General features: G+C 34.9%; 1 protein-coding gene across 1 annotated transcript; it reads right to left on the bottom strand.

Annotated features, from left to right (window-relative positions):
- Positions 1-5,126: 5,126 nt before the first annotated feature.
- LOC149553067 (BTB/POZ and MATH domain-containing protein 2-like) lies at positions 5,127-43,451 on the bottom strand. Its single transcript, XM_089788575.1, has 4 exons — positions 42,833-43,451; positions 6,131-6,479; positions 5,754-6,024; positions 5,127-5,635 (listed from the first exon to the last, which is right to left on the bottom strand). Exons 1-4 carry the CDS (start codon positions 43,279-43,281, stop codon positions 5,460-5,462), a joined length of 1,245 nt encoding a protein of 414 aa, XP_089644701.1. The 5' UTR covers positions 43,282-43,451; the 3' UTR covers positions 5,127-5,459.
- Between the last annotated feature and the right edge of the window lie 22,211 nt (positions 43,452-65,662).

Raw genomic sequence — 65,662 nt, 5'->3', positions numbered from 1 at the left:
TCTTTTTTAGCCATGGGGTTTTAGGTGCCTAGTCAAAACCTATTTTTGTGGCAGAGGAATACTATGTTATTTGTGTTGCCACCATGGTCACCTGGTTCTTTGGGGACCTGTTCCACCTATGGGCTATAGCATTGTTTAGGTCGGGCTACAGTGAAATATTTTTCGTTTTGTAAAAGGGTTTCAGGCTTCCTTCAAAACCTGTTTTCCTTAATCAAAACATGGTATTAACACATGGATGACGTAAGTCCAACTCGACTGGGAAATACACATCAAAATTAAAGGAATTATAACTCTACATTTAGTGACTAAGGGATATCTAAGATAGGTGAAGAGATAATTGTTATTGCAAATTATAGACCTTTTTTATGTTTTTTCTACATTTTATTGCACTCATAATTCTCTTGGAATGGACCACATTTTTTTATTAGAGAAAAAGTGGATTTAAAAGGTACCTAAAACCCTTTACGAAGTGTTTGCAAAAGGTATTCCATTAAGGCCCACTAGTCAAAATAAAGTAATGACCATGGCAAGGGCTTTTCCAACAGGCTCCCTCGACCTAAAGCCAACACTTAAACTAAACCAACATGCAACCAAAATGAAAAGAAATGGATCTCCTCCCAAACCACACACGACCAAAAGACAATCAAGATTTCCCTTTACCCCTCTTTAAGCACTAAGGGAGGGTCAAATTATTGAATGAAGATTTATTTATTAGTGCCCATTACTACATATATTATGAAGATATTGTTGACAAAAGTTTGCACCCTTGCCTAAAGTTTTTACCTAAAGGCAACCTTGTGTAACATGGAAACAATCTCAAAAGTGTGGGACTTTACAATTACAGATTGAGTCTCTGGAGAATGTCGACTTCCTTACTATCAAGATGCACCTAACTATTTGTTGAGATGCAAAGGGAGAAGGAATGCATGAAAGAAAACTACTTATTCTAATCTAGAGGGGGTGATGCACCAAATAGTATTGGTTGCAACTCTGTTCAAGGATGCACAACACATCAAAGAAAAGTCCAAATACACTAGTCTTGACTCTATTCTACTTTCCAAGAATTCACATGCGTGTTTAGAACTAATCAGGTGTTGAATGGAAAGACATTTTCACAATACAACAATCATAAACAATTTGGAGGCAACATACAAACTTCAAAAAGCAGAAAGGAACATTCAAAACAATGCAAAATACATGCACGAATGGTGAATGGGAAGAAGAGGTAAGGAAGGGAGCTATTTCGTTAATGGAAAGCAAGGAATACAGTTGCAGAGCCTAAGGCTACTGCAAGTAGACATGAAAGAACAAGAGGAACCTCTAAAACATATTTACAATTGCCTTTTATAGAGTTCAGGCATAACTCTGATATTATATTAAGTTCAAACTCGAACCACGTGGAGTTAGATAGCAAAAGAGCAATAACTACTGATCAAAAAAGATCATGATCAGATGCACCTCCACATACAGGAAATCTAATCTTTTACGTGCAAATTTGGCTTGAACAAACAAAATCAATGGCCATTACTCTGATTGGGTAGATGGATAAGCAAGGCGGTGATGGAGTGTCTTTTGCATTTACCAAGCATGGAGAACATCAATAGGTGGTTGCAACTGATCAAAGGATCTGATTGCCATCACCGTTTCATTGTTTTCGTGTTCACAGCTATGTCAGGTCGGATATGTCATTGAGTCAACTACATTCAACCATCAAAACTCACCATGTGGTCCAATATCCTTGAAGTATCCTACCATCTCATTCAGCCCTCTATCTTCTCGTTGACCTGTGGACTGCTCTATGTTTGTGGCTTCGCAACTGAAAATTCTCATTAACTGCATGGCCCTACAAAATCACGACCACGTCATCTTCTGTCTAATTGTTGCATCGCAACCTTTTACCATTTTATCCCCTTAACCACAGCGACCCTACGATCAACATGAAATAGCCTTCTCACACCATCACCATGGTTTGGGCTTAACTGCCTTCTAAACTTGCAATGGTGGAAATGCTTGTTTTGCCTTTGTAGCACCTTCGCAACTAAAAACTGAGGTTGACATTAAATGTCTACGACCCTATGATCGTTGAGAACTTAACTGCTTGTGTTGCCTTTAGCACGGTCGCGACTTAAAGCCTAACTACATCTTGGATACATGTGACCGTGCAAAGACAAACCTTTAACCATGATCGCCCCTTCACGATTGTATTTTGCTTCTTTAATCTAACCATTGTAATCATGCAAAACCATCAAACTAACCAAAATTGTGTTGTCGCAACTTAACTATTAACTTTGATGTTTAACCCTGCAAGTGAGCGATCAAAGCAATCCTTGCATTGCAATCTAAACTCTAGTAACTCTGATTCTCCTACAGTTGTGTGATCCATAACCCATTCGCAACATCACCACTTGATCTGCTAACCCACCTCTTAACTCTACGAACAAGTGATCAAAGCAATCGCTACATCATCACCCTAACCTCAGGTTAACCTTGATCCTCCGCAACTATCCAATAACAAATGAAACCTAACTGCTAGTGTTAGACTTCACATGGTCTCAACCTATTCCCACCTAAGCTTGAAGTTAACTGCGATGACACAACTGGTTGTGAATTTGACTGCATTGCACCGTCGCGGCTCCCCCAAAGGTTAAACCTTAATTGCCTGCGACCAAGCGAAAAAGGGATTTTTACGTCATCACGACTTAGAAAGCCTCCATCGACATAATTTTATAAGGCTTAGGGACGTATAAAAGAAAAAGATGTTGTTGTATCTCCATTAGCTTGCATGGCAATAAATGATAGTGTAATGGACATGGTTATGACTATGACCCTGAATATTCAAATTTTGTAAAGGGGGCAAAAATGGCTAACAAATATCAACGAGTATGTTCTTGGTTTTGACATCATAGTGATCGTTTTATAAAATGTCCAATTTGAGGAATTCTCACCAATTTGAATAATTTCATTGTTGACTTCTTATGTGGTGGCACCATTAGTTTATGTACTAATAAACATTCTACTCATAACACATGCATTTATCCTCCCCACCCCGCCTAGAATGGGTTAGACAATAGCAATTTATTTAATTCGAGCTACATTCATATAACTCATTCCCATAAGATGTCAACATATTGAGCATATTCATAATATGTCAAATAAATCCTAAATAAAATGAGCAATTCTTACTAGGAATATAAACAAGAACACGTACATAGAATACACAAAAACACTATTTTGTGTCTTACTTCAAGTCTTGTTGAATGAAAGGCTACAAAGCATATGGGGTTCAAGATTCAACCTATAAGCACATACCCCACAATATTAGATGGTTGGAAAAACTTATACATGCAAACTATTCAATCAAACAATATGACAAACAATACTAATTTATTCCTCATATCTACTATTAAAATCAATTTTGTTTTAAACATTAAAAAAAGTTGTAATTTTGATCTTAATACAATTAATTAATTTTCTAATTAAATCCAGATTCTTCAAATTTGTAGCAAGAACTCCACCAATTACATTGAAATAATGCACAATTCACTACACAGATGAGGACAATGAATAGTGTAATAATCAATTATTACAACATAACTCAGTAGGATTCAATACGAAACGTCATTAAAATTGAATTATGATATGCTCATAGTAGCAATAAAATGTAAAGATGTGAAAGGCTGCAAAACAAAGTTATAATTTTGATCATAATACAATTAATTAATTTTCTAATTAAATCCAGATTCTTCAAATTTGTAGCAAGAACTCCACCAATTACATTGAAATAATGCACCATTTACAACACAAATTAGGACATTGAATAGTGTAATAATCAATTATTACAACATAACTCAGTAGGATTCAATACGAAACATCATTAAAATTGAATAATGATATGCTCATAGCAGCAGTAAAATGGAAAGATGTGAAAGGCTGCCAATTTCAGTTTTCTTTCCTATGTTTTATAACGCCCGACAAACAAAGCACGAGATTTCAAAATCTTACAAATACATGTCTTTATCTATTAGTGGAAGATTTAATTAAATTCTCTTAAAAAAACTTTTACAGGAAACATACAACTAACTCTAAATAAATACATAAAAGTACTCGGTAACTAAGATTTGCAATCAAACTTGGCAAGCAAAATTAAATCATAACCATGAAATACACATGCGAGCTCTAAAACATTACTCGATATTAAGTTAAACGGAAATCAAAACGAAGGAATTTACGTACCCAGTTAGTAAGCACTCATGGTATGTATTAGCGATCCATCACATTATATAAACAAATAGATTTTAGGAGTTGCAACGAGATTATGTCCAAACTACGTCTAAAACAGAGAAACTTAAAATGGTGAGGAGCATGTGATTTCTTAACGCAGTTGAACCTTACACTTTTCAGAGCCTCAATCCAACATGAAACGCTCAGCATTAATCGACTAAGAGTGGAACAGAAATAAGACACCATCTATTCAGCTTGTAGATACAAGATATCAATGAGACTTCAAAACCAAGTAGAGCGAGCAAATAATAATAATAACAAATTTACCTTTCTTTCACACTCATGAGCCAAGGATAAACATGGTTTCATAAATTTGAAGATGCACTAAATAATTCCATCGCAAAAACACTGCAACTATTTGGATGGCCATTCTTGAGCAACAAACTTTCATTATGCAAATTAAATTGCTTTATGTAATCCTCAATTGTAAATGATAAATGTAACATACATTGTCTACTACTATGCATTTTTGTTGTAGGTTTGAAAATCAATTGTATTTAGTTGGTAGAGTACAGAACAACGCTCAACCTACAAAAATCATCACCCATGCAACAATCTAAGAAATTCTTTTAGACAAATCATACGAGAATACACTATTTGCAACTGAGTGTGATAAGGAATAGAATGTGACGTATTCAAACACTTCAAGTTTGATGCAAGCTCTAAAACATTCACTTTATAAAACAGAGAGTATGCAACCATGGTCTAGACTCTATACCGATTATAGCAAAGAGGTGCTGCAATAATTAAAGAAACAGAATTGAAAATTGAAACAGGCAAAACATCTTGAGTTTGCATACAAGGGCTGAATAATGCATTCCTACAAATTCATCGCAAGCATACCATACTCAAATCCTTAACTGCCTTAATTTCATATAAGTTACATATGAGAAGACGGTTATTCCACAAGGAAAACACCAAAGACACTAAAAAATTTCAGATATATAGCCACTGCCATCAACTGTAACAAAACCAAATGAATGAATTAAGATTATACAACATAATGAAGCAAGTGCAAATGGCATTTCTGAAACCAGACTTGACAGTATTTTATCAGAACATGAAAGTTGAATGTCAAACTGGTAAATAATGCAGAGTGCCCACGGGATTCTCATACTGTTAGTGTGTGAGAGAAAAATTCTCACTTGCAAGGACAAACTATTCATGAGAGGAAGGATCTATGTTCTCTGCCTCACTCGCCTTCCATTGGCATCACTGCCATCTAATCCTTCATATCGATACCTAGTAACCATGCCAGAATCTTTCTCAATTCTTGCAAGGCTTTCCAAAAGTTCAGATAGGACAGACGGGCAGCTCTCTTTTAAGTAATCAAATCCTTCAGTGTGCATGACAGCTACAACAAAAAGGTGAAAATACAAGAATGATAAAAATTAAAATTTGTCATGATCAAGTTCCAAAAACTCTTAATACAAACACAACAAAACTATAATAGTTTGAATTGATCTCCCCACCTTTTAGATGTGATGCTGCATATTTGAGACAAACTAATTTCAACTGGAAACACTGATGCTGCTCGGCTAGGGCCAAAGTAGTTGCAACAGTATCTATGGTTATGTCAGCACATAATTTTGCTTCCGACAGTAACCTGAGCCTATCCAAGCCATATCGATCTGCTGCAGCAAGTAAGTGCTGAGTCATTGATGTCAAAGCAATAGGGGAGGTTGATCCAATCAGTTCGTGCATGTCAGGCAGAACATCCCGATATATGAAATGGAGTATTGCCTACAGATCAGAATACAACCCAAAACCAAGTTATGAGTTCATAACCAAATAAAGTTCCAGTTGTATAAGGGAAACGCCAGTAAGGAAAAACTGAATTGATAGCTACCTTGAATACAGGAGCTTCCATATCTTCGACCTTTATCTCAGTTGTATTCAGATCCTTCATGGGGCCAAAGAGCTGAGCTTTGAAAACAGGTGAACGAGCAGCAAGCACCAACTTATGAGCCCGAAAATTTTCCCCATCTACTTCAAAAGTTACATCAGCACCCTTACCACTATCAAGAAATTCACCAAAGTCATCACCAAGGTTTGACTCTGTTACAGGGATCATGTAAATCTTTGGTCCCTCGGTGCGTGACCCAACAACCCCTACGGTACAGTTTATGGAAAGACAATCATCTTTAATATAATCTGATGTTTCAAGCACAGCTCTTCTGAAGAAACGTTTGTAGCCCCTGCAGAAACCATCAATAAGACAATTAATACCATATTTGACAATGAAAACAAACACCAAAACCATTAACTATATTTTATTTAACTGATTGGTTCTAATTTATCCTTCAGCTCTCTTTTGTCCTGATGATGGATCACAGAGTGTGATCTGAAACATCGATACAAAAACTCCAACACAATCACTTCCAGAAACTGTTACTACATGATGGATTGTGGAAAATTGATGTCTTTAATAACATATTTCCACAATCCATGATATTATATTCATGCTTCTGGGTATGATTGTGTGAGTTTTTTAGCATCGACATTTTTTAGCTCTCATCCTGATGATGGATCATTGAGTATGGTCCGAAATGTTGATGCTAAATCAACTCACACACAATCGTACCCAGAAGCATGAATATTATATTTTATTTATCTCCTCATCAATTTAAGAAATAAAAGAATACATCCATAACTAATGATACTGAGCAGGGAGGAAAACAATTAGAAAACCACACACAAAACAAACTAAATACTAAATGATAGTTCCGTTACAAGAGGAACCCATACACTTCAATTTTAGAGCTTTGTTCAAAATTATTTCCCATCACCCTCACATCATCTTCTCTTTGCATTTAAGTGACATGCTGAAATACACCAGCTTATGAAACAACAAGTATTTTATGGTATTCTTCACATTGTAGGGGAAATGTATACATGCATACTCAGATTGAAAGACACGGTTCACAATACTTAGAAATAATAATTAGATTTAAACACCATCTTCAAACGAAATCTCATCAATCCCATTCCCGTATACAACATAGCCAACTTCAGCTTAAACTTTAAGACTTACTCACACCAATTCAGACTTCTAAATCTGGTATTCCTACTTGAATGACCTCTGTTCCAGTTGTACCTTCAATAAATCAGGGCAGAGTTGATCAGCCTTACAACTGCCCGAATAGTATCCCAGATGACAATGTTGTCGAATAAGTTAAGGGCTTGTATTTCAAGGCAACACACGACTGATATTGAACAGATTGCCTCCTTTGTAGATCATGGTCCCTTCCTGATCTTTAGGCACCTAAGCTGCTTCATATTTCAGACTATGGCTATTACGAATGTCTGGTCTATATGTAGTGTAACTTCTTCCTTAAGTGCTGAAGCTATGATTTACTCTGTCAGAGAAGAAAGCAAAGAAATTGCTTTCCATTTCAACTACGACCTCTTCCCTGAATATATACCTGATTCCCTCTCCTCCTTTGGACTGCTACAGTAGCAATGTTCAAATATTACAAATGCAAATATTCATTTAGCTAGTTTTAATCTTTTCCAAATTTCCACCTATAATTTCTGTAAGTTTGAGCTTTGGCCTAAATGAGGATTACCATCAGATTAGATATCTTTTCTGACTACTCTATGCATCAATTCAACTATTTAAGAACAAGAATTAAGCGAGAAGTTTCATGTAGTTGACTTAGATTAACACTAAAAGCCTTGACAGGACTAACTTTAGTGGATCTAACTATTTGACTTCAGGTGCTACAATTTTATAATTGCTGGACATTATTCCCTAAAGTGAACTGGAACTTTCCAGTGCAACCTGGCACTAAACTGTACACTACCATTTACATTTTTTATGTTGAAGGAGGTTCACCTTCAACAAAACCCTGCCTATCATTCTAGGCTACTGCATAGTTAAAAGGATCCACTCTTTACAATTATTTTGATCTATCCACCAACAATATAAATACCATACAGAATTTTAATATTGAAACAGAAGAAATTTCACTAAATCTAAGAAACATTAGCATTATTGAGTGACATACAAAAGTTCAAGCTAAAGATCAGTAAAATGTCACACTCTATAATGGAAGGTTCCAATACCAGACCATGTACCAACTAGCAAGTTCCTTATTGCATTGGCATAATGTGTTCATGTGAATCTCTATCAAACAATTGAATATAGCCCCATCTAACTCATTTCTTTTTTAAATCAATCATTTGTTTCTAAATTCATCCTATCAAAGATTATGAACAAGTCCGATATTACCAGTTTCAAATTGAACACTCACTACAACTAATTTCCAACTTATAAATTGTTATCATAAGTACACATTCAAATTACAAATGTCAAAACTAGATAGTTTTACAAAAAGCCAACATGCAATTGCAGTTTTGATTTGAAGTGAAGAAAGCATGCCCTTGAATTGATAGTTCTACAATAACTCCATTATAGATCAATCACGTGTATCATTCTCTTGCTCATCCTTGTCCTTGAGAGCACATAATGATTACCCAATCTCAATAAGAGTTAATAGGAAAGGGATATATCTCATATTTTAAGAGTTAATCTTTTTAATCCATAAAATTTAATGGCACATAATGCATCATTAATCCTGTCAATGGAAACAACTAATTCCATTGTTTTAAGTCAATAACTCATTTCATTGCTTGACAGGAGCAAAGTCACAAAAGATGAAGCAAAACAATATTTTGTAAATAAAAATCTACAAAACAAGGGAAGGTTTAAATATATGAACACTAACACGATTTCAAAGTTTAAAGTTATCTGTGTATATTGACAAGTTGGTTGACTGGGGAGTTTAATAGCTCTAAACTCTAAAGCTAATGTTAATGCTTGCAAGTATGAAGCAAATTACTCCATAGCATAGAAACCATCTGAAAAAAATTAACTTGTCCAATTCTGCAACTGTGCTGAAGATGCAACACTCTTTAAGATCAAGAAATTTGTAAGAGAATGCTTAACCATGTCCTTACTTCATTCCTATCCAATAAGATGTCGGAGTTCCTTGTATTATCTTATACAATAGTTATAAGGTTCAAAAAAATCAATTCATTCGGATACCAAAGGGAATCAGAAATCCAGCTCAAATTGGACAAATCCACTTGGTCTAAATTCCAGACCTGACTGGAATTCAACCAGATCCAGCTGGATCTGATAACAGTGCTTCATGATAAAAGATGATTTGAATTGGTTCTCCCTACATGCCAAGGATAGTTGTTGGTGTGACATCAGTAGAGTCTAGATATTTCAATTTATGCCGGTCAACTGTCCTATGGATACCTCAAGCAATTTCAAACAGTACCCCAAATTCAGAACCTCAACTGATTGTCTTACCTTAGGGTGATCTTCTGAGTTAGAATTTTGTGAGAAGTTATGGGCCCTACCAGAAGGAAAAAACCGAAACCAATAAGGTACCTTATTGAACAAAAATGACACTGAGCAAGAGAGGCAACAGGTATCTACCACACACTAACCAAAAACAGTGACTTGATAAAAAAAATTTAATGAGTCTCCATTAACTACCCCAGGACAGATAGAACATATCAAACCACTATAACAATTATTTAGTATCATTTACAAAAAATAAAAGTTAAACAATGAGATAAAAAGAGTAAAAGATAGGAGGTAACCAATAAAAAGTGTTCAACGAGGGCAACAGGGCTCCAATGATGGTGATAATATATGTAAAAGGTCTGCAAATAATCACAGCATTTTAAAATTTAGAACTGTCTCAAACATACTAAGGCCAAATTTTGTACAGTATAACATACTACAAGTGGCTTAATGCTTATGAGAAACCAAGAAGCATCAATGTATTATCTCACAATGACAAATCCAGCAGATTTAAAATTCAAAAACTCAGAAGCAGTATCAGCACTGATTAAGTTGCCACAAATATGCTGATGGTGAAGCAACACATGAGGCTGTGGTTGAAGTTATGTTGCAAAAAAATGGGTCATGTTACATTATGTTTTATAAGTTAGCATGATGAGAAGTGAAAGCTGTTTACTTTATCTTAGGTGAGCAATGTCGAGCACTAAATTTTTCTGCATAAGAAATGATTGCATCCACAGTTTGCTCAAATTCCCTCAAGTGGTAATCAAAACAGAATGTGAGTGCTACATGGAGTTAATGGTTTCAGTCCGGATATAGCTTCAGTGTTCAGTAATTTTTGCAGCAAGGGGTAGTCAAAACATGGCATTTTATCAAAGAACGTGCAACTTATGAAGATATACAGCCAGTATGACGACTAATGGTCTGATTTGAACTATTTGAATAGGCAAGATTACACAAAACAGGAACTTTCTTAATAAGGATCCACGAAAAAAGGGTCAACTTGGAGAAATTTCAGCAGGCAGATGTCGAGAAGTGTTAAGTTCGCTGATTACTTCTGCTTTCAGTCTTCAATTGGTTTCTCTTTGTTCTTGCTTGGTTGCTCTTCCCCGGCCACCATTTGGTGTTCCCGCTATTGGCTGTCTCTTGGTTGTATGTTTTTAAGTCCCCTAGATCCTCTTCGTGATCTCTTGTTGATCACTAATAAAATTATCTTACTTTATCTTATCTTAGTCCCTGATGTAAAGTTTCTGCAAATTCTGTTATAAAAATCAGACTTTTATAATATCCTTTGACTGCTGTAGATAATCTTCTTTATTTCTGAATGTAGGAGTTTATCAGAATGTTGAATGCTGTTCTGAATTTAATTGTCTCTGCAATAAATTCGTATGAGGCAGTATTGCTTGAAGGAGCAGACTTGTGATTATTGTGTGTCCTCAAACTACAATAATACCTACCATTTATATCTATTACAATAATAGATAAAGTTGTCTATTATTAGTTAATGGTTATCTTGTAAATATCTTAAGCTTTAGTTTGCTTTCGTTTTTTGCTTTCTCTAAAATAGAATGTTTCTATTCTTTATGGTCATTCTTTTGTATAAATTGACCTCTCGGTCTCTGTTAATAACAAGCAAGTATTAACCAATTACTTCCATAATATGGTATTAGAGCAGGGTTGAATTTTTTTTTTGAAAATAATAATTTCTTATTGAAATTATCTTAATCTTATTTTTGAGATTATTCAGGCTAGGGTTTGGAATGCAAGAAAAAACCCTGCAACTCGGGATTTTGGCAAACGAAAAAACGCGACTGAAGTTCGCATCCACAGCTAGCGCGCATCTCAGATCCTCTGCTCACGATTTCTAGTCGTTTTTAGTCACGACTAGATGCTTGTTTATATTGGAGAGTGCTCAGTTTTTGCTGGAGATTTGTCCTCTTTCCCACGCGTGCCTTATTCAGCGTTGTTTTTTCTCAGTTCTTGGACGCTGTTTTTTCAAACTTGCATGCCCTAAATCAATGCAGTTTTCTCCAAAACAGGTGCCATTTCTGCATACTCCAGCCATAGCCGATTCTCTCTATTTCAAAACCGACAGTTTTTGCCTCCAAATCGACCATTTTTTCCAGAAAATCAACATTTTTTTTCAGAAAATTCGACTCACCAATCCGACAACATATTTTGCTCAAAACCCTAATTTTTGGAGTTGAAAAAAAAATTTGATTGTAGATTCTTGGTGGATTTTTCAAGAGCTCAACTAGGTTGTCATCCGTTTTTTCTGAGTGCCTCATTTTCGTGCCTCAATTTTCGAACCAGCGGATCCAAAAAACGACAGCAGATTCCTTTTCGGTTTTTTGAGCTCTCTTCTAGGTCACTCTCTAATTCTTCTAGGTCTTTCGTATTTTTGCCTCAAAGAACGTGCCTTCACAAATGTTTACAATTTTTCATTGAAAAACGTGTCATGGCATCTCTGACAAATATTCTGCTCGAGCATAATTCCAAATTCAATGGTCACAATTATGGAACCTGGAAGCAGCGCATCATCGCAATCTTTGTATATCAAAACACCGATCAACTTGTTTTGGGTGTTACGAAGCGTTCGACTTCTCCAGGTCCTGATCAAGATACATGGGATTCGAATAATTGAGAGGTAGTGATGCTTCTCAAATTATCTGTAGCTGATGATCAGCTTTCTCAAATTCCATCTGGCAAAATAGCTGCCGAAATCTGGACACATCTAAAAGGTCTTCATGAGACTTCCGACAAGAGCAGAGCATTCTTTCTGAAAAACACTCTATTTTCTATTGTCATGGATGAGCGCACCACGCTCCAAGCACACCTGAATTGGATTCAGGAAATCCGTAATCAGCTACTTACCATTGATCGCAAGATGGAGGAAGAGGATATTGTGGTAATCACTCTTCGGAGTTTACCAAAATCCTATGAGCATTTTATCGAGACTCTCAACATCACATCCACTAGTGTTGATCTGAAGTTCACTGATCTCTGCACCCTGCTGCTTCAGCAAGATTGGTGGAAACAACAGTTCGGTAGCAACTCCAATTCCACCTCCACTGAGCAAGCCTTTGCTGCAAAATCCTTTCAGAAGGATAAGGGCAAGTTTCAACGACCATCTCAGCAGAAGTCTTCTGCTCCAGCATCCGATGGTACCAGAAAGAAGAACATTCAATGCAACTACTGCCACAAGTATGGTCACATGAAGGTTGAATGTCAAAAACGCTTAGCTGCCCAGTCTAAGCAACCAGGTTCACAACCCAAAGCGAACAGTGCAGACCACAATGAGGAAGTGGAATCTGCCTTTTACGCCTTCATGGCTAAAAGACCTGCAGATCATGTGAAGTCGTTTTCCTGGTACATTGATTCAAATGCCTATCAACATTTCACTCACCGCAGAGACTGGTTTACTAACTACCAGCCTTATTCAGATTCTATTATTTTTGGTGGCGGAGAAGAGTACACGATTGTCAGTGAAGGCAACATTCAGATTCAATTTGTTGGGAGGAATCTCATATTCCTTGATGTGTACTACGTTCCAAGGATGGAACTCAATCTACTCTCACTTAGTGAGTTGCTGCGACATTCTCCACACTTGGCAGTCACCTTTAGTTCACATCAGTGCACCATTACTGATCGGGCGACTAAGTCTACTGTTGCAGTGGGTCTTGAGGATCATGGTCTTTTTAGACTTACTGATTCTGGCAATTCTCAGGACTTAGCTATGGCTGCTCGCCGATCTTCTATCAGCACACTTTGGCATCAGTGATATGGGCACTTAAATGTGCATTATCTCTCACAGCTTGCTCGGGATGAGCTTGTTCTTGGTTTGGCAGAGATTCAGACTCAACACCTTCGAGTTTGTGACGCATGTCAAGTTGGGAAGCAACATCACACACCTTTCCCCAGTGGCGATCCTTGGCGAGCTTCTCAGGTACTTCAACTTGTTCATGCCAATATCTACGGCCCGATGGCCACTCCTTCTATTCTTGGGTCCAGGTATTTTTTGTTGTTTGTAGATGATTTCAGTAGAAAAATGTCGGTTTATTTCCTTAAAAAGAAATCAGATGCATTTACTGTATTTTAGAAGTTTAAGCCCTTAGTTGAAAATGAGTTTAGGAAATCTATTATTATTCTTAAATCAGAAAATGGGGGGGGGGATTTTGTTCAAATGCTTTTTCCAGCTTCTATGATACACATGGCATCCAACGCCAATTCACCACACCCCACATGCCACAACAGAAAAGTGTACTTGAACGTCGAAACAAGACAATCACAAAGATGGCTCATTCCATGCTCGAACACAGACATGTTTCAAAGCAGTTTTGGGCAGAAGCAGTTAACACTGCAGTTTATCTGTTGAACCGGTCACCCACAGTGGCGGTCAAAGGTAAAACTTCGAAAGAGGCCTAGTTAAGTCGTAAGCCCAGAATCAGTCACCTGAAGGTTTTTGGCTCTCTTGTTTTTGTTTGGATCCCTGATGCTTCACGCACCAAGTTGGATGCCAAGAGTCAGAAACTGATGCTTGTTGGATATAGCAATCTTCACAAAGCCTACCGCCTGATTGATGTTGAGACATCTTGTCTCATATACAGTCGTGATATAATCTTTGATGAGCAGCAAGGACCATTCATGCCTGTTTCTCCTGTTCCTAATCCAGCAAACCAGCCTATGCAAGCTCATGATTTGAGAGTTCGGCTTCCATTGGGTCCACCTGATGGGAGGGCTCCAATAGCTCCTGCAGCTCCAGCTATTCCAGTGATACCTGTACAAACTCCTCCGACTTCTCCTGCAGGATCACCTTGCTTTGTAGATGTTTCACCTGAGTTTGATCCAGCTTCTTCTGATGAGGATCCTGCTGATCAAGCATCTCCTAGTACTGTTGTTGGTCCTTCTTCTGTGCGGCCTAAGTGGTGGGCTAAGACACTTGCTGATCTTCATGATGATGAGCTCATTGATGGGAGAACTACACGAAAAAAGAGCAGAACTACAGATTCTATTAACTTTGCTCTTATGGCCAACATTCACAGTGTGTTTGAACCTCAAACATATTCTGAGGCTAAAGGAATTCCAGAGTAGGAACAGGCCATGACATCTGAACATCAGAGCTTGTTGAAGAACAACACTTGGGTCCTTTCTGATCTTCCACCAAGGAAGAAACCCACTGGTTGAAAATGGGTCTACAAACTCAAATACAAATCAGATGGTACTTTGGATAAGTACAAAGCTCGTTTAGTGGCGAAGGGCTTTTCTCAAAGATAGGGCATTGATTATGACGAGACCTTTGCTCCTACTACAAAGATGAGCACCATCAGATTAGTCCTAGCCATGGCAACACAGTTTGGCTGGAAGGTCCATCAGATGGACGTAAAGAGTGCTTTCCTGAATGGTGATCTCCATGAAGAGGTCTACATGACACAACCTCCTGGTTTCAAGGTTGTTGGTAAAGACCATCAGGTTCTCAAATTGGTAAAAGCTCTTTATGGTTTGAAGCAAGCCCCTCAGGAATGGTACATCAAGATTGATAAGTACCTTCGTGATCAAGGCTTCAAGAGGAGTTTTTCAAACTCAAATCTGTACATCAAAACTACTGACAGTGACATCATCCTTTTGGTTATCTATGTGAATGATTTGATCATCACTAGCAATTCAGCATCTTTGATTCAGGGAATCAAACAGAACTTATGCCAGTCTTTTAATATGACTGACCTTGGACTCATGCATTATTGCTTAGGTGTTGAAGTTTGGCAACAGTCTTCTGGTATATTCCTCTCTCAGTCCAACTATGTCAGGGCCCTGTTAGACAAATTTTGAATGCAGGATTGCAAGCTTGCATCTACATCTATGGAGAAAGGTCTCAAGTTATCAACAAAGTCTGATTCTCCTTCCGTTGATGATACTACATACAAGCAACTAGTAGGCAGCCTCATCTACCTTTCTACTACTAGGCCTGACATCAGCTTCGCCGTCAGCTATATTTCACACTTTATGACAGCTCCTAAGGTTTATCATTGGATGGCAGCAAAGCGTGTGCTTCATTGTGTAAAGGGCACTTCAGATTATGGACTTTTGTACTCTTGAAGTTCTAATCCTAAAATCAGTGGGTTCACAAATTCAGATTGGGCAGGCTCTGTTGATGATAAAAAGTCAACATCTGGATATGTGTTCAGTTTGGGATCTGGTGCAGTCACATGGACCAGCAAGAAGCAACAGGCAGTTTCTCTCTCTTCTACAGAGGCTGAATACAAAGGGACTGTGAAGGTAGGATATGAAGTTGTTTGGCTTCGTCGAATGCTTGGGAATAAGCAGATGCCACCAACAGGACTGACTAATCTATCTATTGATAACGAAGGCGTTATCAAGTTAGCACGAAATCCAATCTTCCATGAACGAACCAAGCATGTGGATGTTCATTGTCATTACATACGACAGCTGGTTGAAGACGGGACTATAGATCTGCAGTATGTTCCTACCTCAAATCAGACTGCAGGCATTCTCACCAAACTTGTTGGTCCTGATAAGTTTGTCAAATTCAGAGGACAACTTGGTGTGTTAGATAGATTAACCATTAAGGGAGGGTATTACAATAATAGATAAAGTCGTCTATTATTAGTTAATGGTTATCTTGTAAATATCTTAAGTTTTAGTTTGCTTTCGTTTTTTGCTTTCTCTAGAATACAATGTTTTTATTCTTTACGGTCATTCTTTTGTATAAATTGACCTCTCGGTCTCTGTTAATAACAAGCAAGTATTTACCAATTACTTCCATAATAATATCAAAACCAAAGGGCATGTCCCTTAAAGGGACATGACCTTCCCTAGGTCGGTCCAAACACCATTTGAAGAAATCAGCGCCTCAAGGAAATAATTAAATGCTTAACTAACATAACAAATTGTTATAGTTACTACAAGATGTAATTTCTTCCAAAGATCACCTCCTATCTCATTGCCAAGTCTAGTGCATATAAAGGCTAACATATGATATAATGGGAGAAGACTAAGGTGCGATCTGCACTTCTCAAACCAGTATGACTATCAGTTTAATATTTAACACTCCCTCTTAACTAAATAATCATATTGAGAGAACATATCTAGCATCATCAATTACAATGAATAAGCATAAATTGATACTCTATATCTATCTGAGTCTTCTGAGAAAAATGGTATCATGTAACATATGATACTAAGTCATATAACCATCTTGTGATATGACTTATCACTTTTTACTAGTGATATCAATATTTCATGTAATGCAAAACACAGAATAAAATCTGAAGAATAATTAACTTCTTCATTTATCCAGGTTGTGATTCATAGGGACTAGCAATCCTATATCACAACTTGATCTTGAGTTAATATCTACCAGAACACAGGTTAAAGTTTGAAGAATAAATTCTTCCTTAATCCAAGTTGTGATTCATAGACATAGAAATGCTTATGTCACAACTGATCTTGAACTCACTTAGATCTAATAGTAGTTTAATATTGTTCAATACAATATCTAAGGGATAGTCATCTCTCATAATGTCTTTAATACAAGTATACATTACCTCAGAGATCGTCACCTCTTAAATAATGAATACAAATGGTGGAGCCCATAAGTCAATAGCCTGACAAATTAAATTATTTTATTAATAATTTAAAGAATAAAAATGAATTACAATTCAACCATACTAAGTCTTTTCCTGAAGTGATCTATCTTCACTCTAGATAGAGGTTTGGTGATAATGTTTGTTGTCTGATTTGCAATGCAAATGTATTCTAATTTTACAGTATTCATGTCTACCATATCTCTTACATAATGGTAAAGAATTTCGATATGCTTGGACCTGTCATGAAAAACTGGATTCACCGAAAGCTTGATGGAACTTTGATTATCACAATGAATAATCGTAGGATTCATGGCTTGCCCAAATAATCCCACAAGTAACTTTCTAAGCCAAACTGCTTCTCGAGAGGCCATCGTTGTTGCAATGTATTCAGCTTCTTTGGAACTTTGTGCTACTGAAGACTACTTTCTACATATCCAAGATATCATTGTTGATCCTAAAATGAAACATCCTGAAATACTTTTTTTGTCTTTAACGCTTCCACCCCAATCTAAGTCAGTGAATCCATGTAAATCTAAATCAACTCTCTCATAGTTGAGCCCAAGATTAAGAGTGCCTTGTATGTCACAATGTGCTCCACTGCAACTAGGTGAATCTCCTTTGGCTAACATATAAACTGACTTAAGGCATTAACAACGTAGCAAATATCAGGTCTCATATTTACCAAATACATAAGGGACCCAATCATCTATCTATAGAGAGTAGAATCTATGGAAGGTGATTATGTTGCTGCTTCTTTAAGTTTATGTAGATTAGTCTCCATTGGAGAAGACATCGACTTGCAATTCCACATTCCAAATCTCTTCAAAATATTGGATGTATATTTCCCTTGATTAAGTATAATGTTGTCAAAATTTTGTCGTACTTCCAGTCCTACAAAGTAATGAAGGAGTCCCAAGTCTTTCATCTCGAATTCTCTAATTAGATCTTTCTTGCATTGTTGTATGAGATGATCATCACCTGTTATTAGTAAATCATCAACTTACAGTAGCAGAATTACCATATCATCTTTATCCCTTTTATAATATAAATTTGGATCGGCTTCATTTTTGGAAAATCCTAAACCAGTGAGATACTTATCAATTCTTTCATACCAAGCCCTTGGAGTCTGCTTAAGCCCATAGAGAGTTTTCTTAAGCCTACAAACAAATACATTAGAATCAAGAGTTTCAAATCCTTTAGGTTGCTCCAAATATACTTCTTTTGTAATCTTTCCATTTAGGAATGTTGTTTTTACATCCATCCGATGTACTTTCCATCACTTTGGTCCTGCAATGGCTAGGACAGCTCTTACAAAGGTATATCTAGCATCGAGAGCAAAAGTTTGTTCATAATCAATCCCTTCTTTTTGAGAAAATCCTCTGGCTACAAATCTAGCGTTGTATTTCTCAATGCTACCGTCAACAGCATGCTTTATTTTAAATATCCACTTGGAAGAAACAACAGATTTTTCTTTAGCTCTTGGAACAATTTCCCAAACATCATTCTTCATAATAGATTGGTATTCTTCTGTCATAGCTTCTTTCCAAGCTATATGTTTAATAGCATCTAAAGGATTGGTTGGTTTTGTTTTGGACAAATCATTCATGTTTGTTGTATAACTAGAAAATCTTTTGGGTCTTTTGCTTTCTCTAGCTGTTCCAAAAGTTGCAGCAAAGTCTTGTGCTTCCTCAATTGTTTTAATGGCCCAAAGAGGTCTTTTCTTAGAATTTTGAGTTTCTCCAAGATTAAGATTTTGAATTTTATTTTCAATTTCTTCCATGTTCTCCCTCTGAGACTCGGACTCAATATTTCTTTTAGAACTAGGTAAAGGAGAGGGTTCTTCAAAACTTAGGGCTCTTTTGAATGCTAGATCTTCTTCAAAAATTACATCCCTACTAAGTTCAATACTTTTCTGTCCAAGTATGAAAATCCTATATGCTTTAGATATTTCACTGTACCCTACAAAAATACCTTTCCTCCCGTAGGATTCTAACTTAGTTCTCTTTTCTTTTGGAACATGGATATATAGAGGGCACCCAAAAATCCTAAAATGACTTATATTTAGTTTAACCTTAGTTAAAACTTTTTCAAGAGTTTTATCTCTAAAGTAGGAGTGAGGTCTTTTGTTTTGAATATAGACAGCAGTACAAGAGGCTTTTGCCCAAAAATAATATTCTAGATTTCGATCAAATATCATAGCTCTAGCAACTTCTATAATTGTTCTATTTTTTCTTTCAGCCACCTTGTTTTGTTCTAGATTATAAGGAACAGTATACTCTCACTTAATTCATATTTCTTTACAAAACTTTTTTAAACAAATCTGAGGTATATTCCCCTCCATTATCAGTTTTAAGAGTTTTAATTTTATGTCCTGATAAGTTTCCAATTAATGTTTTGAATTCTTTAAATCTCTTTAGGATTTCTTTTGATTCTTTGCACTTTAAGAAATAAATCCATGTTTCCCAAGAGAAGTCATGTATGAACAAAATATAGTACCAGAATCTTCCAAGAGAAGGAACAAACATAGGTCCATATAAATCTGAATGAATTAATTCCTAAACATTGTTGGTTTTTCTAGTGCTATCATGAAATGGACTTTTGGCGTTCTTACCCAGCGCACACCCTTTGCATATGCTTGAGCGGTCTTTATTTAGTTTAGGTAAACCAATAACCATCTTCTCCATAGTTGATCAGGTTTTGAAATTTAGATGTCCTAACCTTCTGTGTCATACTTCATTTATGTGTCATATTTCATTTATGTCTGAAATTAAAGCTTGAATAGGTCGACTAGGTTCTGAATTTAATTCATAGAAATACCAATTTCTCTTACCAATCAACTTCAATTTCTTAATTAAGGAGTTCTTAGCCCAGGTTATTACTTTACCATTAATGAATGCAACATTATGTCCATCATCTTCAAGTGTTGTAACCGAGATTAGATTTCTTTTTATTCCTATTACATAGAATACTCCTTTGAGAAGAAGAAAATTTCTTGATTTTAGTTCCAAGGTGCAATTTTCAATTCCTTCGACGGTAAAATATCACCGATGGTGACTTCACCATTAACCTTTTCGCCATTAAATGATCCACTATCAATTACCCATGCTTTACTTGAGACTTCATTTGATAGTAACGAATACAATACATGATTCTTTGGATCATAGTTATCTTTGTATTGTAACGAATACAATACACGATTCTTTGTACAGTTCACTTGTTGTTTAGAGTTCTCAAGGCAATTAGATCTAGTGTCCAAACTTTCATATTTGAAGCACTTTATTTTGGATAGATGTTTCTTATAGATTTGTCATTCTTTTGATTACCCCTTTTTTCTTCTTGAAATGTTTCTTCTTGCCTTTATAGGAGTTTGTATTTAGAAGATGAAGTTTTTCATCTTTCGTTTTCAATTTCCCTCATTTCTTTAGTTTTTTGGATTCTTCTTGAAGACAATCTCCCTCAAGTCTATTGAAGTCAAGAAGTTTATCTCTGGCACTTACTCCTTGAGCAAAAGTTTCCCATGAATTTGGTAATCCGTCTATAGCCATTAGTGTTAGTTCTGTGTCACTAATGATGGTTCCTATAATTGCAAGTTCATCTCTTAGGCTGGCAACTCTTAGGAAGTAAGAATTCATCAATTCTCCCTTCTTTATTTGTATGTGATTTAGTTTTCTTTTTAGTGCTAGAACTCTGGTTGCATTGTTAACCTCATATACATTTAGTAGTGCATTCATCATAGCAAATGTTGTCTGATGCTTTGTTAGCATAGGTGTGATATCATTTTTTAGTCTATCTAATATGATCTGAATGGCTTTCCTATTTCCTTTACTCCAAATAGATTTATGAGGTTCAACTGGAGGTTGTTTGGATGTTGAATCAACAAATTGTTTTACATCATTTTCTTCAAGAATCATCATGATTTTGAATTTTCAGGGATCGAAGTGCTCTTTCCCATCAATCATGTCCTCGAGTTCGATTGTGTATGCCATTGAAGATAAGAGAATGATGCTAGATATATAAAAGCTCTGATTACTTAATTTGCAAAGCCTAGGTTCGACTACTAAAGCTTTGATACCATGTAAAGTTTCTGCAAATTCTGTCATAAAAATCAAACTTTTATAATATCCTTTGATTGACTGCTGTAGAGAATCTTCTTTATTTCTGAATGTAGGCGGAGTTTATCAGAATGTTGAATGTTGTTCTGAATTTAATTGTCTTTGCAATAAATTTGTATGAGGCAGTATTGCTTGAAGGAGCAGACTTGTGATTATTGTGTCCTCAAACTACAATAATATCTACCATTTATATCAAGACCAAAGGGCATGTCCCTTAAAAGGACATGACCTTCCTTAGGTCGGCCCAAACACCATTTGAAGAAATCGGCGCCTCAAGGAAATTATTAAATTCTTAACTAACATAACAAATTGTTATGGTTAGTACAAGATGTAGTTTCTTCCAAGGATCGCCACCTATCTCATTGCCAAGTCTAGTGCATATCAAGGCTAACATATGATATAATGGGAGAAGACCAAGGTGCAGTTTGCACTTCTCAAATCAATATGACTATCATGTTAATATTTAACACCTTAGACCGCTTGCCTTGTGCACATCATTAAAATTCATTCAGTAACTACATTAAGAAATTACAAATGTCTATTACAGTTGTACCATATCAACCGGAACCTGATCTAACCTTGAAGTTAGCCAGTCAACACACATTTTCCTCCCCTTTTTTTGTTTAGAGCATGGTCACTAATTCCATTTTTTCAAGTAAATCAAGTCTGATACCCATGCGGATAGAATTCTACCATACATTAGAATATAGAATGCTGATAGTGCACCTATAACTAATTCAAATATCAATAGGAGATATTTTCCACAGTGAGTAAAATTATGATAATGCTATCAGAACAACTGTGTAATTTTCGAGTCAACTCATTGACCATTGTTTCATGAGTAGTGGCTCACAAGAAATCCATCTCTCATGAGAATGAATGGAACACTCAGCACACATTGCATCTAGGTGATACAGAGGTGAACTACTAGGATAGGTGACCTCTTGGGAATGTCCAGTGCTTCGCCTCTACTTAGATACAATGAATGCTAAGTGTTCCATTCATTCTCATGAGAGATGGGTTCTTGTGAAGTACTACTACTCATGAAACATGGGCCAATGAGTTTGACTCGAAAACTACGCAATTAAAGTGTGATAGCAAAATCAAAGTTCAAATATCTTAAACATGTATTTCTGTTAAACACCAAAAAGTTTCCACCTTTAAGGAGACAGTTTAAGAAGAGGTTTCAAAATTAACTAGTCTACTCATAAAGTAGCAAGCTTTTGGAAAAAATAAAATTCAGAGTTTTCCAGAAGCTTGCCACGCTTTCTCATAAGATTGAAGAAACCTCATACTCATTATATTCATTCTGTTTTTGTTTCGCTGGCCATAATTTACAATATAATTAGCAACTATTCTTACCTTATAAATTTGCATGACATCAGCAAATGCAATTATGTTTTGTTTGATTTTTAGCAAGTAATTTAAAACACTATTTAAAATTAGTTTCTTGTGTTGGGTAGAGCAACAGTTTTGAGGGTTATTATTGGTGTTATTTTTCTTCAATGTACAAATAAAGTAACAATGATTTCTTTCCTACATTATGATTCCAATGAAAACCAAATAAAAAAACATGAGTTCTCAGCACCTCAACTCAAATAAATGCTATCCATCTCACAAAGTGACATGTAAAGACCCTCCTCAAATCTGCTCTCAAAAATGGTGATAAAAGCTCAAGGAATTTCATCAAACAATTCACATGCAAGGGATGTACGACTGATATAGTATTTCAGCTGGCTTTAAATGACTCTTTCTTCAATTTGCATCAATGAGAATCTTGTGCTAGAAGACTCCAAATGGACTACACAATGATCTAACATGAGTGTGCTATTAATTTTGACAATACTCAGTGCATATATATGATCTAAGCATGAGAAATGAACACCTACAGCCAACTGGCATTTTTACAAACAGTTGGTGTGCAAACTAACTAGCTGATAAATAATAATATTAAATTGCGTAAATGACACCAACAACTATTATCTTCTTAATTGCAATGAAAAATACAATGCTCATGAAATATGGCCAAGACTTTTGGCATTTACATGGATTACAAAATGATAATGCTGGTATAATACACACTTACAGCTGAACTTATAACACCTAAAAAAACAATACTAACAAAAGAACCTGGCTGTAGATGGCTGTAATAATTTCTTTCAATGCTGCCCCTTTTGCTTTGCTTTTCTGTTTTGCTTTTTCGAACTATTTTTTCGGATCTACTTTTTGAACTGCTTTTACGGACTGCTTTTTCGATTCCGCTTTTTCGGTCAGCTTTTTCGGACTGCTACCATGTTGAATCTCAAGACCATATCTTTCAATGGCGTCAAGATTTCCAGCTTGAAGGGATTTTGTCCTTCAAACTATTGAGACATAATCTCCAAAAAAATTCCCAATTTTTTGATATTTCCAAGCATGCATAAAAGAAACTCTTCCATTTCTTTTATAGTGTTCTCACAAGAGCTTCATCTTTCGTTTTCTCAATGTGGGATAAAACATAACTCCCTTTATGTAACTTATGTCTCCAATGTGTTATAAAATAAAGGGGACACTTTTAATTAAAATATTTTTCACAAACTATAGTCTATGCATTAATAAAGTTAAATATTTAAATTTAACTTTATAAAATAGCTTTATCAATGCATAACAAATCTTATCAATGATAAACAAGTCTTCTTGTCGATTTTAAACAATTACCATCAACATATTGTTGCCATTGGATGTCCGCCCATGTCTAAGATGACTTACTATAAATAGTAAGTATGCCCAAAGTTGCCTCAAAACCCCTCAGAAAGCCCTGTAACTGAAACTATCTAGGCCAAATGGCCTCCAAGCCCCTTTAATGTCCTAGTTAGCCTACGGGACCGTGGGGAAATAGGCTAACGACAACATCATGCTATGAATGCTAAAAATGGGACATTACAGTACGCCCTTCCCAAAATTGCTTGTCCTCAAGAAATTTCAACTCTGGATGCTATAACATCTGCTCATTTTCCCGAATAGCATCCTCCACTAGTAGATTCCTCCACTTGACCAAGTACTCCTTAATGATCCGCCTGCGAAGCACCCTCAGTCCGCCCTTCCCAAAATTGCTTGTCCTCAAGCAATTTCAACTTTGGATGCTGTAACATCTGCTCATTTTCCCAAGTAGCATCCTCCACTAGTAGATTCCTCCACTTGACCAAGTACTCCTTGATGATCCGCCTGCGAAGCACCCTCTCCCTGGAGTCAAGTATAACCTCAGGAACCAAGATAAGCTTTCCTCATCATCAAGAGGTGGCAATACTACTGAAGGCACCACATTGTGGCTCAATGCCTTCTTAAGGCGTGACACATGGAACACATTATGCACTTTACTGTCTGCAGGCAACTCCAACTCATAAGCTACTTCGCCCACTCTCCTGATTACTTTGAACGGTCCATAGTAGCATGGTTTCAATTTCTCTGCTCCACTCTTCTTGAGAGAGGACTGTCTATATGGCTGTAACATGAGGTACACCATGTCTCCTACCTCGAAAGACCTCTCAACTCTGTGCTGATCAACATATTGCTTCTGCTGATTTTGTGCCTTTTGCAAATTTTCCTTCAAGGATCGCATAATGTCCTGACACTACTAAAAAATATCCTTGGCCTTAGGCACCCTACTGTCCCCAAATAACAAATCCAAAAAATTAGGAGCATCATACCCATACAGTGCCATGAAAGGGGGCATTTGAATAGACATATGGTAAGAGGTATTATAGCAGTACTCCCCTAGATGTAGCCACTTCACCCAAGCCCTCTGCTACCCTGCAATGTAGTTTCGGAGATATCCCTCAACCCACTTGTTCACTATCTCTATTTGCCCATCAGTTTGGGGGTGGTAACTAGTACTCGGAGTGAGCTCTGTTCCACATAACTTGAACAACTCCTGCCAAAAGTGGCCCATAAATCTGCTGTCTCTGTCACTGACTATGCTTCGTGGTATCCCATGTAGTTTGAACACCTCTCGAAAAAATAGTTCTGCTGTTTGTGCTGCTGAATACGTAGACGAAATTGCAAAGAAATGTGCAAATTTCGTCAATCTGTCTACCACAACAAAAATACAATCCCGACCCTGTGCCTTGGGGAGGCCTGTGATGAAATCCATGGAACTGCTATCCCACTTCTTCTCTGGTATGGGTAGGGGTTGTAGTAAACCACCTGGAAAAGAATGTTCCTGTTTGTTCTGCTGACATATTTGGCACTCCCTAACAAATTGAAGCACCTCTGTTTTGAGTCCTTTCCAAGTGAAGCGCTCTCACCTGTCAATGTCTTAAAGAATCCAGGATGTCCTGCCAATGGCGAATCATGAAATGCCCTCAAAATCTTCTACTTCATAGCAGACCCGAGTACTAAATAAATCCTTTCCTTGTAGATGATCGGATCATTTACAACAGTGTATCGACTATCCTGAATAGTTCCTTCAATAACACTAGATGCTCAACTATCCTTGGCATACTCTGCCAAGATCAACCCTCTCCAATCATCCATGACTATCACAATAGCAAGCAAATGAGGCCTTCTGGATAAAGCATCTGCAACAATATTTTTCTTCCCTTTGACATAGAGTGTCAAAATCATAAGCTTGTAACTTACCTATTTCTGTTCCCTGTCATTAAGATCCTTCTGTCCAAGGAAATGTTTCAAGCTGTTATGATCTGTTTTTACTGTGAATCGGCTCCCTGCTAAGTATTGCCTGAACTTAGCTAGCGCGTGCATGATTGCTAGCATTTCTTTGTCATAGATGTTGTAAGTTCTCTCAACACATCGTAATTTCTTGCTCTCATATGCGATGGGATGTTTCCCATTCTGATTGTTACCATTCTGATTATTACCATTCTGACTATTTCCTCCACCTACGTTAGCGTTCAACCCCATTTGACAAGCCATCATCTGCATCATAAGCTCCAATCTCCGACTCTGTTCCTGTGCTCTCTGCTCTGCTGATCGATGTCCCTGTGCTAAGGTGTCTAATAACTGTAAGAATTTTTCCTTTCTCTAATCTAGTGCTGATGAAAGCTCAAGGAATTTCATCAAACAATTCACATGCAAAGGATGTACGACTGATATAGTATTCCAGCTAGCTCTAAATGACTCTTTCTTCAATTTGCATCAATGAGAATCTTGTGCTAGAAGACTCCAAATGGACTGGTTGTAAATGGCTGTAATAATTTCCTTCAATGCTGCCCTTTTTGCTTTGCTTTTCCGTTTTGCTTTTTCGAACTGCTTTTTCGAATCTGCTTTTTGAACTGCTTTTACGAACTACTTTTTCCGCCTGCTTTTTCGGTTCCGCTTTTTTGGTCTACTTTTTCAAACTACTACCATGTTGAATCTCAAGACCATATCTTTCAATGGTGTCAAGATTTCCAGCTTGAAGGGATTTCGTCCTTCAAACTATTGAGACATAATCTCTAGAAAATTTTCCAATTTTTTGATATTTCCAATGTTAGATCATTATGTAATCCATTTGGAGTAATCTGCTCTCAAAAATGTTGATGAAAGCTCAAGGAATTTCATCAAACAATTCACATGCAAGGAATGTACGACTGATATAGTATTTCAGCTGGCTTTAAATGACTCTTTCTTCAATTTGCATCACTGTAAAGACCCTCTGGTGCAGGAGCATGTCTGCGACAAGAAGTCTAACAGTGACAGGAAGTATGATAGTATATTAAAATGTAGAAGTTTTGTGACCAAAATTTGCAAAAAATATCAGTAAAATGCAGCAGTTTTGCGACAGGAAGTTGCAGAAAATATTATTAAAATGCAGAAGTTGTATAATGTTGAAAATATTTATTTATGAGAGAAATATGCACGATGGATGTGCCAAATGTAATGAAAAAATGTTTTGTAACTGAAACAGAATTCAAAGAATCATGCAACCGACAAGAATATGAAGAGTCATTTGTAACTGCCCAAAAGTAATTATAAAAAGGACATGATCGATAGAGAGGAGGAGAGTTTAGAGGGAGAACAAAATGTGAGAATATTTCAGCCCTCTGACTGTTCACAGTCATGGCCATTTTCCTTTTGTAGTTTTGGTAGTTTTCAATAAAGTTTTCTTAGCATAAGTTCTATTTTATACTCTATGTGCTAAATGTTGTCGGTTTAATGTATTTTCTGGGCAAAGTTCATTTAGTATGTGATTGAAGATTTCAAGTTTATCAATTTTGGCACTCCATTTTATGATATGGAGAGAATCTAAATTTTCCAACCAAGGAATTGGTTTCAATATGATTTTCAAAAACATGGAAAATGTGATCGGGTTACTAAGAGTTTGGTATTTAAATTTGTCAAGTAATACAAAATTCAGATTTGGGTGTTTAGAAAGTTCAGATTTCTTTCTAATTTGGTACAAAGAAAAATCAGATTTGAACCAATTTTCTTGCTACAGATTTTGGTTTCACAAATATGATTTCCAAGGGATATTTTATTGCCTCATGTGAATCGGTTTTGAAGGAATGATATTCTAGAAGTATTTTTCATTATGATGGAAGATGTTTTGTAAGTTTTCAGAATGTAAAGTTGTTTGGGATTTAATAAGTTAATGATTTTGGTGGTCTACATTTAAACCCGAATCCATGATTAGTATTGGAAGTTTCAGATTTTGTGTGGGTCCAAGTTTTAATTATTATCAAGAATTGGTTATGAATGTTTCAGTCTGGTGCAAATTCATATGGTTCATTTGGTATCAATTTATGGTAGTTTTGGGTTATACATAATTCAATTTTCAATGTGTAATACTCTCGGTTATTCAAATTAAAATGCTTGGCTTGCTACAGGAAGATGAATTTATGACAGTCTATATATGCAAATTTGAGTTTTCTCTGGAATTTATATATGAAATGTAGAGAAGAAGATCCATTGTTGAGTCCCTTGAGTGTTTAATTCCTAAGTTACCGATTCGGATGCAGATTCCGAAGCGGATACGGGATGCGGGGATTTTTTTTTTTTTGCGGATGCGGATGCGGGAGGAAACGTATATATATATAATATTAACATATGCAACGAAATGCAAGAAAGATACAAAAACAAATCATTTGATAAAGCATAATATGACTATGAATCTATGATACTTAATAGTTGATTGAACCCTTAAACAAAATTCAAGATATTTCAAAATTCATATGATATTCATATATCGATATCAATATGTGCTTGTCCAACATTAGCGTTTAGTCTTGACTCTTAAACAATAAGTTAAAATAGGTCATGTTCAAGATTCCAACAAAATAAAATTTAAAAAAATGGTAAATGATTGAAGTCTGAAGATTCAATCAATCAGAGTCTGGATCTGAATCATAGGGATTTGCAAGAAAATCCACATTCTCATTGTCATCTCCAACTGCTGAAAGATCATTTGAACCAAGCATGGTTCCACTTATGCTAGATGCACCACGTGCCACACTAACATCATCACCGTCTCCAACTGTAACAAGATCATGAAGTGTTGCATCCAAATCTGCACACTCAAGGGCTACATCCCAAAGCTTTGTTGCCCCTTCTTTGTAATGATCATTCTTACGTGACAAAAGACGCAAGTTGGTGTGGACAAAGACCAAGTCCTCAGCTTTCTTGGAGCCTAACCGGTTGCGCTTCACCGAATGGATAAAGGAGTATGTACTCCAATTCCTTTCAGCAGCAGAAGAACTAGCAACCTATATAGTTGTCACCAAACATACAAATGAAAAGCAAATTAATTTTATAGAATGTGTGAAACACTAAATTCTACAATGCAAGTGTAAACATATAAAATTTAAAACAAATTTACAAAACAAAATAAAAAACTTACTTGTGATAGGACTTTGATTGCAAGAGGTTGAAGATGCTTGAAAGGTTGACCATACATGTACCACCATGTGATAGCTCCCATTCTATTTTGGTCCTTTAGTGCAAATGGAGAATGCTTTAACCCCGAAACAAACAATCCAAATTCTTCCCTCACTTTTTCATGCATTTCTTCCAGTGGGAAGAGTCTTGAAAGGGCTTTGTGGCACCCCTCAGCAACCTCCTCATCCGCAAATGGTGCAACTCTATCCGGCATACCAGCTATCTCCTCACTATAGTACCTAGGAAATAAGACATATGCAAGGAGGTGCAATGGGGTAGTCATCTTATTCCAGCGATGGTTGATAATTGCTTGCACTTGTTTGCATAAGGCTTCACATTGTGTGGGGTCACTCTCATGTGCTTGTATAGAATGTTTTACCTTCTCAACCATGGTGTCCATGCCATCATACACATCCCCTAAGCAAGGTGTATCTGTATCAGCAAAACGGAGCATAGTCATGATAGGCTCAATGAAATCCAATACATATGACACACGAGCCCACCAACTCTCATTCAAGATCAAATTCCGGATCCTTTGTGCTCTTTCTGAATTTGAGATCTTCCATACACCCCATTGATGACCGATGACCATTGGACTTAATGCATCTTTTACCTTGAGGATTCGTCTCATAACGATTGTATGAGATGCAAAACGGGTCTCAGCAACCTAAGCAAGTTAACAATATGTCAATTGACAATATAATTATAAATTTTAATTTTTAACTAAATTACAAAACCATGAAACTTAGTAATTTAAAAAAATTAATTTACCTTCAGCAACTCCAATTTGGAGTATGTTCTAAAAATGGATTGTGACATGTGGTGGTTGGTCACAAACATCTGTATGTCCTCCCCCTCTTCATATATTTTCTTCACCCAATCTACTTCAGTGCCAATCCTCTACATGATCAAGTTAAGGGAGTGAACAGTGCATGGAGTCCAAAAAATATGGTCATACCGACTCTCAACTAAAGCACCCGCACCCCTGCAATTTTTGGCATTGTCAGTGACCACCTGTACCACATTCTCACTACCCACCATCTCAATGGCCTCAATGAGAATTCTAGAAATGAATTCTGAATCCTTCACTTGCCCTTCACAATCAATGGCCTTCAAAAACATTGCCCCTTTGGGGGAAATTGCAATCACATTAATCAGTGGTCGGTTTCTTGTATCCTTCCAACCATCTGACACAATAGTTAGACGCGAAGTTTTCCAAGATTTTTTGATTGGTTGAAGGTCTCTCTCTATATGTGCCCTCTCTTGTTGCAATAAAGTTGTACGCACCTTTTCATAGCCCGGGCTTGTGTAGTCAGCTGGTGATTCTTTGATTGCTGCCACCATTTCCTTCCAATATGGTGATCTCACCAAGTTGAAAGAAAGCCCATTCGCATAGAGGCAACGTGCAATAGCTTCATCAGTGCGGTCTCTTGCCCCCATTTTAAATGCGGTGTCCAATGGACCTCTTTTACGGGTTGAAATTTCCACTTCTTCCTCATCCTCTTCTGGCACAGGTACCTGCAAGAATGGGTGTTGGGAGGATGACATTGGTTTAATGGGTGTCTTTGGCTTGCTCTTTGAGTAAGGACCTTGATAGTAGCTTTTTTTTGATCTATTGATCAATGCATCAGCAGCTTCTTGTTCTCTTACAAATGAAAGTATTTTCGCGCTAGTCATCCCAGTACCATTTTTGCCTTTGCACATTCCAAATCCTTTGCCAGCAGGGCCCATAAAATGAAGCTTCACTCGAGAATATGAGCTATTGAAAGGTTTTCCTTTGTTACTTTGACAATAATTGCACTTCCAATAGTATGAGCCACCTCCTGAAACCTGTGATATCCGTGTTGTATGTCTCCACAAAGGAGAACCTACATCAATTTTAAAATTATCAGTCCCTTCCCCTCCTTGGCCCCCCACTGAACGTTGACTAGCACTACCACCGGTATCCATTCTTGTCTAGTTTTTTGCAACCTATTTTATAAGAAAATAAATAAATTTTAATTAGTTCCTAACAACGATGAACATCAATGATCATGCATACAAGTGGAAAGAAGTGAGAAAAACTACTAAAATAGATACCCAAAGTTGCTTCTACATATCTTTCAAAAAAAAAAAATTTGAAAAAAAACTTTAAAAAAATCTTCAAGAACTTAAAAAAATCATCAAAAACTCAAAAAAAATCATCTAAATACTCAAGAAAAGGATTGATCACTTACCTTGAATGGTTTAAACTTCTTTGAGAAAGCTATCTCTCCCTCTTCGATCGATCCTCTTCGAAAATGCTAAACTTAGCTTCACAATGAAGGAGTGGTTGTAGGTGAAAACAAAACTCTAAAAGGACTCTTGCGAATGCTTCTATGTTGTCTTCTAGGATCGTTTTAGGGTTTTATTGTGAAAAAATGCTTTAAAAAATGCTTTTAGTCACATGTTGTTTCATAGTTTTAAGTTAAAATATACTTTATTTTATTAATTTTCTGCCTAACTCACATGTTGTTTCATAGTTTTAAGTTAAAATATACTTTATTTTATTAATTTTCTGCCTAACTCCCGCGGATGCGTCTGGATGCTCCCGAATTCCCTGCGGATGCTGCCCGGAAGCCACCCGCAGCGCATCCGGAGACTTCCCACATCCGTCCGCATCAGATGCGGAAGCCAGGCCCTACTAGCACGAATCGGTATCTGAGTTTAATTCCTTAAGGAGATTTCCAATGTCGATCCCTCTACATCACCCTCCTCAAATCTGCTCTCAAAAATGCTGATGAAAGCTCAAGGAATTTCATCAAACAATTCACATGCAAGGGACGTACGACTGATATAGTATTTCAGCTAGCTTTAAATGACTCTTTCTTCAATTTGCATCAATGAGAATCTTGTGCTAGAAGACTCCAAATGGACTACACAATGACCTAACATGAGTGTGCTACTAATTTTGACAATATTCAGTGCATATATATGATCTAAGCATGAGAAATGAACACCTACAGCCAATTGGCATTTTTACAAACAATTGGTGTGCAAACTAACTAGCTGATAAATAATGATATTAAATTGCTTAAATGACACCAGCAACTATTATCTTCTTAATTGCAATAAAAAATACAATGCTTATGAAATATGGCCAAGTCTTTTGGCATTTACATGGATTACAAAATGATAACGCTGGTATAATGCACACTTACAGCTGAACTTATAACACCTAAAAAAGCAATACTAACAAAAGAACCTGGTTGTAGATGGTTGTAATAATTTCCTTCAATGCTGCCCCTTTTTCTTTGCTTTTCCGTTTTGCTTTTTCGAACTACTTTTTCGGATCTGCTTTTTGAACTGTTTTTACGGACTGCTTTTTCCGCCTGCTTTTTTCGGTTCCGCTTTTTCGGTCTACTTTTTCGTATCAGCTTTTTCGAACTGCTACCATGTTGAATCTCAAGACCATATCTTTCAATGGCGTCAAGATTTCCAGCTTGAAGGGATTTCGTCTTTCAAACTATTGAGACATAATCTCCAAAAAATTTCCCAATTTTTTGATATTTCCAAGCATGCATAAAAGAAGCTCTTCCATTTCTTTTATAGTGTTCTCACAAGAGCTCCATCCTTCATTTTCTCAATGTGGGATAAAACATAACTCCCTTTATGTAACTTATGTCTCCAATGTGTTATAAAATAAAGGGGACTCTTTTAATTAAAATATTTTCCACAAACTATAATCTATGCATTAATAAAATTAAATATTTAAATTTAACTTTATAAAATAGCTTTATCAATGCATAACAAATCTTATCAATGATAAACAAGTCTTCTTGTTGATTTTAAACAATTACCATCGACATACCGTTGCCACTAGATGTCCGCCCATGTCCAAGATGACTTACTATAAATAGTAAGTATGCCCAAAGTTGCTTCAAAACCCCTCAGAAAGACCTGCAACTGAAACTATCTAGGCCAAATGGCCTCCAAGCCCCTTTAATGTCCTGGTTAGCCTACGGGACTGTGGGGAAATAGGCTAACGACAACATCATGCTATGAATGCTAAAAAGGGGACATTACATGACATGACACCAACAGATATCAGTCTTAATGCCTCTTCTGTAATCTTTCCATTTAGAAATGTTGTTTTTACATCCATATGATGTACTTTCCATCCCTTTATGCTACAATAGCAAGGAATGCTCTTACAGATGTGTATCTGGCAATAGGAGCAAAGGTTTCTTCATAATCAATTCCCTCTTTCTGAGAGAATCCCCTAGCTACAAATCTGGCTTTATATTTTTCAATGCTACCGTCAATAGTATGCTTGATTTTAAATATCCACTTAGAAGAAATAACTAATTTTCCTTCAAGTCTAGGAACAATTTCCCAAACATCATTCTTAATAATGGATTGATATTCTGCAGTCATAGCATCCTACCAAGCTGTATGTTTAATAGCCTCTGAAACATTAGTAGGTTCTGATTTAGATAAATCACTCATGTTTGTTGCATAACTAGAAAATATTTTGGGTCTTTGCTTTCTATGAAGGTTCCAGATGGTCCAACGAAGTCTTGTGCTTCCTCTACTATCTTAATGGCCCAAAGTGGTCCTTTCTCTGGATTTTAAGTTTCCTCAAGATTAAGATCTTGGATTTCATTTTCAATTTCTTCAATGTTCTCCCCCTAAAACTCAGAGGGAGAAAATTCTTCAAAACTAAGGAAGAGGGATCTTCAAAATTTAGTGCTCTTTTGAATGCTAAATCTTCTTCAAATATTAAATCCCTACTAAGTTCAATGTTCTTTTGACTAGGTATGAAAATCCTATATGCTTTAGATGTTTCACTATACCCGACAAAAATACCTTTCCTCCCGACGGGTTCTAACTTGGTTCACTTTTCTTTAGGAACATGTATATATATAGGGCACCCAAAAATCCTAAAATGACTTATATTGGGTTTATCCTTAGTAAAAACTTCTTCAAGAGTTCTATCTTTAAGGTAGGAGTGAGGACTCTTGTTTTGAATATAGAAAGCAATACATGAGGCTTCTGCCCAAAAATAATATTCTAAATTTTGATCAAATATCATAGCTCTTGTTGCTTCTATAATTGCCCTATTTTTCCTTTTTGCTACCCCATTTTGTTGAGGGTTATAAGGAACGGTATACTCCCTTTTAATTCTTGTTTCTTTACAAAACTCTTTAAACAACTCTGAGGTATATTCCCCTCCATTATCAGTCGTAAGAATTTTAATTTTATGTCCTAATAAGTTTTCAATTAAGTTTTTGAACTCTTTAAATCTCTTAAGAATTTCTTCTGATTCTTTACACTTTAAGAAGTAAATCCAAATTTTCCTAGAGAAGTCATCTATAAAGAGTATATAGTACCAAAATCCTCCAAGAGAAGGAACGTACATAGGTCCACACAAATCTGAATGCATTAATTCCAAAACATTGTTAATTTTCCTAGTGCTATCATGAAATGGACTTTTGGTGTTCTTACCCAAAGTGCATCCTTTACATATGCTTGAATGATCTTTATTTAATTTAGGTAAACCAATAACCATCTTCTCCAAAGTTGATAAGGTTTTGAAATTTAGATGTTCCAACCTTCTATGTTGTATTTCGTTTATATCAGCGGCTTCATGAATTAATGCTTGAACAAGTCGACTAGGTTTTGTATTTAATTCATACAAGTATCCCTTTCTTTGACCATCAACTTTAATTTTTTGAATGAAGAGTTCTTAGACCAGGTCAATACTTTACAGTCCATGAAAGCAACATTATCTCCATCATCTTCAAGTGTTGTAATAGAAATTAGATTCCTTTTTATTCCTGGTACATAGAGTGCTCTTTTGAGCTGTATAACACTACCCATCTTTAGTTTCAAGGTGCAATTTCTTATTTCTTTGATGAAATGAGCTAAATTATCACTAATGGTAACTTTGCCATCAAATTCTTTTGATATAGAGTCTAGTGTATCATGTAATATGTCAGGATGATCCACTATCAATCACCCCATGCCTTGCTTGATACTTCATTTTATAGTGTTGGATACAATACACGATTCTCGGGATCATAGTTATCTTCTTTCTTAATAAGGTTTGTACAATTTACTTGTTTAAAATTCTCAAGGCAATTAGATTTGTAGTGTCCAAACTTTTCGCATTTGAAGCATTTTACTTTGGATAGATCCTTCTTAGGTTTGTTATTCTTTTGATTACCCTTCTTTTTGAAATGCTTCTTCTTACTTTTATAGGAATTTGTGTTGAGAACATGAAGTTCTTCGTCTTCAATTTTCAACTTTCCCCCTTTCTTAAGTTTTATGGATTCTTTCTGAAAACAATCTCCCTTAAGTCTATTGAAGTCAAGAAGATTGTCTCTAGCACTTACTCCTTGTGCGAATGTTTCCCATGAATCTGGTAATCCATCTATAGCCATCAATGTTAGTTCGGTGTCATCAATTATGGTTTCTATACTTGCAAGTTCCTAAGTTTGTCATTCTTTTGATTACCTTCTTCTTTTTTAAATGTTTCTTCTTACTTTTATAGGAATTTGTGTTGAGAACATGAAGTTCTTCGTCTTCAATTTTCAACTTTCCCCCTTTCTTAAGTTTTATGGATTCTTTCTGAAGACAATCTCCCTTAAGTCTATTGAAGTCAAGAAGTTTGTCTCTAGCACTTACTCCTTGTGCAAATGTTTCCCATGAATCTAGTAATCCATCTATAGCCATCAATGTTAGTTCGGTGTCATCAATTATGGTTCCTATACTTGCAAGTCCACCACTTAGACTGACAACCCTTAGAAAGTAAGAGTTCATCAATTCTCCCTTCTTTATCTGTATACGATTTAGTTGCCCTTTTAGTGCGAGGACTCTAGTTGCATTGTTGACCTCATATGCATTTAATATTGAATTCATCATATTAAATGTTTGTTTGATGTTTCATTAGCATGGGTACTATTTCATTTTTCACTCCATCTAATATGATCTGCATGGCTTTCCTATTTCCTTTACTCCAGAGAGTTTTATTAGGTTCAACAACAGGTTGTTTGGATGTTGAATCAACAAACTGTTTCACATCACTTTCTTCAAGAATCATCATGATTCTAAATTTCCAAGCATCGAAGTGTTCTTTCCCATCAAACCTGTCCTCGGGTCTAATTGTGTATGCCATTGAGGATAGAAGGACGATGCTAGATATATTAGATCTAATTGTTTATTTTGCAGAGCCTAGGTTCGACTACTAGAGCTTTAATACCATGTAAAATTTCTGCAAATTCTACTAAAACAAACTGATATAAAACCTTTCTAGTGTTGGAGATGAACTTGATCAGTTAAGGATGATATTTTAGTCCTTCTTACTAAGATAATAATTCTATATTATATATTCTGCCACAAATCCGAATAAGGCAGAGAATGCTGAAGGAACAGACTTTTTGTTCTTGTGTGTCCTTTATCCACATCCCTGTCTCATATATATAGGGCACCCAAGAGTCATGTCCTAAGAAAAGACATACCTCTTCCTAGGTCGGCCCTACAAACCAAAGGATAAGTTAGCCCAGATCGGCATCTCATCTAAACAGATTTAGTTAGTAAATGTACTAACACTAAATATGACAATTAGAACAATAATAAATGCTCTAAGAGGGACGCCGATTAGGTAAATATCATAAGGCTTTTTATAGGTTAAATCCATACAAAGGATATTAATGCATTGCTAGATCTGTAGGATCAGCAGTCCAGACCATTATGTTATCAGAGTTATTTGAGGATTAACACAAGCAAACCTAGCTAGGTCAATGAAAGTTGTTAAAAAAAGCATAGAATTTTGAAGATGTTTACACGTTAAAGCATGAAAATCATGTTTACTTTTAATTGTTTAAAATGGCCTTCTATGGATGGTAATCAAAGATTTCCATTTAACACACTGCAGGCTATGCCAATTAAAAACAGTAACAATTTTTGCTTGGCAATGGAACAATATAAACACCCGACTACATCCTCTGGCCTCTGAATTGGCTTCAGATATTACAAAAATGACATTCTTTGTTTTCCAAGGAAGCTGTATCATACAAAGATGTGGAAATCAGCAAAGTATATAAAGATTAAAATAGCATTTTCTAGATTCTTCACTAATCATGATATGATGGATTTAGTTTAAATAAGTTTGATCATTTTGTACAATTCAATAGTCAAATCTTTCCACTCTTCACAACAAGGATATGTACTTGTATCCCATGTCCAAACATTCCAACCCTATAACTTCCTGAGATTTAAGTTTTCTAACAAGCATCAAAGGATAAAAACTAGTGTTTTCTAGAATCTTCCCTAATCATGATATGGTTGATTTAATTACCAATAAGTTTGATGATTTTGAACACTTAAATGGCAAAATCTTTCAAATCTTCTTAACAAGTATAAGGATGCTTACAAATACACCATGTCCAAATATTCTACTAACTATAGCCTCTTGAGATCAAAGTTTTATCACAAGTTTATTTAAGACTCTAAACTTGAATTTATTTTCAATTTTGAAATAATTAGTTCTTTAATTTTTCCTGTAAAAGTTGCCTGTTCATATTCGAGCGGAATTGGAGAACATACTACATGTATTTGAAAAAACATAACCAATTGGCATCAAAAAAGGCAAGGGAGGTAATGTGTATTGCAATTTGAATTTATGCTTTATAGCTTAAACAAAATGATTGCAAGGGGCAACAATGTTCTTGGATGATTTGGCAGATTCTGCTGCTCAACTTTACTTTTTGAGAAATCAGATAGATAGGCAGCATGTAGGAATGCTTGTGTTAGTCACTTCTAATGTACCTACATAATCTAATGGCAATGATGATGTTTTTTGTATAATTACACTACCTTGGGGGACAGGTGTTGGGTTGTATGTACTATACATATGGTACTTAAAATGCTAGTTATGAAAATATGTATTGCAATATAAGGTATAAAAGAGTAAATACTTGAACATTGCATTGAATTGGAACATCAAACATTGAACATAAATAGTCAAACCATCATATAGTCAACACTGGAACGTTCCCCATCCTCAGCCAAGGTGGCAAACTCTGGTGGCACCGGTTGGGACGGGGGAACGAAGTCCCCAATGCATCCCTATCTCCGAGATGTAGGGCAAAAAGGGGGGGGACGCGTCCCCGTGTTACTATGTGTTTTTTAAAAGAACTTGTATTACAATGATTGTCAATTTTATTATTTTAATATCACAAAGATCTACCAGACATTCAAGTTTGACAAATTGACATCACAATAGTACCTTTTATTTTGATTGTAGTTTTGCTTATAATATGCATGTTATGTGGTATTTTAAACTTAATTCATAGTTTGGGTTCAAATATTTATATATGTATGGTTTTTATAGGTTTTTTTTGTATAATTGTACTGAGCCACATAAAATGTTAGTAGTGTTGGCATACCCAAACTTATTTACTGGCACATAATTTCATATATATTGTGAGATAAAATACTATGAGCGGCTTTTATAAACATACAAAGCTAACATTATATTGAGCTAAATTCAACTTATCTATGTGATTAAGGGTGTATTTATCAGTTTAAAATAATAGAAAAAAACATTATATACAGTTTTATTCGTTAAGGGAAACTTTTCCATGGGATATATTAACTTCAGGCTTATTGCTGTCTATGGTATTGTTGTATGTTTCTACTTTCATTATTGCAAGTAGCATTGCTAGCATAAATTTGTGCTGTTTGAATGTACACCTAACTAAACCCTAGTACCTTGCTTTATTTTAACTTTTCTGATTTTACCTAAGTTGTCGGGTCGGATTCCGATATGGATGCAGGTTTGAGATTCAGGTTTGAAATTCATCTACAATTTTTTGGGCTTGGGTTCAGATTCGCTTCAGGTTCCATCCATACAAAAACATATTTTTTTTTAAAATATGTATGTGTTTATATGTATGCAACAAAAAATAAATCCATACTTGAATCTGCTAATAGTAAAGAAACATAGCAAAATACACCACCAAATCTATGTTTCAGTTCAATAGGACATTTGTTCCATCATTTAGCAATACATACAACTTGATACACTTGCTTGGTCACATGAATGGAACATATTTCCATATAATGGGGACAGTTTGAGAATGAAAGCAATTGTCAAAAGATAAGTGCAGTTATCTGTAAATTTATTTTGTAATGGTTAGAGCATTTCTTACCAAGCTATACCAAAAGGTGAGGTACAAATTTGAACTCCCGGATTCAAAGATACCATATCTTTTTCAAGACATTCCTCTATAATCATCAATTTAGATGTCACCTATTGTCAATTTGGATTTCCTTTATAAGCAAGATTTCATTTTCATGCACAAATGCATAAATGACATAAAAATCTTTTTTGGTCTTTTTAGTGGTCACAATACGGTTGAGAGATCAAAAAAACACTTTTAAAAGTCTAAAAACAATGTTCCGAGACCAAATTCAACCCAGGTCTAGATAGAAAATTATTCAAAATATGCTGCAAATTCTGCCCGGGTTGCTCTGACAGAATTTGCAGCAAATTTGTAGCTCTGCAAGAGAATTTGGAGAGAATCTGACAAGGACTAGACTTTGTACAGAGTTGAACCAGACTTTGAGGGTTGCTGGAGAGAATCTGGTATTATTCTTAAAGCCCTCCTATTGCACAGTATTCCCTCACAATGTTCATGAAAACCCATGTGTTATCCTTTAAATGCTTTTTACCTGTTTTGTTTGTGTCATAATTCAGGTTTATACAGTCACAACTCCAAACTCTCCTTCTCCGTAAAGCTGCCCTACCCTTTAATTTTCTCAAAATGATTGTCCAGTGTTAGTCACCCAAAAGGGAAACAGTATTGAATATTATTTCATGTTCAAGATACCAGAATGTAGAATGCAAATTGATAAAAGTGTTGCTCAATTTTCTCTATATTGAATTTAATTATTTATGTATTAATACTAATAGTACATTGGACATACATTTTTCATATTTGATTCTCTTCTGATTTCCTCTGTGAGGTACTCCTATGGTAACTCCATTACGAAGATTGTCACAACTTGAAGTACACTTTTGATGAAGGAAGCAGGTCGTTTAAGAAAAATTTAGAAAGAGAGATGTCTCAAGATTGTACACAAAATTGTGCATTCTGATATGGCCCATTGTGAAAGTGGCAGTTTCACCCATGTCAAAGACAGTTTTTCCATTCTAAGTTCTACATTTTCCTCTTCCTAGTACCCTTCAACTTTTGTCTGTACTTATATGTGCATAAACGACCATTGGAAATGCAACTAGGAAATGACAAGAAACATATAAGTGATGTATAGATTGAATTTCAGTCGTAAAATGAGGAATCATGAGTGTCAGTAGGCTGTACCAGAACATAAGGGTAAATGTGGGAGTTCCTGATTCGTCATCTGAACAAAACATTGTATGTTATTGCTTGGTGTATGCCCAAGAGGCTTAAGATTGTCAATGGATATGAAAAGGTAGACAAGGTCAATAGACCTCACTCCTGCTCACAGAATCTAGTTTCTTTAGGGTAGATATGTGGTGTCTTCCATTCTTGTACGGCTTTCTCTTGTTCATTAGTAGTCAGCCAATTATTAAATGTCGCAGTATTTCAATTCTTCTTTCTGTATCTGTAATTGGCAATTACTTGAATGTTGCTGAACTTCAATTACTCTTTCTAAATCTGTAACTGATATGCTATTGAATATAAAAACCATCCTAGTTTCTGGATCATTTCAATATGTTAATAATACACAAAATTGTGCATTCTGATATGGCTCGTTCTGAAAGTTGCAGTTTCACCCATGTCAAAAACAGCTTTTCCATTCCAAATTCTACATTTTCCTCTTCCTAGTACCCTTTAACATTTGCCCCTGCTTGTATGTGCATAAATGACCATTGTAAATGCGAAAAAAAAAATGACAGGAAACATACAAGTGATGTATAGATTGAATTTCAGTTGTAGAATGAGGAATCATAGGTGTCAGTAGGCTGTGCCGCTGTAACAAAAAAGGAGGGTAAATGTGAGAGTTACTGACTCGTCATCGGCGCAGAACATTGTTTGTTATTGCTTATTGTATGTGCAAAAGGCTTAGATAGTCAATGGATATGAAAAGGTGGACATGGAGATCATTAGACCTTACTCTTTCTTACAGAATTTAGTTTCCCTAGGTTAACTATGTTGTGTCTTGCATTCTTATATGGCTCTCTTGTTCATTAGTTGTCAGTCAATTATTTTGATGTTGCAGTATTTTAATTCCTCTTTTTGTATCTGTAATTAAATAATTACTAGATGTTGCTGAACTTCAGTTCCTCTTTCTAAATCTGTACTTGATAAGCTATTGTATAGAAATGCTATCCTAGTTTCTGGATCATTTCAATATGTTAATAAACTACTGTATTTCTTCAACATCAAAATAATGTGTCCGAAATTCAAATACACGGGTTTAAGATGGGAAAATGCAGCAAGTTAGAAGTGCAAAAATATTTGAAAAGTTAAAAACACGTGGAAAAAACTGCAAGTGTCCTCTCACTGTGAAGAAAGAGAAACAAAGTCCAAAATTCAAATATAGATCATACAATCTTTAATTCACATCTAAACATTAAAATGTCCTGGGAAACCAAAACCACAATTCAGTGCTAGTGGAAATCAAAATACTTGGCATTAAATAAATATAAAATTCTATGTAATAACCAAAAACCCCAAGATAAGTATATAGCAAAATGCTACAATCGAATTAGAGGGGGCTCCTAATTAACAAAATTCAATTGCCTACTCAAATATCAAATTCAAAGTATAACAGGAGCTTATTAAAATCAGACTCGGTGATGTGGAGATTTTCCTAGAATAGGCATTTCTTTTGAAGCAAAAAGATCGGATTTATTCAACATGGTGCAAAGAAAGGAAGGCGGGTTTGGTTTTCTTAAAGGAGACCAAGATTGAAAATAGAGAATATATGACAGAAAATCTAACTAAAAAAAACAATTGTATGCAGGAAAGAAATTCAATTTTTTTTTAAGGAAACTCTACAAATCATGACAACTAACAGAGCTAACAAGCATAACTGGTGAAATTTGGCAAATGACCAAACAAAAAGTTAAAGATAATTAATTGAAGTGATGAAATCCAATTCATAAAATGAGCATTATTGAATTCACATCGTAGAAAATCCTCAAAATTGACTCGAAGTAGTTATAATCAAAATCAATGCTAGTGCCTAAATTAAAAAATTCACATTTATGTATACTGAAATCACTTCAAAATGCATTTCCCGGCAATAAAAATCACTCGGTTTCCTTGATTATCAGATCAAAAATCTCAATCTATTTAGCCCTTAAGGCCGGTACACCATTTATTTATACAAAAACTCATATCAATCCTAAAGGCATTCCTTGCCAGCCCTATCATGAAATTTAAAGCATTGCACCTCACAGCTAACAAACTAGTCTTAATTCACGTGAGTTCAAGTGGATGTCCTGCCTACTCCGAAAGTCACAGAATTTGGCTTACCAAAACCCTAAACAGGAACTTATAATTCAGAAACAAGCATCCGCAAAACGACTCTGCACCCATTTCCAAGCAACAAAAGTCCATAACTTCAAAATTTACCAGATCCAAACCCTAAAGTAACCACAAAACCCAAAAAAAATAAACTAGGGTTTCAAGTTTTCAACATACCACATACTGCCGCGGTACTTCAACGTATAAGGTCCGCTCTCAAGCGTCCGATCAAAGTGCGTATGCGTCTTGTGCTTCCCCTTCCCGCTCTGATCCAGCAACGTCAATTCAAACAAAGCCCTAACGTCCGTGCCCTCACTGGCCAAGGCAATGAAGAGCGAAACATAAAGGCTGTTATCCTCGGCACTTTTGCCATCTGGGTAGAAGTAAATAGCCCATTCGTAGCCACCCACAACAAACGTTTCACTGGCAATGTATTTTCCGACTCCCATACCCTTGGAGAGGGAGTAGCCATTGATTGTGAAATGGTGGGAGCCGTTTACTGTGTCTGTAATCGACGTAGAAGTTGTAGTGGGTGAAGCCGCAGAGGAAGAGCAGGAATTTGAAGGAGCTGCTGATCCTCCTGCAAGGCCCCCTCCTTGGCCTCTGCAGGGCTTCGGCACTGCCATTATATTTACAGCTGGAAATTGTTTATTTTTGGACAAGGAATTTTTCGAACTGTTTGTTCCAATTTATTTAGGCCGTAGATTAATCGACAGATTTTTGGGTGTTTCGGAGGGAGGTTTTTGAATCTTGGGAGAAGAAATATGAGGTCAAAGAGAGCAAAATTCTAGCAAATGAAAGAAGAACGTTAGAGAGAGGTATATATACGTCTGTCAGTAGCCTTGTGTTGGAAGTAAGTAAATTGGCAACGACTCGTCTAGCTAGCATCCACCAACTTTTTCATTTCACCTTTTACCTTAATCGTGTTTCGATTGTCCAACAAAAACCAAATCAGATTAAATCAAGTATATATATATATGGCTTCAATATTAAATCAAATCAGATTTAAATATCATGTATCCATAATCAAATATTTAAACCAAATCAGATTAAATCAAATATTTAAACCAAATCAGATTAAATCAAATATATATTAATGGCTTCAATATTAAATCAAATCAGATTTTTGAAAGGCAAGAGCCTACAACACAATGGTAAATTGTGAGCCTCTTATTGATTTAAAAATATCATATATCCATAATCAAATTAGATTAAATCATATATCTAAACCAAATCATATTAAATCAAATATATATTAATGGCTTCAATATTAAATCAAATCATATATATATATATATATATATATATATATATATATATATATAATCAAATTAGATTAAATCAAATATTTAAATGGGTACAATAATAACAACAAAAAAAAAAAATTAAATCAAATCAAATATTAATGGGTTTAATGGCAATTAGTTAACAATACTTAATATTTATGTGTGTTGCCTAGATCTAGTGGGTGGGATGTGTTCCACTTATTCTCATGACGAATGTATTCTTGTAAACTATTATTCATGATACATGTGTCAACGAGTCCTACTATAAAACTATAGAATTGAATTCTAAAAGCAATATCATAGTTGTACTTCTTGTGGGAAATATCTCCTACTCATCAACTTATATATGATTTTTAATATGTGGGAAATATCTCCTACTCATCAACTTATATGTGATTATATATATATATATATATATATATATATATATATATATATATATATATATAATAAAACGTAAAAAATCAATAATCAAATTATTAATATCCTCTAACTATTGTTTTGATTGGTTAATACTTTTAAGAGTTATTGTAATGCTTATTAATTTCCATTGTCAAATAGCCACAACTCAGGGAATAGCATTGGTTATTGTTTACGTTATTGTTCTAATTACTATTCATTGAATTTTGTTAATCCAAATTCTACTATAAAAAACATCTAGTGGGCCAATAGTTGCCCATTTTTTGGAAAAAAAAATTACTAATAAGATCAATTGTACAACTTTTTTAGAACCAATTGTGGATGATTATTGTGCCATTTGTATAGAAGTATATGACTAATTGTGTATTTTTTATCTTGGCAAAGTGAACAAGCAATGGAGTAAAGAGGAAATATGTTTTGGACGACACATTGAAATGAAAAAAAATTATGCTTACATGTAGATCAAATCCCACTATGTTTTTCTTTACTAACCAAAAGCCAAAACAATACTTATAGGCAGTTATGTCCCATATGAAGACAACCAAAGATATATGATGTAGGAGCATCTTAAGGTAGTTGGCATTCCTGCAGGGTGGAGTGGTTTTGGCCTTGGAGTTGGAGAATTTAGTCGTAGAAAGACTAGTGCTCAGTCTTTCCTAGGTAGTTCTTGGGTGTAGTGTTGGCTGAGGAGCTCGGTCATTGAAGGGGCTCAGTCGTTGAAGGCTTTCTCAGCATCGACATTGTTGCTCGGCATGTGAGAAACTCAACAATGCTTGTGGGAGCTCAGCAATGCTAGTTAGTTTGCTAACACTCGATAGTATGGCTTGCAAGATGGAGTTTTTGTGGATTTTCTCAATCGAGTTGGAGCATTTAAAGCATGTGTGAGATCATGATGTGGAGCAATCATGGGAATTTGTGTGGACCTATTTGGGTATTGGTTGTTTGTTCTATGTGTATTTAATGAGTGTTGTAAGCCTTTTAAGGTATTTGGTATTTAATATATGTTAGAGGTCGACTTGTGACTTAGTTGTGTATAAGTAGGGGGGCTTGTGGAGCCTTAAGTTAGAATCATCTAGCTTGGAGAAGAGGATGTGGCAGAGGAGCGAACTTTGAGAAGAGCTAGGAGTTGAGGCTTGGGAAACAGGGAGATTGCTTGGTGGGCTTGCGGGCACAAGTTTAGATTTTTCTTGGATGTTTATACCAGAGTGTGGTTCTGGATCATTGGGTAAGGGGGTTTGGGGTTGGATCTTGAGGGATCTTGTAGAACTATTATTGTATTTGGTCATAACTTAGAAGGCCTTATAGCTGGGCACATTGAATGTAAACAATTATTTTATGAATAAAGTGTTGTGAATTGGTATTAAATCTTTCATTGTTGTTGTGTTTCGACTGTGTGGTTATTTTTTGGGGGTTAGGACATCTCCTCTAGGGATTCTCTTGCTCTGTACTACAATATCATTGCAATCTAAAGTATTGTTTAGGAGCATAGGGTGGGTAAAGTTAGCTATTAACAATTACTAGTGTTCTCCCCCTTATTGTTATCATTTAAGGGGGGGGGGGGGGGGGGGGAATCAATACAAAGAAAAACAAAATGATGCAATTGGCCTATGGAATTCATTTCTTTGTTTATTTACCATGGGATGTAAAGTAGTAAATATCTATATGAAAATGGGGCTAGTCATAATCCTTTGATAGAAAATGGCTGAAATTATAGTTATAATTAAAGATAATGTACACTTAATAATATTTTAAATAATACAAAATAAATCAAGTGTAATACCCATCCCTTTTTGCTATCATTATGTATTGTCTGTCAACCTTTATTTCTCATGTGAACGTATTAGACTTTAAGTGATATTTGAATGCAAATACTTCAATATGTAAATTCAATTATTTTCTTGATGATACCATATGATATGTCTTTAAATGATGATTATTATATCTTCATGATGATGAGTTGTTATAGTGAAATCAGATGTTATTTGCATTCATGATTTATTTATGGTACTTACACCATCCTTGCATGTGTATGGTGTGCATATTTGTTTTATATTTATGTCTCACATGTCTGATGTGGTTAGGAGAGGGAGTCGAAGTCACCTTATAGTCAGGATCTACACGATGTACCACTCCTCATCATTGCCTATTTAGCTTAGTGTAGTGCCTGCCCCTAGTTTACATTTTCGAGCTACATTTCTGATATCATTGCCAAACTCTTTTAGGCCAATTTATGTTTGATGATTAGTATTATTATTTTAGAGATTATCAGATGATGTTTACACTCAGTTTATTATATGATGAGATTACTTGGTACTCTATATTTCATGCATGTATGATGATTGTTCAATGGTTTCAGATATCGATGATGATTAGTTAGATGGTTTATTATTCCATGTGCTTCTTATGGATACTTACCCCATACTGCATGTGTATGGTGTGCGTGTTGTTTTATTTATGTATGGTGTTTCTGATATGGTTAAGGAAGGGAGTCGTAGTCACCTGCTAGTCGGGATCTACACGATGCACCACTTCCTGCAATTGTCTGTTTAGCTTAGAATATTGTGTTTGTACATGCGTGGATTTTATGCAGGTTGCAGGTACCGGGTATCGACTTCCCTGAATTGTCAGGATGAGCGTACCCTATCGCACTGTCTCAATGGTAAGAGAGGGGAGATAAACTCTCAAGTCCAAATCCTAAACCCTTTAGCCAATTGTCCTAATTGATAATTAGAACAAGTATCTGAGTTAAGTACCCTCCAAATGCATCAAATGATGTAATTTCATGGTTATAACCCTTTTTGTTTGATATGGTATGTATTTTTCTATGATGGGTTTTCGTATGTTGCTTTATGAGTCCTTGGTGTATTTTCTATTAATTAAGTCTAATTAAAAAAGATTAATTAATGATTTAATCTAATAGAGAATTATTATGATATCTTTATAGTTAATTAATTAATTAATTAATTAAAAGAATTAAATTTGGAGATTAAAATTCAAAGATAAATTTAGAACACCATAATATTTATTTAATTTAATAACAATATATTTGGAGTTCATTTTTAAATAAATGCTAAATATTATTGTTACTTAAATTAATTAAATATGTTATCAATTAAGTTCTAAAATAAATTCAAAGTTGAAAGATATTAAATTATTAAGAATTTTAGATCGCATGATCTAAACATGAGTTTAAATATGAGAATTAAATTAAAAGATTAAATTATAGAAATTAATAATGTTATTTTAATTTCTTAAAAGTGCACATAAGATTAAAGTAATAAATTAATTAAGAATAGAAGTCAAGTGAAATATTAAATAAAGTTATTTAATAATTCAACTTAATGTGCATGAAAATTGAATGCAAAAGAATAAAAAAAGATAATAAAGGTTAATTTGGAGTTAACTGAGTTGTGCAAAGAGTCTTCTCGGGTAAATGCACAATTAGTGCCCCGACTTGAGGAGAAATTGCTTATCACAACTTTGGGGGTTCATTTTTGGGGGGATACGAAGTTGGACGGGAATTTTGGGAGAGAGACATCTTTTGGAAGCAATTTTCAGAAGGCGAATACCAAAGAAAGATTTTGGGAAGAAGGTTATTGAGAGGAGCGAATTCTTTTACAGTTTCTGGAGATTGCATAATAGCATCAGGATCAGGTAGGGTCTTGTGTTTTCGATTATCGATTTATTACGCAATTATCCTTTCCTGTCTTCTTCGTGTCTGGGGTTTGTAAATCTGAAATTCTCTGTGAAGAATACTTAAATATTATGATATTGGTATTTATCAGATACTTGTTTATAAACTTTTGTATACATGAGATTTAAATGGAAAGGGTTGATTCTAATACCGAGATTCTAGATTAAACGTTTGGATGATTGACTATATTTTTCTATATCAAGATAGAGAAGGAAACAATCTTTCAATGCATATATTTATATATATATTAAAAGAAATTATTTTAATATATATATAGTTAAAAAAAATTTATATATATTATATCCAAACAAATTCAATTTTTTTTTTTTTTTTTAAATATATATATTGATAAATGCAAATTGTACTCCTTTTATAAAAAAAAAAATAATTTATATAAAGTTTGTGGGGGGGGAGGGAATTACCCCGTGCCCACCCCCCATGGTCGGCATAGCCGACAGACCTACGTCGTAGGTACTGCGACTTTAGGTACAACGTAGCTGCTGCCGCAGGCCTTGCGTCCGCAGGACTGCGGCATTCCGTCGGCTTATATAAGCCGACGGTTATATTAAATGTGTTTGATTTTTTTTTTTTTTTTTTTTTTAAAAATGTAGTTTTTTAATTCGTTTTTCTTTTAATATATTATTTACAAAACGATTTTATTATTAATTAAAATTTTTAATTAATAAAATTATAATATATTTTATTTAATAAAAGCTTTATTTTTATTAATACTTAATAAATAAATATTAAATGTATTTCACATAATTGGTAAATATTAATTTATTGATAATTTTGGTTAAATATTAATAAATTAACAATTAATGGATAGATTAAAATAAGTAATTAGATCAAATGATTATTGATTAATTTAATTAAAATTAGTTTAATTAAAGTTAATTAATAATGAATATTATCTTATTAAATAGTAGATTTGGAAGATTGACTTAATGGAAGTTATTATAGAAATGGATTAATCGTAAAGGGGGTAAATATGAAAACTTTGTTACTTGAGATTCGACATTAAACTGAAACATAAACCTTACCTTAACTCAAATAATATACTTTCAGATCCAATCCCTGAGACTTTGATGTTGTCTTGTGCTTTGAATGTTTTGGGGTTGGTTTAGCGTTGACCAGTTTAGGTTGTTACCAGAGGTTCGGGGTTGTGAATGTGATGTCATGATGATTTGGTCTCGATCTTTCTTAACCCGACCATGGTAATGTGATGAAGTGCTCTATGACATGATTGTGTTTACTGGTTGTTATTGCTTTCTAGTTCCTTGTGTGAAGCTGAGGTGTATATATTTGAGATACCTAACTTAACCATTTTTGAGTCTCGATCAGTTATATTTGATAACCATTTCTGAGTCTCGATCAGTTATACTTGTATTACTTTCTGGTTGCTCATTGGAGAACCATTGGATTTTGTGACTTATCATTGATGCCTTCAGTTGTTGATAGAGAACTGTTGCGATTACATGATTACTATTTGATATTATTTGTTGCTCATGAAGAACTGATGTAATTTTGTGGATTATCTTTTTATGATGTTTTTCAGTTGCTTGTATAGGACTGAGGTGGTTTTATTATGATTCTTCGATTTACGAGTTCATGAGCTAGGGTAGGTTATCTATGTGTAGAGTCGGGAAGTGGCTTGCAATGGGGGTCAGAGCCCTAAGAGGCTGCCTTGAGAAACCCATTGTAAGTCATTTTTAATAAGTGAAAACATTTACACTAAATGAGAGAAAATGAACCTAACAAGATAATTGTATGTTCTCTCCCATGCCTTGAGTGCTAGTACAGACTAGGATGGGGTAGAGAGAACGCTTGGTTACGACCTTGCATTCCATAGTATGCCTCGTCAGTACGAGAGGATACTAGTGGCCGCAAGATCAGTAGGGACCCGGGATTCCTAAGGGATTGCTCGGGTAACTTCTACGTGACTTTTGCGATGACACTTTCCCGCTTACATATTAGGTTTCCTACGTGTCTTGTGGTACCTCTGGGATTTAGATGTCGATCTTTTTAGGAACCCTTGAGTTAGCATACTTATAGGATTTCCTGGACTTAGAGAGTACTTATGATTATAGGTTTTGTTATCCTATTTGGGACTTGAGACTATCTCCTCAGCGCAGTGGGAGTGGACCATTTAGGTTCCACGCGGTCGGGTGGTAGTGCTTTTACTCTTACCATCGAGATCCGTTCCGTGGTCACCGTGGCTGGAGTTTTCGTGATTGGCATTTACCTTCACTATGTTCTTGGATTATTATGATGGATGGTTAGATTTTATGATAGATGTTTTATCATTATGGATGTATTGATGTATCATGTATGGGAATAGTTTCATATATTTTTACTGTACTTTGTATCATGGATTTGAGGATGTTGTATCTTGATCTTTACATATGTATATTCTTTTAAGCCTTTCATACCCTGTGACTTGTACAGTGGATGATTGAGCATTCTGAATTAATTTGCTGAGAGGCATTCAGAATAAATGTATATTATGGACATGGGACTTTCTGATTATTCTTTCATATGTATGTGATAGTTGTTAGACTTAGATTTAATTAAATTTAAACGTGACTCAACGTCTTGGGATCTTTAAGAAAGGTAACTTGCAATGTATGTTTGTCGATGATTACATGTTATTGCTTCCACTACTATGTGTTTGATGTGTATGTTATACTTTCTTACTTTAAAAAAAAAATGTTTAGCAAACTTAGTGAAACTTTAGGTTAATTCTTTTGGATCCCTTGGCGGGGCGTTACACTTAGATATATATACATATGTACATGCTCATCTTTTATATAGGTTGTAGGTAAATATATTAGGCATCAACTTCCCTGAATTGCTAGGATGAGTGTGCCCTATTATAATAACTCAAATGGTAAGAATGGGAAGTTAATGATGAGATTCAATCCTAATCACAGCCTAAATACTTATCCTACAAGGAGGATTCATATCTGACTATCTAGCCTTTTCATGAGTCTTTTTGTGCATATGTTGTTTGACCTTGACTTTGGTTGATTTTCCTTATGCATTTTATGCAGTTTGACTTTGTGACTTTCTTGGTAGAATGCTTAGTAATGATTTTTGGATTAATCATTAGTATTTGAATTATTAAATGTTATTGATTTAAAAAGGGAAAAATATTAAAATAAGATGATATTTAAATCGTTGGAATTATTTCAGTATATGGCCAATTTAAAAGATTTAATTTAAAGTACTAAATTAGAAAACTAAATAAAAAGAATTTGAATATCAAATATTAAATATTAATTTAGTGTGAATATTTGATTAATATTGATTAAAATTAAGGCAAGAGCCTACAACACAATGGTAAATTGCGAGCCTCTTATCAAAGAGGTCTTGGGTTCGAATTTACCTGTTCTTAATAAAATAATAATTAATCTTGGCTTCGACCTCTTACCGATCAAATATATATATATATATATATATATATATATATATATATATATATATATATATATATATATATATATATATATATATATATATATAAATTAGAGTTACATTTTATATCATTCGAGTGGGATTCTACACTCTCCTAATTATCATATTGTCAACCATAGTTTTTAGGTAACTCGGAGTATCCTGTAATCATTCCTTCCTTTATGGCGATTCTCGTGTATTGGTACTTTGCATTTAAGTGCCATTTGATGTAATCCTTTTGTGACATCGAGCCTGTGACTCCTGTGATTGCATCTAGATGTTTCTACTTGTTATTTTTGAGTGTTTCTTTTTGTATCTTTCACTTTCATTCTTGGCGTTAATCATGGAGTCCAACATTCATCTATTCCATGCCACCGAGAGTCGCACTATGGCATTTTGTGGATCAGTGAAACTAGAGAGGTGGAATCAAATTCTCTATCAAATGGATGACATGTCTCGTCTTGCAATTAGTCAAGCTCTTGGAGAGGGAGTTTTTGACCATCAATATACTTGGAGGACTAGCAGTAATATAATCGAGTCTTTCATTGGTTGTCTGGTAAGAGCCAAAGTGGAAGCAGATGACATTGTCAGGCTTTGTCATGACCTGTTTGTCCCAACTTGGAGAAAAGGATTGGAACAAGTGGTGTACAACATTGATAACAAATTCAAGATTCCTCTTCCAGAAAAGTATATGAATCTACCATTGGGGCATCTGGATTTAGTCATCGCTTATCAATGGTCATCCTTGGTCATCCGAGAGAGCTTAGCATTTTATCGTGAATGGCCTAAAATGGAGGCCAGTTTGCATTTTCTCCTGCGCTGGCAAGGGATCATTGTAGAAGAAAATATGGAGTGGCTTCTCAACTATCTTCATTTCTCCAATGCTTACATCCAACCAAGGGTGACATTCGACAATCTCGATGATTTGGACTTTTGTACCCCTAATGTAGAAAAAACAAGCAGAGTGAAATTCGACTTCAAATTTCCTCCCAATTTCCAGATGGAGCAGCCCAATGACATCATGGAAGTGATCATGGTTCTCTGGAAGGAAGGCAAGGGCTCGACCTGATTGTTGGTAGTCTATTCTAGTTAGGATTAGTACTATAGAGTTTCAATGTTTATATATAGGTAGTGATTTTGTTAGTACACTTAAGTACCCATGACATTAAAAGACCCTCATTTTAAATCGAAATGTAATTTTTTGTATCTCTTTGTTATAAATACCTAAGACTTATCTTATGTTGTTTAGTGGACTTTATGAAATATATATAATGCATGGTATTCGGTCTATGCCCTGTTTCTATCATAGCATTTTTGTGTCTCATGCTTTAATTCTAATCTTTAGGTTTAAATTCCTTCATTTAAAATTAGGGTTAATTACATGGATGAAGTTTTGAGCAGGGCTTTGAGTTATGTTTCGGCATTCTACATATTATTTAGATTCTTTGTACAAATTTGGCCTCCTTTACAATCTATTTGAATAGGCCTCTTTCAGGATGTGGTTACATCTCCTTATGCTGCAAATTTCTTGATTTGTTTCCTTATTTTACGCTTTCATTATCTATGTGGTTTATGAATTAATGGCAATATACTCATCAAATCTCTGCATTAGGATAATATGGTGGACCTTTGAGATCTCTCTTGTGAGATTGGTCTTTCCTGCCTCGCCATTAGACAGTATTGTGGTGGGTAGTTTTTTTATAGACTTAAATCATGCGATTAAGAGGTTGATTTCTTTTTGGTAGATCTCTAACTACCAGATTTATTTTAATACAATATGTAGTTTGATATGTTCCTCTTTCCTTTAAATTATATTAACATTTGCAAATTAAAGCCATAATCTACAACTGACTCTTGTAGTTCCTCCTTAGCCTTAAATTAAACTATTGAAATCTAGGGCAAGTAATGTTTTAAGCATTGTGTTTCTCTTGCCCGGGCACGTTTTGTGAGTATGCTTCGTATAATGGGTTTCCACTGAATTTTGAGGATTATGAGGAGTGGGAACCATGGTGGCTTCGTGGTTATGTTTGTATCTGATTTGGGTTAAATATCTTCATGAGCTAGCAAGATCTATTGTTTGTTTTGGCTAATCTTCTCATGTCTTTGTGTTTTAGTGTTTCCTATTAGTGTTCTATGACATTTATGTGATATTCGAGGTATGGGCCCGAGTGGGGTCTGTCATTAAATTTAATAGGTTTATGTTATTCACATTCTTTAGTGTTGTTTAGTAGCCTTCATTCAATAGTTGTTTAATTTTGTTATCCTTCTTCTTAGTATCTTTAGGTTTGATTTATTTGATTCTCTGTTCGGATTATTATTGTTTTTCCTTCACTAATTATGTTATCAGTGTTTTGTATTTTGTTTCTTTATTTACTATTTCTTAGATTACTAACATTTGTTAAAGGTAACTATGATGCCTCTAATATGGGTAATTAGTCTTTCTCGGATATTAGTTTAGTAAGATGCTTTATTTGATTTCTTAACATGCATTTCTAATAATTGTTCTAAGATGGACAGGACTATAAGAGTTCGATTTGAGCAAGATATTTTCAATTAATAGGCCTCCTCCTAAAAGTTTTTTTTCCTTCATTATCTTTTCAGGGGTATGCCTCTATGCACAAGTGTAAATTTATTTTTAATATATTCTACTGGGGTATGCCCCTTTTAAAATGTAATAACATATGACATCTGTCCTAGGCTAGACTAGAGGTTTTCTTCTCCATTCTTTCCTACCAGTGCCCATTTGAACTGAGAAAAGCTATTGTAAATTTTATTTATTTATTTAAATAAAATTAATCAAGGCCTTGGCCGTTTACCAATCTATATATATATATATATATATATAATTATTAATATATAATTATCTTCTTCTTTTTTAATAGGTAATCAGCCAAAGCCTAGATTATTTATCATTCATTTTTATTAATATCGTTAGATTAATTATTATTATGTATTAGTCTCGAGTAGATTTGAACCCAAGACCTCCCCAGTGAGAGGCTCACAATTTACCGATGCGTTGTAGGCTCTTGCCTTAATCTATAATTATCTTTATTAACTAAACAATAAATAATTGATTTTAACGTGCTTGCATTAAATAATAAAGTGGGAAAATAAAATAAAAAGAGTTTATTTATTTAAAAAGAGAGTTAACTTTGCATGAGAGGATTAATTAAATTAAATAATTATATTTTAGGGTTTTTTTAAAATAGAAACCCTAAAGGGAGTTGGAGCTCTATATTAGAGGTTTTTTAGTTCATTATTTCACATGTAGGTTTTTTGGGAGCAATTTTTGAGATTTTGAGTAGAAGGAATTTTGGAAGCTTTGAAGGGTTTTGGTTCAGTAAGGGTTTCACCAGGTTGTTAGATTGTTAGCATCAACATGAGGTAGGGTTTGAGAACCTTGCACATCTTTCCTTCAAAAGATTGTCTTCTTCATATCTATGAGGTTGTGTAGTAGTGAATGTTAAAATTTATGTACGGATTTTATTTGTGAAATTTAAAAGATAAATTACTTCTAGGTTATATTATTTTTGAGAAATTAAGAGAAAATAATTTACCATTCTTATGTAAAAAAACTTTGGTAAAATTCAAATCTAGAAACCCTTGTTTTAAATTAGCAAAAACCAAGCTTCTTCTTGAGGAAACTTTCATGCAAAATAATTAGAAAATATGAATATTCATACAATTTAGAGTTTGATTAAATGCCTTTGTAAATCATTTATAAATTTTTAAAAATTGAAAGTCAAAGATAAATTAGGCATTATTATGCAAGTTAAAAGTTAAATCTAACATTTGAAAAAAAGTTAAATAAAATTGAGAAAATTATATGACAAAAAATATTTGTATATTTAAAATAGAATAGATTTATTGTGAAAAGAATTATGTTTTGTAAAATATATATGTATAAAGATATGCATGTAAATCAATGTAGTTATGCATGCAAAAGAATAAATATAAATAGATTTATTTATGCATGTGAAAAAAGAATAAATGTATGTTAATACAAAATTGTTATAATAATTTTGCAAGTTTAAGAGTAAATAGACGTGAAATTTATTTATTTTTTATTTTTTGATCAGTAAACAACCTAAGCCTTTGATTATATAGTTAAACTTAAAAATTACATATAGTGAGTATCTCCATTCAAACAGGCACTGGTAGGAAAGAACAGAGAAGAAAACCTCTAGTCTACCGTGGGACTGTGTTCCTATACAAAGTACAAAATAAAAGGGGCATACCCTAGTCTTTACTACATGTTTCTATTGTTGCCTTCCTTAATCAATTTTAATCTCTAAATCTTGATTAAAAGTTATAAGGAGGCAAAAACATTCTACAATAGTTAAAGGCCCGAAATCAATTTCAGGGTCATCCATTCCCCTCTCTATTATGCTTGATCTTTTGATCATATTGCATTTTGTTGTCTCACTACACACACAAAACACTTCAAACTTGTTTTGAAAATCAGTATTGACTTTAAATAAACGATAACTATCTATGTTGGATAATTCCTAATCAATTATGATATAAGATAGCAACAAGAGGGCAAAACTAATAAGAATTAATAATATTCCTAAAATTCTTGCATTATATAGTGATTTAAACTATGATTGATCTAGAAAGGAAAGTTTAACACAATATCTAAGTAAGATTCGCTCATTAATATATTGATCTCCTAGCTAGTATCTATTAGCTTGGTAATCCACATTCTTTAAAGTTCTATTCAATCATCCATATTGTTGACTACAAATTTAATGTGTTAATTTGAAATATTTAGGAACCCAAGTGATACATTCGTCATACAGGTCCGAATAATTAAAAGTTCAAGTGAAAATGTCCTAACAACAGATGATCAATACCAAAAAAAAAAGATATTGGTGTCTAGGGGAAAACCCCAAAAAATAAGATATTAGTGTCTACGGGAATAAATTGCAGAGTTTGACGAAGCGTGAAGAAAACAGATATGCCCTGTGATCAATTAAAAATATAAAGTTAATGAATTAACAAGAATATCTAAAAACCAGGCTACTACAGAAAACAAGAAAATAAATCCCAAAGTACAACCAACTACTTCACTACCTTCCATCATAGGAAGCTACTCGATAATTTAAACTACATTAAAGAGCTAATAGCTATACTAAATTTATTAATCAAAACTAACAAGGGTGAGACTAAAAACTAGAGTCAAGCCACCTCAACCTTAAACCTTAAGTAAATACAACAAAGATTTACATAGGCAGAAGAAAGAGAGAAGCAAAAAATAACATAATCTTTTCATTAATACATTTATTTACAATACATAGGGCAGACTCTGACCCATATAGAAGCCATGAAGACAATAACCAAAAAGAGATGAACATCCAAACCAAAACATAGGGCCAAGGATAAAAGGACAACCATCAGAAGACCAAAAAATTGAGAGAAACCTTAGACCAAAAACCAAAAGGAGACAGACTAAAGAGGAACATAGAAGAAACTAAGAAACTTAAATAGCATAAGAACAACAAACATCAGCTTGAGTTTAACACTACTCATTCTCCTCTTTCCTCTAGTAGACCATAAGGATGTCATTTGCTTTTTCCACATCATCTAACTTTGAACCAAGGGGAAAAACATAAGCTAAAAGTTATTTGCTAGATTTAATCATATTTGGCAGAATGAATTCTAGTCTATCAAGGTCTTCAAAGGAGATGTCCGACTCAACATATGCTTCAAAATTTTGGAGAAAATTAATGAGCCACTCCTTGCTTGGGTCCTCTTTGATTTTGCACCAATGAAGAAGGAAGTTGATACAAGCCTCCATCTTCGACCAGGTAGAGAAGAACTAGATATTGTCTTTGATGTAAAGAGATGGTTGCCTAGCTACATTTACATGCATAAGACCTTCTAGAGGATATGCCATATACACTTCAAGAAGTGGAATACGTAGCTTCTGGTCAATAGCAAGCAATGCATTTTCCAAACCAGCTAGCCATGTTGGATCAAAGTCATTATAGCATAGCTTGATGATTTCCCATTTTTCAATGTTTTCCCTAGCCATGCATCCTACGAATAAGCCAATAATAGAACTATTAGTGCACCAGCTATAGTCATAATTGAATGCATTTTCACCTATAGCCCAAGAAATTGCAAACCTAGACACATCATCAATAGGATTGAGGATCTGATTCCATCTTTCCTATTTAACTAAACCTCTAAAAGCCACAGTCCAAACTTCTAAAGAGTGAAAGAGGGAAATAATAGACTCCATCAATGCTCAAAATCAAGTTAGCAAAATAACATGCTATTGCCGATGAAAAAATAGAGACCTAAATAGGGAAAAACAAAAGGCTTAAAACTCCAATAAATGATTACAGTGAAACACTCCACCTAATAAGTAATATGAATGATCATACGCTATTTAGGAATTGACAAAACATAATTACCCTTCCTCAAAATAATTATATAATGGTACTTCACCGTTTATGAGTACCTAAAATGATGATACCTATCATAGAGTGATAAAGAATGACAAAAGCTAATTGAATATAAGATTTCTAAAAGACTTAATAAATCTAAACATAACCTAGGTTATATAACATTAAATCTTAACCAAAATATGAGATATATGACTTTGTTTGAAGTGTGAAATCTTCTCCCTCAACTCCTTTATTTGCTAACTCATATGCCTTTGTATTTTCTTCATGGAAAATATGTTAAAATCTAGTTTCTTTAAATTGATCTATTAAACATAAGACACTTTCTAGTTTGGAATTCATCACCACGTTTGGTGTCTGGCATTTTCTAATAGCATTTATAATAATTTGAGAATCTCCTTCAATAATTAATTTAGTCATCTTATTTTTTTAAACTTAATTGTAAACCTTCTCGAAGGGCTTATAGTTCTGCTATATTGTTTGTGATAATACCCATATTCTTGGCTCTTTTATGATCCAATCTCTAGTTTCTAATCTAATTATGCATCCTATTCCTAATTTTCCTAGGTTCCCTTGGGATGCTCCACCAAAGTTTACTTTTTTCCATCCTTTTGGGGGTGCTTCCCATTTACATTCTTTCCTAGCTTTAAGATCCTTTTTCTTATATAATAATGGGGGATTAATTAAGCAACACCAATTCTTCTTTATTATCTCATCCCATTCAGAAAATGTTCCTTCAATTTATGTCATTTTCCTCAGGTGACTATTCATAACTTTAGTGATAGATGCCTCAACCTTATTAAGAAAATATTTCATGTTAAATTATGTAATGTTAAAGATTCATCTATTCCTCTCTTTCCAAATTTCCCACATTAGGATGGAAGGAATTATGTTCAAGGGTATATCATAGATACTATTCTTTTTTTAATAGGCCATCCCAATAGATGACATTGTAACTCCTTAGGAAGTGGAGAGGTCCAATTGAGCTTATCTCTAATCCAATACCAACATTATTAAGCAAAGGGACAACCAAAGAGGAGGTGCTCTGAAGTCTCAAAGTTAGCCTTACATATACTACATCTAAAAGGACCTTTGAATCCCATTTTGGTGAATCGCTCTATTGTTAGAATATGATTTTGAAAGGCTACCCATAGGAAGATGCCAACCTTAGGTAAACAAGCTGCATCCAAACATAATTCCAAAGTGAGGTTAAGGTTATCCCATCTTTGTGAGTTGATAATAAGATTGTATCCTAACTTAACTTTGTATGATCCATCTTTGGATGCTCCCCAAATGAGTTTATCTTCCCAATTTTTATGGTTCACCAATCATTCTTTGAGAACATATTCTAGGATAGTTTTGTTTGTAGGAGATATATCTACATCCGCTAGTGATTTTTATAACTATACATCTTCCTCATCAATCACTTTAAGAGTTTTATAGTCTAAAACCTTCGAAACCCATAAGTTGGTAAGCTCATTTATGACAGTTCTAGGGATGTCTGAATTGATGAGAGGGGGTGACCATCCCATGAATCTTCCTAGAAGAGAGCCTCTTCTCCTTTACCCAAATCCCAAGTTACATACTTACTAATCAATGACTAACATTTTATCATAAAATTCCAAGTTTCTGAACTTGTTGGGGGATTTTTGATTCCAAATAGAGAGGTTGGATCATTTGGGTTCAGATTTTTATTATAGATAATTTTTGCCCATTTATTTTCTTTTTCTTTATACATTCTCCGAACTAGTTTTGCTCCCAGTGCCTCATTTTTCTAGCTAAAGTTCTTAATACCCAAACCTCCTTGATTTTTTGGACGACAAATCTTGTCCCATTTTATTAATGCTTCTTTCTATTTTTCTTCTATTTCATTCCAGAAGAAGCTTCTAAGTTTTTCATTTAGTTTTTTGTTAACTTTTTTGGGTAAAGGTAGACATGAGAGTTGGTATGTAGGGATAGTTGAAAGAATAGATTTAATTTGAGTTTCCCTTCCTGCCTAAGTTAACCATTTTCATTTCCATGTTTTTGTTTGTTTTTCAATTTTGTTTAAGATGTTGTCCCATCCTTTTTGTTCCTATCCCCTTTTTCCTAAATGAATCCCTAAGTATTTACAAGGGAAGGAACCTTTCTTATATCCCATCTAATTACAAATATATTCTTCATATCTCTTGATGTATTAATAAAGAAACTTTCCAACTTATCTGCATTTACTTTCTATCCCAAAGCTACAATATAATCTAAAATTGTTTGTTTGAAAGCTTGAGTCTCTAACCTAGTATTGGCACTAGGGAGGATAGTATCATCAACAAATTAGTGATGAGTGATATTGGAAATGTTTTCTACTACTGTTATTCCTTTGATTTTACCTTCTGCTTGAGCCTTTTGAATTGATCTTCCAAAGACTTTGGCCATGATAATAAATAGGATTGACAATATGGGGCAATATGGGGTCTCCTTGCTGGATGCCCCTTGAAATATTGAAGAAACCTTCTGGGGTACCATTGATTAACAGAGAAATTTTAGGTGTGGATATGTAGTTGAAAATTTTATTAATCCATTGTCAAGAGAATCCGAAGGCTTGTAGGCATTTGCATAGAAACCTCCAATCCACTACATCATAAGCTTTTTGGATATCTAGTTCCATAAACATGCATGCTTCCTTATTGCTACCAACCAAGTGAATAGTTTCCTAAATTATGGATATCTCATCTAGGATTTATCTACTTAGCACAAAACCAATTTGTTCTTCAAAGATTATCCTAGGGAGAAGAACTTTAGCTATGTTTGCTAAAGCTTTTGAGTAAATTTTATAGATAGTGTTGCATAATGCAATGGGATGAAAAATCAAAAGGTGAATCTACTACTGATATTTTTGGAATTAAGGCTAGGAATATATGATTAATTTCTATTAGAATTGATCCTCCATTCCTAGCAGACTCAATTACCCTCTATAATTCTTCTCCTAAGATGTCCCAACATATTTGAAACAAAAAAGCCCAAAATCCATCTGGTCCCGGGGATTTGTCTAGACTAAGGTTAAAGAGGTCTAATTTGATTTCTTCTTTAGTAAATGGTTTATTTAGATCTGTATTATTGGCTTCTGTGACCACTCTTGGTATGTTTTTAAGCACTTTTTTCTTTTATGGTTAAATTAGAGGAATCATAACCATTTAATAAGTTTTCACAGTATGAAACAAAAGTTTCAACTATTTTTGTCAGATTGTCTATCACAGTGCCTTCTCTATCTTTAATTTGAGTAATAGTATTTATAGATCTATTATGGATAGTGTTGTTATGAAAGAATTTTGTGTTTTTGTCTCCTTTAGCGAACTATTTTTCCCTAGATTTTTGTCTCGAGAAAACATCTTCTTTTGCTAAAATTTCCTCTTGCTTAGCTAGCAATTCTTTTTCTTTATTAAATTTCTCGTTATCCATGTTGTTTTTAGTAACTTCATTATTTAAATTTTTAAGTTCTTCTTCAGTTTCTAGTTTTTCCTTGAAAATATTGTTGAGGTGTGTTTTATTCCATTTTAATATTTTTTCTTTGATCATTTTTAATTTTGATACAAAGCAGTACATCTCGGAACCTATGAAGTTGCCTTCTTCCCACCATTGTTTGATGTTTTCTATGAAATTTTTATCTAAGAATCACATTTTTTCACATTTAAAAGGATTCCTGGTATTTTTTTTAGGTTCTATGAATTCAGTTTTAACCAAAATATGATTTGAACCTGCAATTGGTTATATATTGGATGTGATAGTTAAATCCAACTCTGCTAGTTCTCCTTTGAAGAGGAACCTGTCTAGTTTCTTTGCTATACAATTGAAATCTTTCCTTCTATTATTCCATGTAAAATTCCATTACTGGTTGGAATTTCTAGTAGCTTGTTGTCGCTGACCCAATCTTTGGATTCTATAGTTACCTAATGATCATTTGGGATCCTCCAAATTTCTCATTGAGATCTAAAATATCATTAAAATCTCCACTAACTACCATATTTATATCTGGGTATAATCTCATAAATATACTAATTTCATCCCATACTTTCTTCTTATTTGTTGTTTGTACAAGTCCATATACATTAATAACTATAAACTAGAAACTATTTCTATTGTTGTATATATTGCTTCCCCTCCAATTGCTATTGGATTCAATAATTTTGATTTATGTTGTCTGTGTGTTCCATATGATTCCCATACCTCCCGCTCCATTTGATTCTTTCATTTCTACTTTCCATTTACCTAATCTTCTCCCTAATTTGTCTCCTTCTTCTTTATTTAGCTTAGTTTCTTGTATCAATATTATATTTGATTCAAATAGGCTTTGATTGCATTTTAGCAATCATTGCTCACTAGGGGCGTTTAGACCCCTAGCATTCCATGTTGTGATCCTCATTGATCACTAGGAAGGCTCTTCCCCTTCCCTGTTTTGAGAACTTCAAATATCTTTATATGTTCCTTAGATTGACCATCTACTTCTCTTAATTCCTTTAATGATTTTCTTCCTCTCTTTATTTTCTGTTTGTTGCATTTCAGAGTACTAAAGCCTTCCTAATTTATGGAGATCCCCAAATTGTCAATAATTATCTGACTATTAATTTGGTTTGTGCCTTCCTCCTTGTCCTCATCCTCATCTATTAAATCTTTAATGACCTATTCAACTACTTCATTGTCTTCTTCAACAATCCCTTGTTCTTTTCCTTTGCTGACCTTTTCTTCTCCCTATGTTAAAGATATTTTGTTAAAAATCCCAAATTCATCCCAAATCTTGCTATTACCAATAAGCTCTATTTTTGTATTGTCCTTTGTGTGTGTCAATTTATACTCATGTTCTTGGGATTCTAAAAAAGCTTCTACTTCTAGGGTTATCAAGTGTTTCTTTGAGTTACTCAGTTCTTCATTAGTTTCTTTTCCAAAGATATCTTTTCCATCTGCCAGTGTCTGCCAAAATTTATAGCTCCTTTTGTTTGTTTTCTTTCATATTTTAATGTTGCTCCAATGTTCAAAATCAACTGTTGGGATTGAACTTTCTCCTTCCTAGATCTTTCTTATTTCTTCTGGTTTATTAGATTCTTCAATTCTAATTTCGACTATTGTATTTTGATCCATAGTCTGTACTCGTTTAGTTACTTGATTGTCTACATCTTCCTCTATTTCAATAAGGTTCTCTATACTCGATATCTGAATTTGGATGTCTCTTGATCTTTCATCTTCTAATGAGTCTTTTATGTTATTACCCCTTCTTGTGCTCCTCTCTTCTTTTGGTTTGCTAGTTATGTCCTTCATTATTTCTTTCTCTTTTTGTTGTGATCTAGATTCATGTTCTAGATGGTATTGTTCACCTATCATGGTATGGTCTTCAATATCAGTCTGTAGAAGCATGATATCATGAGTCTTTCTATTAAATTTATGTATACTCCTTTTCGTTTCCTCTAGAATGATGTGTTGACATTGTAGTCATGTTTGTTATTAGTGACATGCACTTATTTAGATCGTAAGTAGCTACCAAGCTAATCGAGCATTTCAGTTGCTACCAAGTCCCTTGGACAATTTTAGTTTGCACCAAGCATCCCAGTGTAAAGTAAGCTCTACAGTTGCTACTGAGTTCGTAGTTATAGCAGTAAGAGTCTACTGTTAACTGAGCTACTCAGTGTTAACTATTACCTATTTTGCCTCCCGCCAAAATTTGAATTCAAACACTTGAGCGCTCCCAACGGCCACTTACCACCTTTTATATTATTTAAATGCATGGAAATATCAAAAAAAATAAAAATAAAAACATTTAAAACTCTATGGTATTTCCTATTTCCCTAAGTTATTTTTGCTGGCCCACAACTTTTTGCGCCGTTAGATCTTTCATGATTTACGGTGAGTGCTTTCCTGCATTCTCAAGATGCATGACCTTTACATAATGCAGGGAAGCCCCTTCACGACGCGTGGCAGGTGGGTCCATTTTCTTCTTATGGGCTGCAGAGGGAAAGAGCTACTAGTGAGCTGGCAATTTGATTGGTGCCCGCTTTCCTGCATTTCATCTTTTGTCAAACTTTCTAACAATGCAGGCAAGCGCCCTAGTGACACATGTCCTAGTGATGTCATAGAGGATATTCACGCAGGTTCAGAGGGCACATGTTATGAACATCATCCGATGCAATGAGATGGAGGGCTGATGCTTGCCCATAATATGAAGATGCAGGGATGTTAAGGAATGCAGGCAAGCGCCTCACTGCCGTGTGTCCTTGTGGGGTCGGGTTTGTTCCATATGCTGCAAGGTGATACCAAGGTGGTGCCAAGTTGTTGAGTTGGATGCCAGGTTGTGCTGAGTGTTCGTGGGCTCAAAAATTTTAGTGGGGCAGGTGCAATGTAATGAGGATCTTCACGATCTTCGATCTTACGGAGATCAACGATTGGTGCTTTCCCACAATATGGAGATGCGAGGTAATTAAGCAATGTGGGGAAGTGCCTGAAGGATATGTGTCCTTGTAGGCTTGGGGAGATACATTATGGCTAGGGCATTGGCAGTAAGGGCCGACAGTTATGAGACTGTCACGGTCAGAGTTGCAAGGTGGCTCAGTTAGTTGTTCAACCACGTGGAGACCTTTGTAGGGTGGCATAAAAATAAAAGATCATTGGTCCACATGGATTAGTTAGTTGGTCAACCGTGTGGAGACCTTTGCAAGGTGGCAAAAAAATAAAAGATCATTGGTCCATGTGGCTCGTCCTGGTGGCAGAACTTAGTTGACTTGCTGACTTTGCTGACTAATGAGCCATAACCAAGGGGAATCAGGTTTTCTTGCACAATTTGATCTGCATGATCAATTCCAACCACTCCTAAGTGAATGCTGAGCCTAGTAAACAATAAGAGAACACTCCACCACCTTAGTTCATCCATCTTTTGGTCAAGATGGTTTAATGGGGCTATTTCTGTCAGAGCCCTGTTTCAACAAAATATCAAGTTTCATTATATCTGAATCCGTACCCAGATCAGATTTTCTCTAGATCTTTATCAAAACTCAATGACAGTGGTTGTGGAGTAACTTCAGTTAGGAAATATCTCAGTTATGCTTGAGCTATAAAGGTAATTTTTGTATATTTTTTGTTGGTCAACTCTTCTCTGACTTCTCTGATATTGCTCTGCAATTTCACTGTAAATTCCCTTTGCCTCTGAATTGTATGACATTCTTATCTCCTTTAGCCATTGATGTGAAGTGCAAGAACTATTTGCCTCTCATTGGTGTATTGTAGAGATCTGTAATCTTGCATGACTATATCTCTTTTGGTCTATGAATGGTATATAAGTGAATCCTCTCTTTCTTTGTGTCATTCATTTGGGTTTTTTGATCTGCATGTGATTGTTAGATTAAAGCAAGTCTGAATGTGTATATCTTTTGGTGTCACAATGGTTCAATAGTGCATGTATGGGCAGAGATTGGTTTGAACACTCTATTTTGGTGCATCACCCCCTTAGGTTAGAGTAGGTAGATTTGCTTTCACGCATTCCTTCTCCCTTTTCCTCTCCAAGAGTAGTTAGGTGCACCCTGATAGTAAAGGAAGTCAACCTTCTCCAGAGACTCAACCTCACAGTTCAAGTCACACAGCTTGGAGGTTGTTTCCATGTTTCACAAGGTTGTCCTTAGGTAAAAACTTTGGACAAGGGTGCAAACCTATGTGACAACATTAACCAAGTAATTCAATTTATAAACTGAGTTTCACAGTATTCGTCGAGTCACCAGTGCAGACC

The sequence above is a fragment of the Cupressus sempervirens genome, chromosome 6 (assembly GCF_028749045.1).
Source record: "Cupressus sempervirens isolate cs-2001-9-10 chromosome 6, ASM2874904v1, whole genome shotgun sequence".
NCBI classification, from domain to species: domain Eukaryota; kingdom Viridiplantae; phylum Streptophyta; class Pinopsida; order Cupressales; family Cupressaceae; genus Cupressus; species Cupressus sempervirens.
The sequence above is the reverse complement of the archived record's forward strand: the minus strand, read 5'-3'. Positions and strand labels throughout refer to the sequence as shown.

Coding starts and splice junctions, on each gene's coding strand:
- LOC149553067 (XM_089788575.1), bottom strand. CDS start 43,281: ATGGCAGTGCCGAAGCCCTGCAGAGGCCAAGGAGGGGGCCTTGCAGGA. Junction 6,480..42,832: donor AAGTACCGCGGCAGTATGTG/GTATGTTGAAAA, acceptor TGGTTTCTGCAG/GGGCTACAAACGTTTCTTCA. Junction 5,636..5,753: donor TGCAGCATCACATCTAAAAG/GTGGGGAGATCA, acceptor TTTTTGTTGTAG/CTGTCATGCACACTGAAGGA.